General features: G+C 36.0%; 1 long non-coding RNA gene and 1 pseudogene across 9 annotated transcripts; both read right to left on the reverse strand.

Moving 5' to 3' along the window:
* Positions 1 to 33,733: 33,733 nt before the first annotated feature.
* On the reverse strand, positions 33,734 to 33,830 carry LOC141662643 (small nucleolar RNA R71; annotated as a pseudogene).
* A 27,542-nt stretch (positions 33,831 to 61,372) lies between these two features.
* Positions 61,373 to 64,932, reverse strand: LOC141725022 (uncharacterized). 9 transcript variants are annotated; one of them, XR_012576976.1, is made up of 6 exons: positions 64,589 to 64,932; positions 63,912 to 63,999; positions 63,521 to 63,749; positions 63,114 to 63,399; positions 62,772 to 62,887; positions 61,373 to 61,737 (listed from the first exon to the last, which is right to left on the reverse strand). It is a non-coding gene; the product is annotated as an uncharacterized LOC141725022 (long non-coding RNA). The 9 variants fall into 9 exon arrangements; XR_012576971.1 differs by having other exon boundaries at positions 63,870 to 63,999; XR_012576974.1 differs by having other exon boundaries at positions 63,832 to 63,999.
* Positions 64,933 to 72,089: the final 7,157 nt, after the last annotated feature.

Consider the following 72,089-nt stretch of genomic DNA (forward strand, 5'->3'; position numbering starts at 1 on the left):
GAACCATGTGCAAGTTATACTCAGTAACCTTATCTTGATGCCTAAAACCCAGTCATTCCTTAAAGATTGTTCATGATTGTTTGATAACCCTATCCTTACCCTAAAATATGATACCCTGTTGTACCTTGAACTGATGCTCACTTTCTTTATATGTTAATACTTATGTCTTATCTGGAACCATTACCTTGAACCTAGTTTGACTTAGTTCCTTCACACTATCCAATAACCCTGTTAAATCTCATTGTCAAACTCCTTGTGAATAGAAATCTTGCAATTCCCTTGATAAAGTATAATCTAGTTGATCATGGCCTTGAAATTTAGTGGATCTATTTCCTGTGCTTCAAAGTTGATCTAGAACCCTTGATTAAGGTGTTCATTGTTTAATAGTCTAACTGTCACTTGGCATCAATTCAAATTTTTTTTATAAAAGTTAAAAAGTGGATTTTTCAGTCTAAAAGGAGGGCAAAAGTTTTCTTTAAATAGTGGATCTGGACTGAGACGGAAGTCCTTTCCGCTCTTAATTTGTAGGCTTAAAAGTTGCCTAGGGATCCCATTAATGTTCTAGAACCCAGCGAGGTTCGGGATTACTTCGCGACTGATCACCGGCTGTAATCTGTAGCGTCATAAAATTGTTTTGATAAAGAAATGGTTTTGAATTATTTTATTACATGTAAATGATGCCATCACCCAAAAGTTTATCTCTTGTCATTATTAGATCTTCCCTCACATTGTTATTCTTTTATTTTTTTCTATGTATTGTATATTATAGTACTTGTTGAGCATTTGGCTCACTACTTGCTTTCACCCTGATATTACAACTAGCAGATATGGTTAGATTCAAGCAGACAGCGTGTAAGACTTGTGATGCCGATTCATATGTTCGAGCTCAGGTAGAATAAGTGATCTTTTTGTGTGAGGACTCGATATTAAAAATCAGGTTGTAATAGTTAATAGTGTTGGGCTGTTCCAAACCTTAAACTGTAAGATCTTGGATACGGATGTATTTATTTCCTTTTGATAACTATTGTACTGATTTGTATAATATCTATTGTTAAGTCGGGGGATGTGACAGGTTTTGGTATCAGAGCTACGGTTTAGAGTCCCTGGACAACCCAAATAGGTTATATGATATATGTATAGGTTATAGGATATATGTATAGGTTATAGGATATTATGCGAGAGAGTAGGTTAAGCGAATATATCATTAATACTCTTCTTATATATATCTATGTATGGTCTGTCAGCAAAGGGCGCATTCCTCATCATCCTCTGAGACGACTGACATAATTGCTTTCTCCGTGTATGCTGAGTTGAGGCATGAGTTCGACATGCTTCAGGGAAAGTACGATCGACCGTTAGACCGATTGAAGAACGTGTATCTGGACAGCCGAAACTATGAAGGAAAACCTAAGGAGCAGATGACTGCGGGACTTGAGACTTTGGTTCAGTACGTCAACACTAAACTTGATGAGATGCCATCACACCGAGACCGTACCAGCGAGTATATCATCCAGATGGTTACGGACGAGCTCCAGAGTATTGTGAAGACGCTTCAAGAGGAGAAGACTACCGGACCCTGTTCTGACGGAGTGGAGCCTTAGTTCTTTCCATTATCTACCTTTCATGTTGTTGTGTTGTCGGACTTTGTAGAATCCCTTGTTGTTTTCCTGTAACTAGCATGTTATTCCTAGATTCAGACTTTATTCTAATCTCGATGTACCTTGACCTTAAAATTTCAATTATTATGCACTATCATTCTATTTGCTTTCAATTGTTTTTATGCCTTTATATGCATCACCCTTATTGTTTAATTTGAAACCCGACCTCATATGTGAATAGAATGTCATGTGACACCCTACCCTCGAATTATCTTGTTGTTCATACCTGTTTTGATATAACTTTTATTTCAGGATCATGCCACCCAAAAAGAAGAACCTAACAACAACTTCTACCACAGATCCTAATATTCTTCGATTGCTGGAAACCTTACAACAGCAAATAAATGATATAGCTCAACAACAAATAACTCTTAAACAACAATTTGAAAACCAAGATAACCGTGAACCACACCAACCACCTGATCCACCAGTACCACCTCGACAAGTTGTCACTTTCAAGGCTTTTCAGAATGTGAACCCACCTGTATTTCATGATACCACTGATCCAGTAATAGCTAACACATGGATTAAGGAAATGGAAAGAGCTTTTGAATTGGTACAGTTAGGGGAGGATCAGAAGACACCATATGCTACTTACTTCCTGAAGGGCGAAGTCATCTATTGGTGGGATTCAGTGAAAGCTATGGAGGCAAATCAGCAAGTTTCTTGGGAAAGGTTTAAGAAGTTATTTCTGGAAAAGTATTACCCTAAGTACATGCAGAATCATATGGAGCTTAAATTTCTTGAATTGAAGCAAAGGGAGTATGACTGTATTGGAGTATGAGAAGAAGTTTACGGAGCTGTCAAGGTTTGTGACAAAGTATACCAACAGTGAGGAGGAAAAAGCAAAGAGATTCCAACAAGGATTAGAGTCTTGGATCAGAGATAGAGTGGCTATGTTTGACCTTGATACTTATGCAGGAGTGGTACAGAAAGCTGCTCTGATTGAGAGTAATGGGATGCAGTCAAGGAAGGAAAAGGATAACAAAAAGAGGAAGGTTCCATTTTATGGAGAAAAGTCTGAAGCTGGAAGCTCACAAGAAATGAGTGTGAAAAGGATTGGATTCCACAAAGGCGGAAATTTCCAGAAGAAGGGAAATTTGAATAAGAGACAAGAATCAAAAGGGAACAACCAGGAAAGCCAAGGGCAAGTTGGAGAAAATAGATTTCAGAGACCAGAGTGCAAGCATTGTGGAAAAAGACACCCAGGAGTATGTAATAAACTGAGCATGACATGCTATAGATGCAATCAGAAGGGACACTTAGCTAACGAGTGTAAGATACCGAAGCCGGGAGTTACATGCTATAAGTGTGGAAAGACTGGACACATAGTTAGGGAGTGCAAGTCAACCGAACCAGTCAAGGCTCTGATGAACGTGGAAAGTACTAGTGCAAGCATGCCGGCTGAGGTATTGGCATTACCTCCACCACCTACAACAACTCCGCAAGCAACGGAAAGGACATTCGATTTAAAAATGAAGGACGTTGTTCAGAATTCTGAGGTGATAGCAGGTACACTTTTATTAAATAATGTTGAAGCTAAAGTATTGATTGATTCTGGAGTGACGAGATCTTTTATATCAGAAACTTTTGTTGATAAACTTCAATGTGATAAAATGGCTATGAACGAGGTAATAAATGTGGTAATTGTGAATCAAGAGAAGATTCTGGTGAGTCAATTCTGCCCTAAGTATGAGATTGATATCTCGGGACATAAATTTTCAGCCGACTTGATACTTTTCAAGTTGGGGGAGTTTGATATAATCTTAGGCATGGATTGGTTAGGAAAGAATAACGCTCAGATAAATTGTAAGTCCAAGAAGGTGTACTTAAAGACGGAGAGTAGAGAGAAAGTGGTATTTAAGGGACATAGGCAAGAGCGACTGTTTCTTACAATCGTCCAGGCTAAGAAATTGCTTAGGAAAGGTTGCGAATCGTTCCTAGCCTATGTAGTAGATTCCGAAAGAGACAGCCTCAGCATAGAAGATATTCCCATAGTCAACGAATTTCCAGATGTGTTTCCAGACGAACTACCAGGTTTACCGCTAGATCGACAAATCGAGTTTGAGATCAACCTTGCTCCAGGCACGAAACCAGTTTCGAAGGCCCCATATAGGATGGCACCAGCAGAAATGAAAAAGTTGGTGAGCCAGCTACAAGAATTGTTGGACAAAGGAGTGATACAGCCAAGTACGTCACCATGGGGAGCACCGGTTCTGTTTGTAAAGAAGAAAGATGGAAGCATGAGGTTATGTATAGATTATCGGGAGTTGAATAAGATGACGATTAAGAACCGATACCCGCTACCAAGAATAGATGATTTATTTGATCAGTTGAAAGGAGCAAAGTGCTTTTCCAAGATTGACTTAAGATCAGGATACCATCAATTAAAGATCAAAGAAGAAGACATCCCAAAGACACCATTCAGGAAAAAATATGGACATTATGAATTCTTAGTAATGCCTTTTGGGTTGGCTAATGTTTCGACAGCATTTATGGATCTGATGAACCGGGTATTTAAAAAGTATTTGGACAAATTTGTAGTGGTATTCATTGATGACATTCTTATCTATTCAAAGTCGGAAGAAGAACATATGCAACATCTATGGATAACATTGGAGATACTCCGACAAGAGAAGTTGTATGCCAAGTTTTCTAAATGTGAGTTTTGGTTAAAGGAGGTTCAATTTTTGGGACATGTTATTGAAAGTGAAGGAGTTAAAGTAGATCCGACAAAGATTGAGGCGATTATGAGTTGGGAGAGGCCAAAGACACCTACGGAAGTGCAAAGTTTTCTAGGATTGGCGGGATATTATAGGAGATTTGTTAAAGATTTCTCGAAAATCGCCACACCATTGACTAAGTTGACTAGGAAGAATCAAAAGTTCGAATGGAATGCAGAATGTGAAGATAGCTTTCAAGAATTGAAGCAGAGGTTGGTTACAACTCTGGTGTTAGTATTACTAGACGATCAAGGAAACTTTGTGATTTTCAGTGATGCTTTACATAAAGGACTGGGTTGTGTGCTAATGTAACACAATAAGGTGATTGCGTATGCGTCAAGACAGTTAAAACCACATGAATTGAAGTATCCTATGCACGACTTGGAATTAGCAGCTATAGTATTTGCACTTAAGATTTGGAGACATTACCTTTACGGAGAAAAGTGTGAGATCTACACGGATCACAAGAGTTTAAAGTATATTTTCACCCAGAAGGAGCTCAACATGAGGCAAAGGAGATGGTTGGAATTGATTAAAGACTATGATTGTTCGATAAATTATCATCCGAGAAAGGCGAACGTGGTAGCTGATGATTTAAGTAGGAAGGAAAGATTGAATATGATAGCAATACCAAAGGAATTGTCTGAAGAGATTAAGAGATTTGAATTGGAACTTTGTGATTTTGGAATAGTTGAAGGGGTTTTTTGTACGATGCCTTTTCAGCCAACATTATTGGGAAAGATAAAGAAATGTCAGGAAGAAGTAATGAAGTAGGAGAATAATCAGTTAACCGGAGAAGAGATTGGTACTCAAAGGGATGAGCAAGGTATACTAAGGTTCTCTTCAAGAATTTGGATTCCTCATGTACCTGAATTGAAGAATGAGATATTGCAAGAAGCCCACAATTCAAGATTTTCAATCCATCCGGGAAGCACCAAGATGTATTAAGACTTGAAGCAGAACTTTTGGTGGCCAAATATGAAGCAAGAAGTGGCAGACTGGGTTGCGAAGTGTTATACTTGTCTGAAAGTGAAGGAAGAACATCAAAGACCAAGCGGATTAATTCAACCCCTAAATATTCCAGAATGGAAATGGGAAAACATTGCTATGGACTTTATAGTGGGATTACCAAGAACGAAATCCGGACATGACACTATATGGGTTATAGTTGATCGCCTTACGAAGTCGGCGCATTTTCTTCCAATTAATGAGAACTCTTCATTAGACAGATTGGTCCATATATATGTGCATGAAATCGTATTAAGACATGGCGTACCCGTATCGATAGTTTCAGACAGAGATCCCCGATTTAACTCGAGATTCTGGAAGCAATTTTAAGAAAGTCTTGGCACGAAGTTAAACATGAGTACGGCGTATCATCCGTAGACTAACGGTCAAAGCGAAAGGACAATTCAAACAATCGAAGACATGTTGCACAGTTGTGCAATTGATTTTGTAGGAAGTTGGGATGACCACCTGCCATTAATAGAATTTTCCTATAACAACAGCTATCACTCCAGTATTGGCATGCCACCATACGAAGATTTATACGGACGGAAATGCAAATCACCAACTAGTTGGGATGAAGAGGGAGAAGGAAAGATTTTAGGCCCTGAATTGGTATAAAAATTGCATGAGACAATCAAATTAATTCAGAAGAGGTTACTTGCTGCTCAAGATAGGCAAAGAAAGTATGCGGATCCAGCGCGTAAGGATGTCAGATTCCAAGTAGGTGAAGCCGTTTTGCTGAAAGTATCACCGAGGAAAGGATTGTCTAGATTTGGCAAGAAAGGGAAGTTAGCGCCTAGATATATTGGTCCTTTTGAAATTTTGAGTCAAGTGGGGAAGGTGGCTTATGAATTAGCCTTACCGCCTCAGTATCAGCATGTGCATAATGTGTTTCATGTGTCTTTGCTTAAAAAGTGTAACCCGGATGTCAACCATGTGATAAAATATGAACCTATAGAAATTCAGGCAGACTTGTCATTTGTGGAGAAACCTGTCAAAATACTTGACTGGCAAGCAAAGAGTCTTAGAAATAAGTCGGTGAAGTTAGTAAAAGTACTTTGGAGGAATCCCAAAGTTGAAGAGTCAACTTGGGAGTTAGAGTCTGATATGCGTTCCCGGTATCCTCATCTGTTTTCTTAGATTCTAAGGACAGAATCCTTTAAGGGGGAGAGGATGTTACGATCGGCATTTCGTGTAATATTATTTGCGAACTCTGTATAACATTAGAGTCGATTATAAATATATTTATTAATTGTACATTTGTGTGAATGGAATTTGCTGCATTCGAAATTGCTTTATTTAAAATATGAATTTTTCAAAGCGAGAGTTTTATTTATTGCTCTTATTCTTGATTTATAGAGAATATTCTTTACCATGGGAAAATTATCTTTTAAAATTATTTCATTCACAAATCTCAAAATTAATATCATAAAATTTCTAAAAATCCAAGTTATATTATGGTACAATTTTTATAATTTTCGAATTTTTTATTTTATTTTATAAAAGTAAATCGTTGAAATTAGTTGTTTAGTAATTATCAATTTACATGGATACCCATGCATGCAAATACCCTCCCATTCAACTTAAAGGGCTAAAAAGACAATTCCAACCCCACTAACTCTCATTTTACTAGCCAAATTACTTCTTTGTCCTTGCATGCAAAATGACCCAATCTTCCTAAAGGGTTACTTTTGTCAATTACCAAATCCACTCACATTTAGTCAAATCAAAACCATAAAACAAGCACAAGTTGTCATGATCATTTTATTTTTCACTCCATAATTCACCCTCACCTCTCTCCTCCCTCTCTTCTCTTCCCTCTCGGCAAACCACCCCCTCTCGGCCTTCCCATAGCCGAAGCCCCTACCCCCCTTCTTTTCTTCATTTTTCACTCAAAACTCCATCTTATATTCAAGTAATCTTACTCCCTATATGTTGTTCATATATAATCCAAAGAGTTTAGAGTGAAAAGTTTATGTTTTGATCTTGCATGTCATAGTTTTAGTTAGAACTCAAAACACAATCTTTATTCTTATGGATTTAAGGTTGTATTATTGAGGGAACTACAAGGAATGGTGAAATGCCAAGTCATGAGAGTGAAGCTCTTGTTTTTAACGGTCATTTCCCTTCCATTTCATTCGGCTATGACCATAAGGGAGCCGAATGAATGGTTCTTAATAGTGTTTCTTTGTGGCCTTGTTAATTTTGAATGTTTATGTGATGATAGCTTGGTTTTGGAAGTAAAAACTTGATAAAACCCTTTGCATGCTAAGTGATCATTTAGTTATAGTTTATTCTAGACTTGCATGTTGATTTTATGCTAAAATTTATTATGGAAATCATATTGTTTTGGCTTGAAAATTCGAAGGCATGCATGCATAGGTTCAACTCATGATTTTCGAAAGTTCTTGAACATTTGAATTGATTTTTGTTAATAAGCTTTAATTTCAGTTGAATTAAGGTATTGATTATGATTTGTTCTTCTTGATATGTGATTTTAATCTGAATATATATGAAGGATTTAAGTTGTTATTTTCGAAATTTGATGACTTGTAATTAGTGTATTGTGTTAACTCTTGTTTTGCTATATTGCACCTTAGGTAATGATGATCTCCACTAAGCCAATGTTGAGTGTGGGAGTATTAGTTCAGTAGATTTCCTTGGTTGATTTTGGTTTGGGTTTTGGTTGATTTTTGGTTGGGTTTGTCAAGTAAGAATCATGGTGGAAAGGGGAGCATTAGATTCTGCAAAATTTCAGTTTGGTACCATGAGGTTTAGAGTGAGATTTGACCTTGTCATGGTCATTCACTTTGAGGCCCAAGTCACCAGAAGTTAGCACTAGGAGTATACATTAGGTTTTTGGTGTTTGTTAGAGGTTTATAGGTTGATTGGTTAGGTGCACGAGTGAAAACATTAAATTTGTCCAGCAGGGGACAGTTTTGCTACAACTTAGAAATGGGAAATTTTGACCATGTCATAGGTAGGCCCTGTTTGGCCTTAGTTTAAGGGATGTGTCAGAGGAGTTTTTCCAGCCATAGTTCATAGGAAGTTAGAATCATGTGTCACAAGTTAATTCAAATCAGGACCCTTTTTCTGTCCTGAAAACAGGGGAAACGTGGACTTTAAGCTTAGGCCTAGGGAGGCCCAAGCTAGGCCCTTGAGCCATACCAAGTTTTCGAGTTGAATTAGGATGAGAAGAGTCTAGTGTAGAAGTATTAGAGGTAAACATGAAGTGTAAGAGTGTCAAATGCACCCAAGAAACCATAGATGTCATCCTGAAATCACTATAATGAGCACATTCACTTATCGCGTAGTTTTAGTGCAATTATGAGTGAATACTTGGTTGACCACCATAGTTGAAAGATAGTATAAGGTCAGTAGAGTGAAAGGCCAAAGTCAGGGTCAATAGGAAGTGGATGGTTTAGTAAAGGCACTTCGAGTTAGGAGGTCAAAATTTGGAGTTTTGTCTAGTTTAGCGACCTAGTGACTTAAGTAAGTGGAGTGAGATCATCCAAGCTTAGTGATGCAATATAGTGTGTGCTAAATTATTTTATACTTAAATATGGTATGTGAGCATATGTGGCTATGTGTACTATTATGCTTATAAGGTGACTGTAAATATGTGTGTATATAGGCCTAAGTGCCATTGTGTTTAATTTAGGTTTACAAATAGGTTAAGTTGGTGAGAATATATTATAATGAGGTTATTATTATTTGTGTAGGATCTCAAGACGAGGGTAAACTTTCCATTAAAGTCGAGTAAAGCTTCCAGTTGCTCCTACCTACCAGTCAATTCAAGCCTTTCTCAAGGCAAGTGATTCAACCTACCTTTTTGTTTACACTGCAAGTGTGCGATAACCTGTTCTTATATATGATGCGAGTATTCTAATTCACCTTGATATACATGACCAAGTGGTTTCAAATCTATGTTCGTATTATATGAGAATGCCATGAACCCTCAAGTATGTATTGCAAGTAGTTTAACTTTACTTGAAAATTTCTATGCAAGTAAATCAAAAGCCATACCATGCTAGTATACCAAAGTAATTGTGATGTTGAACCATGTGCAAGTTATACTCAGTAACCTTATCTTGATGCCTAAAAGCCAGTTCATTCCTTAAAGATTGTTCATGATTGTTTGATAACCCTATCCTTACCCTAAAACATGATATCTTGTTGTACCTTGAACTGATGCTCACTTTCTTTATATGTTAATACTTGTGTCTTATCTGGAACCATTACCTTGAACCTAGTTTGACTTAGTTCCTTCACACTATCCAATAACCCTGTTAAATCTCATTGTCAAACTCCTTGTGAATAGAATTCTTGCAATTCCTTTGATAAAGTATAATCTAGTTGATCATGGCCTTAAAATTTAGTGGATCTATTTCATGTGCTTCAAAGTTGATCTAGAACCCTTGATTAAGGTGTTCATAGTTTAATAGTCAAACTGTCACTTGGCATCAATTCAATTTTTTTTTTATAAAAGTTAAAAAGTGGATTTTTCAGTCCCAAAGGGGGGCAAAAGTTTTCTTTAAATAGTGGATCTGGACTGAGACACAAGTTGTAGTCTTAAAAGTTACCTAGGGATCCCATTAATGTTCTAGAACCCAGTGAGGTTCGGGATTACTTCGCGGCTGATCACCGGCTATAATCCGTAGCGTCATAAAATGGTTATGATAAAGAAATGGTTTTGAATGGTTTTATTACATGTAAATGATGCCATCACCCAAAAGTTTATCTCTTGTTATTATTAGATCTTCCCTCACATTGTTATTCTTTTATTTTTGTTCTCTGTATTGTATATTATAGTACTTGTTGAGCATTTGGCTCACTACTTGCTTTCACCCTGATATTACAGCTAGCAGATATGGTTAGATTCAAGCAGACAACGTGTAAGACTTGTGATGCCGATTCATATGTTCAAACTCAGGTAGAATAAGTGATCTTTTTGTGTGAGGACTCGATATTAAAAATCAGGTTGTAATAGTTAATAGTGTTGGGTTGTTCCAAATCCTAAACTGTAAGATCTTGGATATGGATGTGTTTATTTCCTTTTGATAACTATTGTACCGATTTGTATAAGATCTTGGGCGGTAAAGCTAACTCGTATGTAACTTTTCCGACTCTCTTCAGAATTTCAAATGGACCGACGTAACGAGGCTTTAGCTTGCCCTTATTTCTAAACCTAGTCAATCCCTTCCATGGTGAGACTTTTAGCAGTACATGCTCTCCTTCTTGATAGTCCACATTCCTTCTGGATGGATCTACGTATTTATACTGTCGATTCTGTGCTGCTTCGAGTCACTTTCGAATAAGTTATACTTTTTCCTTGGTCTGTTGAATTAATCTGGACCTAGAATTTTGCACTCTCCAACTTCATCCCAACATGTAGGTGATCTACATTTTCTTCCATATAAAGCTTCATAAGGTGGCATCCCGATACTCGCATGATAACTGTTATTATAAGAGAATTCCACTAGCGGTAAATGTTCATCCCAATTGCCTTCAAAATCTATCGCACAAACACGTAACATATCTTCAATTGTCTGAATAGTCCTTTCACTCTGCCCGTCCATTTGTAGATGATAAGCGGTGCTCATATTTAACTTGGTCCCTAGGCATTCCTAGAATTGTCTCCAAAATCTCGAATTAAAACGGGGATCCCGATCCGATACAATAGATACAGGTACTCCATGATGCATCACAATTTCCTTGAGATATAGCTGTACTAACTTGTCAAGCGAAAATCTTTCGTTGATTGGAAGGAAATGTGCTGACTTTGTTACTCTGTCGATGATAACCCAAATCGCATCGTGATTTGCCCTGGTCCCTGGTAGTCCCATTACGGAATCCATAGCTAAGTGTTCCCATTTCCATTCTGGAGTATCTAGTGGTTATAGTAATCCGCTCGGGCGTTGATGTTTAGCTTTGACTCTTTGGCATGTATAACACTTACTGACCTATTTATCTCTTTCTTCATATATGGACACCAAAAGTTTTCCTTCAGATCTCTATATATCTTGGTACTTCCGGGATAAATTGAATATCTTGAGCTACGCGCGTCTTGTAAAATTTCTGCTTTCAATTCCGGTACGTTAGGTATCCAGATTCTTGAAGCAACTCGAAAAATTCCCTTGTCATTTTTGTAGCTGGTAATTTCTTCTCCTGACAAATTGTCGATATCGTGATTCATTACTTCTTCTTGACATTTTCTTATCTTTTCGAATAATTCTGGTTGAAAAGTCATGGTATAAATCATTTCAGTGGAACTTTCTGGAACACGAACTTCATATCCAATTTATCGAATTCTTTAATCAAGTCTTTTGAAGATGTTAACAAGTTCAATCTTTCCTTTCGACTCAATGCATCTGCTACCACATTCGCTTTTCCTGGATGATAATTGATCGATACGTCGTAATCTTTGATTAGCTCTATCCAACGTCGTTGTCTCATGTTGAGCTCTTTCTGCGTGAAAATATACTTCAGAATTTTATGATCCGTGTAAATCTTATATTTTTTGCCATAAAGGTAATGTCTCCAGAGTTTCAGTGCGAATACAATTGCTGCTAATTCCAGATCATGTGTCGGATATTTCGGCTCATGAGGCTTTAATTGTCTAGAAGCGTATGCGATTACATTGCTATATTGCATCAAAACACATCCAAGCCCTCGATAAGAAGCGTTGCTATAAATGACAAAATCTCCTTGATCATCAGGTGAAACAAGTACAGGTGCGGTTACCAATTGATTCTTCAATTCTTGGAAACTTTCTTCGCATTTCTCATTCCATTCGAACCTTTCATTCTTCCGGGTCAACTTGGTCAATGGTGTGGCTATCTTTGCAAAATCTTTGACAAACCTTCTGTAATAACCTGCTAATCCCAAGAAACTTCTGACTTCCGTCGGAGTCTTTGGCCTTTCCTAGTTTAGAATAGCTTCAATCTTTGTTGGATCGACTTGAATTCCTTCAACACTGATGATGTGTCCTAAAAATTGCACTTCCTTTAACCAAAATTCGTATTTCAAAAATTTCGCATAAAGTTGTTCCTTTCTCAACATTTTCAACGTCATTCTCAGGTGCTCTGCATGTTCTTCTTCAGTCTTTGAATAGATTAAGATGTCATCAATAAATACAATGATAAACTCATCCAGATACTTCTTGAATACTCGATTCATCAAATCCATAAATGCTGCTGGTGCATTTGTTAGTCCAAATGCCATCACAAGAAATTCATAATATCCATATCTCGTTCGGAACGCAGTCTTTGGAATATTTTCCGCTTTGATCTTCAATTGATGATAACCCGATCGCAAATCGATTTTCAAAAACCATGTCGCTCCTTTCAGTTGATCAAATAAGTCATCGATACGGGGTAAAAGATGTTTGTTCGTGATAGTTAACTTGTTCAGCTCATGATAATCAATACATAGTCGCATACTACCGTCCTTCTTCTTCACGAACAACACTGGTGCACCCCATGGGGATACACTTGGCCTAATTCTTTCATTTCAACAGGCGCCATTCGATACGGAGCTTTTGAAATTGGTTCAGTCCCTGGTGCCAAATCAATAATGAATTCGATTTCTCAATCCAGAGGTAATCCTAGCATCTTATAAAGTTTCTTCATCACCCTTTTTGATTCCACTTCCTTTCCTATTTCCGTCCTTCATTCTCATAGCTCCTTCGAAACCGAACTCTTGACATTAATACTCATTTTGTTATCATATCAAATTAGATATTAATACGAACTTTGATGCTCACAACATCCCATTCTGAAGTAAACATCAATCATCTATATTAATACTACTTTCGATATTTAACAACAACCTAAGTATCAACATCAATTGGAAACTGAATTAAAACTGTATCTCACACTTTATCCAAAACAGAAATACTTGATAAATCATTTATTGTATGATTATCAAAACAATTTAGAAACAAGACGTCCTTTGATAAAACTTTGTTGCAGATGATAAAATCTCTTTGACTATCTAATAAAATCCATATTGATGTGATTATTAATCTCCTCTTTAGTCTGCCTCCCTTCTTCCTTTCTTTCCTTCTCTTTGCTCTATCTTCAATCTTTAGTTCTTGAAAACATTTTTCTCACTTGTCCATAAAAATAACTTTTTATTTCTTTTGTCTATTACAAAGGCATATTCATCCAAGTAAAGACTCATGCACTTGCAACAACTTCTGAATTCTACTGGTGTTCATACCTTTTCCAAATTCCTCATTGCTTTGATTTCGGATTAGAAAGTCACATCAAAATTTAACTTAATCTAATTGGAATCGATTTCCATTTAACTAACCATTAATTGGTAAAATTAACCAATGAACTTACTTAATTGATCAATTGCACCAAGTGATGACTAGCTAAACGAAATCAAAGACCAATTATATGTAGTCGGATTGGCTGTAACAAGAACCGAGATCACAATTGTTTGGAGTATCAACATGAATATCAATAACACACGGAAGTATACTTTCTATCTTCAAAAGTAGGGTAATTTCTAAAAATTTGGGCAGCATCTCTTTTATATTATTGACTACCAGTTGGGCTCAAGCCGACACCAACAATCAATCAAGAAACCAACAGGCATTTAAACAAACAACAATCAATCTTCAAATATACCAATTCACTGCCACCTTCTAAACTTATTATGTCACCACCGCATATAATACTAACCAGTACAACCCGTATTTTAGTTCAACCTAGGATTATAGCGAACAATTCTGATGATACCATGATCTTTCTCATATCTTCTGATTATAACAGAATATCAATACTGAGTATAATTATAATTTATTCTAGAATTCTTCTAGTTCATGTTTCAAATCAAACTCTCTATTTAACAATTCATCCATCCTTGGCAATATACACTTGTTCTTATTAATTAACTTGTTCAACTTCTGATGTAACACCCCCAGATTCGGGGTCGGGGATCCGGGTCGTCACGGTCTTTCTTCTCACAATATCACTTAACTTAATTAATAATAAATAACGTCATGCTGTGACCCCACACTAACACACACCACAACCCGTTATAGTCTCAGAGATGAAATTGAAATAAGTATAAGTCCTTGAATCCATAATTTAAAAGTTATTACAACCCAAAATGATTACTTGATAAGTTTACAGTTAATTTCCATTATCTGCCACAAGTTATAATTATACAATATTTGGTTCCCAAAAGTAGAATGCCTGATCTACTAATAGATCTACCTCTGCAGCTATAGCAGCTACAACATCAACGGGAAGACGCGGCACGCTTCCCACGCGCTTGTGCTGGGTCTGCTTGAGTCTAGCCATCTTTCCTAACTGTTATTGTGTGATGAAGAAATAAAGCAAGAGTGAGCATTACAGCTCGCAAGATAATATATAGTGTAAACAATAATGCAAGTATCTAAATGGATAACTTACTGGAAACCTTTATCAAGTGTAAGGTAGATACTTACTGGATATAAGCTTAAAGGAAGATGAAGTTACCAATTACTTCTCTATACTTATACCATTTTATAAAGCTACTTGAACTACCACTGTTCAAAGTACCATCGGTTTCAAAAGGTCATCCCATAGATGAGACCACAAGTTAAGGCTTGAATAGATTCAATCTTTGATATAGTATTGAATAAAATGAAGTTACGAGATACTTTATTTAGTCCCGATATATATATCCACATATGTAACACCCCCAGATCCGGGGTCAGGGATACGGGTCATCACGGTCTTTCTTTCCACAATATCACTTCACTTAATTAACAATAAATAACCTCATGCTGTGACCCCACACTAACACACACCACAACCCGTTATAGTCTCAGAGATGAAATTGAAATAAGTACAAGTCTTTGAATCCACAATTTAAAAGTTATTACAACCCAAAATGATTACTTGATAAGTTTACAATTAATTGCCATTATCTGCCACAAGTTATAATTATACATAATTGATTCCCAAAAGTAGAAGGTCTGATCTACAGATAGATCTACCTCTGCAGCTATAGCAGCTATGATCTCAACGGGAAGGCGCGGGGCGCTTCCCACGCTCTTGCGCTGGGTCTGCTGGAGTCTGGCCATCTTGTTGGATTTTAATCGCAGCGGGGCATGGTAAAACACTTTTACACACATAAAATCCAAATAAAAGCATATAAATCGTGGTAAAAACGAGGGGATCGATTACTAACCTTTAATATGCGATCCAAGAGCAACGATCGGAGATCCTTAGCAGCTGCTCCTCAAACGTGAAGCACTCCACCGGTATCCACCAAGAAAACGACGTTAAGGAGGAGGAGGAGGTGGAGAGAATTTGGTTTTCTAAAACTTTTTAGGTTTTTGGGTTCGAATAAAAATAGGGTCTATAATAGTATATTTATAGGCAAAATTTTCAGCTGAAATTTTCCCATAAATATTATTATTATTATTATCCCATTTATTATTCTCATTAATAATTAAAACACCTTTTAATTATTAATCCTTTTTCTAAACACTTTAGAAATAATTCTCTCTCTTGATTTAATTTCCAAAAATTAAATCCTTTAATTAATAATATTAAGAACTTTTCTTAATTAATTTATAATCAATTAAATCTCATTTAATTAATTATTTAATTTGCCAATTAATTATTTATTTTAGAAATAAATAATTATCAGCCATTATTAATTAATTCCTCCACCATTAAATCATTCTCTTTTTATGGTGTGACCCTGTAGGTTCAATATTAAGCCGGTAGTAGAAATAAATAATAATAAAACTATTTTATCATTATTTATATAAATTCTCTAATTTATTAAATATGAGTAATTAATTAATCATATTTATTCTACATCGTGAGGGATACTTCTCAGCATATCGCGACTATCCAGATAATATGAATTCACTGCTTAGAATACCAAGAACCTATTCAGTGAATAGTTACCGTACAATAAACTCCTTCTACCCTACAATGTTCTGATTAAATACAAGGCATGGATCTCGTATCAAGCCTATCTAATTTAATCACTTGCTTTCCATTTACTATGCTTAGTTCTATGCAAATTAGAAACTCCTTTCTAATTTCATTCACTCTGGCCAGAGATTCCTGAACTAGCATAAGTGGATCAGCCTTGAACATTCTCTTCCTTCACTGGAAGGGGTAGATCCTTTATTGATCATACACTATCTTCGTGTACAAATTCCTATACCCAGTAGAGCCCTAATAATTGTCCCTGGAGACTAAGAACTAAACCAAAGTATAGTTCAGTGTACACAAGATGACTATGATGACCTCAAGTCTAAGGATACTTGTACAACTATCACTGTGTGAACAACTGCTAACATGTGAGTGAACTCCATCAGTTGTTTAGCTGTGCGAGTCATGTTCAGTGAACTTATTCTATAATAAGCACCTACATACTAGCTATAGTGTCACCACACAAATGTCTATGAGAACATACATTCTTAATAATGAAGCAAGCATAGTATGTACCAATCTTTGCGGATTATTAATTACCAGTTAGTAATCCTATGATCAGAAACTATTTAATTTAGAGTTATCATCTTTTAGGTCTCACTATTATGATCTCATCATAATCCATAAAAGCTTTACTCTAAACTATGGTATATCTTATTTAAACACTTAAATAGATAGAGCCCGTAATAAAAACAAAACAAGTCTTTTATTAATATCAATGAAATCAAAACATATTATATAAAAAGTTATTCCTAAATCCTAATATATGATTGGACTTAGGACATATTCCTTTCAATCTCCCACTTGTACTAAAGCCAATCACTCTGGTATCTAATACCCATCTAGTCTTTATGACGATTAAAGTGACTTTCAGAAAGTAGCTTTGTGAGTGGGTCTGCTATGTTGTTATGTGTGTCAACTCTATTTCAATACAATACAAGAAATGTTACCGCGCTCCCACTAACCCTTTTGTAAACGCATGGTTCATCTACGTTTTTGATAAAATCAAACTCTTTGATTGTCTCATCAAAATGAATGTTCCATCTTTCGAGAAGCTTGCTTTAAACCACATATGGTTCGCAGTAGCTTACACACTAGGCTTTCATTTCCCTTGGAAAGAAAACCATCTGGCTATATGCCAGATCTCATAGTCGTAGTAAGCAGCAATCGCAAGCAAAATCCGAACTGATTTTAACAGGGCTACAGGTAAAAGGTTTCATCAAAGTCAATCCATTGCCTTTGTTTGAATCCTTTTGCCACAAGCCTGGCCTTATAGGTCTCCACCTAGCCATCTGCTATAATCTATCTTTTGTATACCGTATACATAGATTCCATTCCGGATTTCATGGCACTATGCTATTTCTCTGAGTCAACACTACTCATAGCCTCATTATAGGTTACAGGGTCGTCATCATCAATGATCGACAACTCATTGTCATTCTCAATGACAAGGCCATATTACCTCTCAGGTTGGCGAGACACTCTCCCTATTCTATGAATGGGCTGTTCCATAAAAGGTTGTTCAGTCAGAACAGGTGTTTCCACTTGATCCGTAGTACTTTGTGCTTCTTGAACTTTATCAAGTTCAATTTTGCTCCCACTGTTTCCTTCAAGGATAAACTCCTTTTCCAAGAAGGTAGCATATCTGGAGATAAACACCCGATTATCGGTGTAAAAGTAATACCCTAAAGTCTCTTTAGGATATCCCATAAAACTACATTTTACGGATCAATATTCCAGCTTATCTGGGTCAACTTACTTGACATAAGCTGGACATCCCCAAATCTTAACGTGTTTAAGACTCGGTTTCCTTTCTTTCCATATCTCATACGGAATTTGAGGAACAGATTTGGAAGGCACCTTATTCAGTAAATATGCTGAGGTTTCCAATGCATAACCCCATAGGAATACTGGAAGATTTGCATAGCTCATCATGGACCGAACTATGTCTAACAAAGTTCGATTTCTCCTTTCAGATACCAATCTGGAGGCGTCCACTAGGAGACTATACCATTTACTTTGAGATAATCCAGAAACTCTCCATTCAAGTATTCACCACCTCGATCTAATCGAAGAATTATAATACTATGTTTGGTTTGTTTCTCCACTTCATACTTATACTCTTTGAACTTTTCAAAGGCTTCAGACTTGTGTTTCATCAAACACATATCCGAATCTAGATCTATCATCTATGAAAGTAATGAAGTATGAAAATCCACCCATGGCTTGTGTAGACATTGGTCCACATACATCTGTGTGTACCATTCCTAGCAAATTTGCAGTCCTCTCTCCATGTCTACTAAATGGAGACTGCATTGCCACTATAAAGTGAGATTTTCATCATCCCTTTTCTTTTATTAGTTTGTTCAATCTAAAATAAATTATGTCACATACATACAGACCATTATTTAAAGTACCACGTCCATAAAGAATATTATCTCTAAGAATAGAACATTCATTATTCTCAGTAATAAATGAAAATCCAGCCAAGTCTAACATGGGAATAGAAATAATATTCCTCACAATCAAGGGAACAAAATAACAATTATTTCAAACAATAGTCTTGCCCGTAGGCCTATGTAAATGAAATGATTCTACATCTACAGCAGCAACTCTTGCTCATTTCCATCAGTAGAATCACCTCCTCTTCCTCAAGAGTCCTACTTCTCCTTGGTCCCTGCAACAAATTGCAGATATGAGAACCACAGGCGGTATCTAATACCCAAGTAGAAATTTGATTTAATGACATATTCACTTCTATCATGAACATACCTGAATCAGAAGCGGTAGTCTCACTACCCTTCTTCTTCTTCAATTCTGCAAGGTAAACCTTGCAGTTCCTCTTCCAGTGCCCCACCTTGTTACAGTGAAAGCAAACAACTTTGCTCTTGGGGTCTTCAGCTTTTGGTGGAACCGGCTTTTCTTCACCTACCTTCTTCTTCTTGGAAGAGTTCCTCTTCCTTTTCTTAGGATTGGAACCTTCACCAATTAGAAGAACAGAACTCTTCTTAGGGGGAAAATTCGATTCCGCAGTCTTCAACATGTTGTGGAGTTCAGGCAGGCTGACATCCAACTTATTCATGTGAAAGTTCACAACAAACTATGAGAACGAACTCGGAAGCGATTGCAAGACCAAGTCTTGGCTCAGCTCCCCATCCATGGCAAAACCAAGCTGTCCAAGACGTTCAATCAAATTGATCATCTTAAGTACATGGTCATTCACAGATGATCCCTCAGACATCCTATAACCGAATAACTCCTTCGATATCTCATATCGAGCTGTCCTCCCCGCCACATCATACAACTCTTGTAGATGCATTAGAATAGTGTGAGCATCCATATGCTCATGTTGCTTCTGTAGCTCAATGTTCATGGAAGGTAGCATGATGCATTGAGCAACATTTGCATCATCTATCCACTTACGATACACAACATGTTCATCATTATGTGCATCACTAGCAGGTTCAGTAGGCTTAGGTGAGTCAATCACGTATTCCATCTTCTCAATCCTGAGAACAATTCTCAAGTTTCGAAGCCAGTCAGCATAATTAGGACCAGTCAACTTGTTAGCATCTAGTATGCTCCTGAGTGATAGTGCAGAAGACATAACGTACAAAGTAAATCTGTAAATGATAAACACATAACAACACTTAGCAAATATTCGATTTCATTTCAAAACACTATATGAATCGGGTCTTTATTCATAAGTGGCTCCCACTAGTTTACCTAATTTATTCAATCCCCTACGTGAAAAATTAAGCATTCATAATGCTAGTGGGAATAGGGATCCTACATTCCATTACACAACCCCGGCTGTGGCACGAAATGCCATGTAATGTTCAATAGGCAGACAACTCTTGTCAATTACATCTTATGTTATTCCCTAATCAAACTTTAGCCTCTTGAATAATTGAGTCTCCGCTGTGGCACGACAAACTCAATATTCTAAGTCAAGTCTAACCCAACATTCCGTACAATTGAATCAGTTCCCAAAGGCCCACGGCTGTGGCACGTAACGACCTTTAGATTCTTATTCAATGTACACATCTCTATGTAATAGACAAGTATTTCTTATTTCGAAATCAAAGCCCTCGGCTGTGGCACGAAACGACAATGATTTAAAAATAAGAACTACTTTCTATCATGTTGGAAGGCTATGACCGATACAAGCCCGTCGTATCATTGGCCAATTCCTACTTGATATTATTTAATTTTAGAGGGATTATATTACGTTACAATCATAATCATATTATAAAGAGATTCTTCCTTTTAAATTAAATATTTCAAATCAATAATCAATAATCAGATGATTCCCAGATCGGGTGGAGCATTGTCAAGAGGCGTCACTTAATAACCCTTTCTTACAGATAGAAATCTGTTGTTGACAGAATCATCCTTTCTTTCATATCGAAAATTCATATTCAATTACGTGTTTCACAAACACAAGAATCTCATGATTTTATTCATAATATTGTTATTAAGGTTATGAAACAATTTCACTATACTAGGTTGTCTAACAAACGCCTTATGTTCATTTAAATTCACCTAAATCTATCATCGCATGATAAACTAAGCATATATCAAATATATAAACATGAATAAACATCAAGGTAGGCATGTTACATTATCTAGCATATTAGTCTAAGCATTATACATCTCTATGTATCACATGAAGCATTTAAAAGCAATTAAAACAGTCAAAAACAGCTTTAAAACACTTTCGGAAATATAAACAGTTCAAAACTTTTATATAAACTAAAATTGATCACTCCATTAGATCCGTCTCGGCAAAACGAATCCAACGGTATATTGCACGCCTAAACGGAGTTACGAAACTCCCAGAAAATCAATTTTAATGTAAACAGTCGGGCTGTAACGCATTACAGGAACGCGTTACAAGCCCTGTAACGCATTCCGGTGATGCGTTACAACCCTTTTAAGCCATTAAAAGGTGTAACGCATTCCGTGAATGCGCCACAGGGTGTAACGCATTCCTGGAATGTGCGACACCCCATTTTTTTTTCTTTCCTGCAGCAGCCGCCGTCTTTTCCTCGGAAAACGAGCCTGACAGTTCTGTACCGTGTCTGTCTTCTTTTCGTGCATACAGACAGATTATGCAGACAAGCAACAGATGTACATATATATACTTATAATCAATTTATATATATATATATATGATTTATTTAATTACAAATTTAATTGTAAGAACTTCAAAAATTCATAATAAAAAATCTATACATCCTAAAATTATGAAAAAAATACCCAGACGATCTACAACACTTGTAGAACCCAGATCAACATTCAAAATTATTCTGAGAAACGATTTCTCATCAGACAAAATTAATCCATGATATAACTTGTAAAAATCATAATTAATTCATACAAGCACATAAAATTCTGAAATTTTTACCACAGATCTATATGCATACAACCTATGCTCTGATACCAATGTTGAATTTTAATCGCAGCGGGGGCATGGTAAAACACTTTTACACACATAAAATCCAAATAAAAGCATATAAATCATGGTAAAAACGAGGGGATCGATTATTAACCTTTAATATGCGATCCAAGAGCAACGATCGGAGATCCTTAGCAGCTGCTCCTCAAACGTGAAGCACTCCACCGGTATCCACCAAGAAAATGACGTTAAGGAGGAGGAGGAGGTGGAGAGAATTTGGTTTTCTAAAACTTTTTGGGTTTTTGGGTTCGAATAAAAATAGGGTCTATAATAGTATATTTATAGGCAAAATTTTCAGCTTAAATTTTCCCATAAATATTATTATTATTATCCCATTTATTATTCTCATTAATAATTAAAACACCTTTTAATTATTAATCCTTTTTCTAAACACTTTAGAAATAATTCTCTCTCCTGATTTAATTTCCAAAAATTAAATCCTTTAATTAATAATATTAAGAACTTTTCTTAATTAATTTATAATCAATTAAATCTCATTTAATTAATTATTAAATTTTCCAATTAATTATTTATTTCATAAATAAATAATTATCAGCCATTATTAATTAATTCCTCCACCATTAATTGGTAAAATTAACCAATGAACTTACTTAATTGATCAATTGCACCAAGTGATGACTAGCTAAACGAAATCAAAGACCAATTATATGTAGTCGGATTGGCTGTAACAAGAACCGAGATCACAATTGTTTGGAGTATCAACATGAATATCAATAACACACGGAAGTATACTTTCTATCTTCAAAAGTAGGGTAATTTCTAAAAATTTGGGCAGCATCTCTTTTATATTATTGACTACCAGTAGGGCTCAAGCCGACACCAACAATCAATCAAGAAACCAACAGGCATTTAAACAAACAACAATCAATCTTCAAATATACCAATTCACTGCCACCTTCTAAACTTATTATGTCACCACCGCATATAATACTAACCAGTACAACCCGTATTTTAGTTCAACCTAGGATTATAGCGAACAATTCTGATGATACCATGATCTTTCTCATATCTTCTGATTATAACAGAATATCAATACTGAGTATAATTATAATTTATTCTAGAATTCTTCTAGTTCATGTTTCAAATTAAACTCTCTATTTAACAATTCATCCATCCTTGGCAATATACACTTGTTCTTATTAATTAACTTGTTCAACTTCTGATGTAACACCCCCAGATTCGGGGTCGGGGATCCGGGTCGTCACGGTCTTTCTTTCCACAATATCACTTAACTTAATTAATAATAAATAACCTCATGCTGTGACCCCACACTAACACACACCACAACCCGTTATAGTCTCAGAGATGAAATTGAAATAAGTATAAGTCCTTGAATCCACAATTTAAAAGTTATTACAACCCAAAATGATTATTTGATAAGTTTACAGTTAATTTCCATTATCTGCCACAAGTTATAATTATACAATATTTGGTTCCCAAAAGTAGAATGCCTGATCTACTAATAGATCTACCTCTGCAGCTATAGCAGCTACAACATCAACGGGAAGACGCGGCACGCTTCCCACGCGCTTGTGCTGGGTCTGCTTGAGTCTAGCCATCTTTCCTAACTGTTATTGTGTGATGAAGAAATAAAGCAAGAGTGAGCATTACAGCTCGCAAGATAATATATAGTGTAAACAATAATGCAAGTATCTAAATGGATAACTTACTGGAAACCTTTATCAAGTGTAAGGTAGATACTTACTGGATATAAGCTTAAAGGAAGATGAAGTTACCAATTACTTCTCTATACTTATACCATTTTATAAAGCTACTTGAACTACCACTGTTCAAAGTACCATCGGTTTCAAAAGGTCATCCCATAGATGAGACCACAAGTTAAGGCTTGAATAGATTCAATCTTTGATATATTATTGAATAAAATGAAGTTACGAGATACTTTATTTAGTCCCGATATATATCCACATATGTAACACCCCCAGATCCGGGGTCAGGGATACGGGTCATCACGGTCTTTCTTTCCACAATATCACTTCACTTAATTAACAATAAATAACCTCATGCTGTGACCCCACACTAACACACACCACAACCCGTTATAGTCTCAGAGATGAAATTGAAATAAGTACAAGTCTTTGAATCCACAATTTAAAAGTTATTACAACCCAAAATGATTACTTGATAAGTTTACAATTAATTGCCATTATCTGCCACAAGTTATAATTATACATAATTGATTCCCAAAAGTAGAAGGTCTGATCTACAGATAGATCTACCTCTGCAGCTATAGCAGCTATGATCTCAACGGGAAGGCGCGGGGCGCTTCCCACGCTCTTGCGCTGGGTCTGCTGGAGTCTGGCCATCTTGTTGGATTTTAATCGCAGCGGGGCATGGTAAAACACTTTTACACACATAAAATCCAAATAAAAGCATATAAATCGTGGTAAAAACGAGGGGATCGATTACTAACCTTTAATATGCGATCCAAGAGCAACGATCGGAGATCCTTAGCAGCTGTTCCTCAAACGTGAAGCACTCCACCGGTATCCACCAAGAAAACGACGTTAAGGAGGAGGAGGAGGTGGAGAGAATTTGGTTTTCTAAAACTTTTTAGGTTTTTGGGTTCGAATAAAAATAGGGTCTATAATAGTATATTTATAGGCAAAATTTTCAGCTGAAATTTTCCCATAAATATTATTATTATTATTATCCCATTTATTATTCTCATTAATAATTAAAACACCTTTTAATTATTAATCCTTTTTCTAAACACTTTAGAAATAATTATCTCTCTTGTTTTAATTTCCAAAAATTAAATCCTTTAAGTAATAATATTAAGAACTTTTCTTAATTAATTTATAATCAATTAAATCTCATTTAATTAATTATTTAATTTGCCAATTAATTATTTATTTCAGAAATAAATAATTATCAGCCATTATTAATTAATTCCTCCACCATTAAATCATTCTCTTTTTATGGTGTGACCCTGTAGGTTCAATATTAAGCCGGTAGTAGAAATAAATAATAATAAAACTATTTTATCATTATTTATATAAATTCTCTAATTTATTAAATATGAGTAATTAATTAATCATATTTATTCTACATCGTGAGGGATACTTCTCAGCATATCACGACTATCCAGATAATATGAATTCACTGCTTAGAATACCAAGAACCTATTCAGTGAATAGTTACCGTACAATAAACTCCTTCTACCCTACAATGTTCTGATTAAATACAAGGCATGGATCTCATGTCAAGCCTATCTAATTTAATCACTTGCTTTCCATTTACTATGCTTAGTTCTATGCAAATTAGAAACTCCTTTCTAATTTCATTCACTCTGGCCAGAGATTCCTGAACTAGCATAAGTGGATCAGCCTTGAACATTCTCTTCCTTCACTGGAAGGGGTAGATCCTTTATTGATCATACACTATCTTCGTGTACAAATTCCTATACCCAGTAGAGCCCTAATAATTGTCCTTGGAGACTAAGAACTAAACCAAAGTATAGTTCAGTGTACACAAGATGACTATGATGACCTCAAGTCTAAGGATACTTGTACAACTATCACTATGTGAACAACTGCTGACACGTGAGTGAACTCCATCAGTTGTTCAGCTGTGCGAGTCATGTTCAGTGAACTTATTCTATAATAAGCACCTACATACTAGCTATAGTGTCACCACACAAATGTCTATGAGAACAGACATTCTTAATAATGAAGCAAGCATAGTATGTACCAATCTTTGCGGATTATTAATTACCAGTTAGTAGTCCTATGATCAGAAACTATTTAATTTAGAGTTATCATCTTTTAAGTCTCACTATTATGATCTCATCATAATCCATAAAAGCTTTACTCTAAACTATGGTATATCTTATTTAAACACTTAAATAGATAGAGCCCGTAATAAAAACAAAACAAGTCTTTTATTAATATCAATGAAATCAAAACATATTACATAAAAAGTTATTCCTAAATCCTAATACATGATTGGACTTAGGACATATTCCTTTCAATCTCCCACTTGTACTAAAGCCAATCACTCTGGTATCTAATACCCATCTAGTCTTTATGACGATCAAAGTGACTTTCAGAAAGTAGCTTTGTGAGTGGGTCTGCTATGTTGTTATGTGTGTCAACTCTATTTCAATACAATACAAGAAATGTTACCGCGCTCCCACTAACCCTTTTGTAAACGCATGGTTCATCTACGTTTTTGATAAAATCAAACTCTTTGATTGTCTCATCAAAACGAATGTTCCATCTTTCGAGAAGCTTGCTTTAAACCACATATGGTTCGCAGTAGTTTACACACTAGGCTTTCATTTCCCTTGGAAAGAAAACCATCTGGCTATATGCCAGATCTCATAGTCGTAGTAAGCAGCAATCGCAAGCAAAATCCGAACTGATTTTAACAGGGCTACAGGTAAAAGGTTTCATCAAAGTCAATCCATTGCCTTTGTTTAAATCCTTTTGCCACAAGCCTGGCCTTATAGGTCTCCACCTAGCCATCTGCTATAATCTATCTTTTATATACCGTATACATAGATTCCATTCCGGATTTCATGGCACTATGCTATTTCTCTGAGTCAACACTACTCATAGCCTCATTATAGGTTACAGGGTCGTCATCATCAATAATCGACAACTCATTGTCATTCTCAATGACAAGGCCATATTACCTCTCAGGTTGGCGAGACACTCTCCCTGTTCTATGAATGGGCTGTTCCACAAAAGGTTGTTCAGTCAGAACAGGTGTTTCCACTTGATCCGTAGTACTTTGTGCTTCTTGAACTTCATCAAGTTCAATTTTGCTCCCACTGTTTCCTTCAAGGATAAACTCCTTTTCCAAGAAGGTAGCATATCTGGAGATAAACACCCGATTATCGGTGTAAAAGTAATACCCTAAAGTCTCTTTAGGATATCCCATAAAACTACATTTTACGGATCAATATTCCAGCTTATCTGGGTCAATTTACTTGACATAAGCTGGACATCCCCAAATCTTAACGTGTTTAAGACTCGGTTTCCTTTCTTTCCATATCTCATACGGAATTTGAGGAACAGATTTGGAAGGCACCTTATTCAGTAAATATGCTGAGGTTTCCAATGCATAACCCCATAGGAATACTGGAAGATTTGCATAGCTCATCATGGACCGAACTATGTCTAACAAAGTTCGATTTCTCCTTTCAGATACCAATCTGGAGGCGTCCACTAGGAGACTATACCATTTACTTTGAGATAATCCAGAAACTCTCCATTCAAGTATTCACCACCTCGATCTAATCGAAGAATTATAATACTATGTTTGGTTTGTTTCTCCACTTCATACTTATACTCTTTGAACTTTTCAAAGGCTTCAGACTTGTGTTTCATCAAACACATATCCGAATCTAGATCTATCATCTATGAAAGTAATGAAGTATGAAAATCCACCCATGGCTTGCGTAGACATTGGTCCACATACATCTGTGTGTACCATTCCTAGCAAATTTGCAGTCCTCTCTCCATGTCTACTAAATGGAGACTGCATTGCCACTATAAAGTGAGATTTTCATCATCCCTTTTCTTTTATTAGTTTGTTCAATCTAAAATAAATTATGTCACATACATACAGACCATTATTTAAAGTACCACGTCCATAAAGAATATTATCTCTAAGAATAGAACATTCATTATTCTCAGTAATAAATGAAAATCCAGCCAAGTCTAACATGGGAATAGAAATAATATTCCTCACAATCAAGGGAACAAAATAACAATTATTTCAAACAATAGTCTTGCCCGTAGGCCTATGTAAATGAAATGATTCTACATCTACAGCAGCAACTCTTGCTCATTTCCATCAGTAGAATCACCTCCTCTTCCTCAAGAGTCCTACTTCTCCTTGGTCCCTGCAACAAATTGCAGATATGAGAACCACAGGCGGTATCTAATACCCAAGTAGAAATTAGATTTAATGACATATTCACTTCTATCATGAACATACCTGAATCAGAAGCGGTAGTCTCACTACCCTTCTTCTTCTTCAATTCTGCAAGGTAAACCTTGCAGTTCCTCTTCCAGTGCCCCACCTTGTTACAGTGAAAGCAAACAACTTTGCTCTTGGGGTCTTCAGCTTTTGGTGGAACCGGCTTTTCTTCACCTACCTTCTTCTTCTTGGAAGAGCTCCTCTTCCTTTTCTTAGGATTGGAACCTTCACCAATTAGAAGAACAGAACTCTTCTTAGGGGGAAAATTCGATTCCGCAGTCTTCAACATGTTGTGGAGTTCAGGCAGGCTGACATCCAACTTATTCATGTGAAAGTTCACAACAAACTACGAGAACGAACTCGGAAGCGATTGCAAGACCAAGTCTTGGCTCAGCTCCCCATCCATGGCAAAACCAAGCTGTCCAAGACATTCAATCAAATTGATCATCTTAAGTACATGGTCATTCACAGATGATCCCTCAGACATCCTATAACCGAATAACTCCTTCGATATCTCATATCGAGCTGTCCTCCCCGCCACATCATACAACTCTTGTAGATGCATTAGAATAGTGTGAGCATCCATATGCTCATGTTGCTTCTGTAGCTCAATGTTCATGGAAGGTAGCATGATGCATTGAGCAACATTTGCATCATCTATCCACTTACGATACACAACATGTTCATCATTATGTGCATCACTAGCAGGTTCAGTAGGCTTAGGTGAGTCAATCACGTATTCCATCTTCTCAATCCTGAGAACAATTCTCAAGTTTCGAAGCCAGTCAGCATAATTAGGACCAGTCAACTTGTTAGCATCTAGTATGCTCCTGAGTGATAGTGCAGAAGACATAACGTACAAAGTAAATCTGTAAATGATAAACACATAACAACACTTAGCAAATATTCGATTTCATTTCAAAACACTATATGAATCGGGTCTTTATTCATAAGTGGCTCCCACTAGTTTACCTAATTTATTCAATCCCCTACGTGAAAAATTAAGCATTCATAATGCTAGTGGGAATAGGGATCCTACATTCCATTACACAACCCCGGCTGTGGCACGAAATGCCATGTAATGTTCAATAGGCAGACAACTCTTGTCAATTACATCTTATGTTATTCCCTAATCAAACTTTAGCCTCTTGAATAATTGAGTCTCCGCTGTGGCACGACAAACTCAATATTCTAAGTCAAGTCTAACCCAACATTCCGTACAATTGAATCAGTTCCCAAAGGCCCATGGCTGTGGCACGTAACGACCTTTAGATTCTTATTCAATGTACACATCTCTATGTAATAGACAAGTATTTCTTATTTCGAAATCAAAGCCCTCGGCTGTGGCAGGAAACGACAATGATTTAAAAATAAGAACTACTTTCTATCATGTTGGAAGGCTATGACCGATACAAGCCCGTTGTATCATTGGCCAATTCCTACTTGATATTATTTAATTTTAGAGGGATTATATTACGTTACAATCATAATCATATTATAAAGAGATTCTTCCTTTTAAATTAAATATTTCAAATCAATAATCAATAATCAGATGATTCCCAGATCGGGTGGAGCATTGTCAAGAGGCGTCACTTAATAACCCTTTCTTACAGATAGAAATCTGTTGTTGACAGAATCATCCTTTCTTTCATATCGAAAATTCATATTCAATTACGTGTTTCACAAACACAAGAATCTCATGATTTTATTCATAATATTGTTATTAAGGTTATGAAACAATTTCACTATACTAGGTTGTCTAACAAACGCCTTATGTTCATTTAAGTTCACCTAAATCTATCATCGCATGATAAACTAAGCATATATCAAATATATAAACATGAATAAACATCAAGGTAGGCATGTTACATCATCTAGCATATTAGTCTAAGCATTATACATCTCTATGTATCACATGAAGCATTTAAAAGCAATTAAAACAGTCAAAAACAGCTTTAAAACACTTTCGGAAATATAAACAGTTCAAAACTTTTATATAAACTAAAATTGATCACTCCATTAGATCCGTCTCGGCAAAACGAATCCAACGGTATATATGCTCTGATACCAATGTTGAATTTTAATCGCAACGGGGGCATGGTAAAACACTTTTACACACATAAAATCCAAATAAAAGCATATAAATCATGGTAAAAACGAGGGGATCGATTATTAACCTTTAATATGCGATCCAAGAGCAATGATCGGAGATCCTTAGCAGCTGCTCCTGAAACGTGAAGCACTCCACCGGTATCCACCAAGAAAACGACGTTAAGGAGGAGGAGGAGGTGGAGAGAATTTGGTTTTCTAAAACTTTTTGGGTTTTTGGGTTCGAATAAAAATAGGGTCTATAATAGTATATTTATAGGCAAAATTTTCAGCTTAAATTTTCCCATAAATATTATTATTATTATCCCATTTATTATTCTCATTAATAATTAAAACACCTTTTAATTATTAATCCTTTTTCTAAACACTTTAGAAATAATTCTCTCTCCTGATTTAATTTCCAAAAATTAAATCCTTTAATTAATAATATTAAGAACTTTTCTTAATTAATTTATAATCAATTAAATCTCATTTAATTAATTATTAAATTTTCCAATTAATTATTTATTTCATAAATAAATAATTATCAGCCATTATTAATTAATTCCTCCACCATTAAATCATTCTCTTTTTATGGTGTGACCCTGTAGGTTCAATATTAAGCCGGCAGTAGAAATAAATAATAATAAAACTATTTTATCATTATTTATATAAATTCTCTAATTTATTAAATATGAGTAATTAATTAATTATATTTATTCTACATCGTGAGGGATACTTCTCAGCATATCGCGACTATCCGGATAATATGAATTCACTGCTTAGAATACCAAGAACCTATTCAGTGAATAGTTACCGTACAATAAACTCCTTCTACCCTACAATGTTCTGATTAAATACAAGGCATGGATCTCGTGTCAAACCTATCTAATTTAATCACTTGCTTTCCATTTACTATGCTTAGTTCTATGCAAATCAGAAACTCCTTTCTAATTTCATTCACTCTGGCCAGAGATTCCTAAACTAGCATAAGTGGATCAGCTTTGAACATTCTCTTCTTCACTGAAAGGGGTAGATCCTTTATTGATCATACACTATCTTCGTGTACAAATTCCTATACCCAGTAGAGCCCTAATAATTGTCCCTGGAGACTAAGAACTAAACCAAAGTATAGTTCAGTGTACACAAGATGACTATGATGACCTCAAGTCTAAGGATACTTGTACAACTATCACTATGTGAACAACTGCTGACACGTGAGTGAACTCCATCAGTTGTTCAGCTGTGCGAGTCATGTTCAGTGAACTTATTCTATAATAAGCACCTACATACTAGCTATAGTGTCACCACACAAATGTCTATGAGAACAAACATCCTTCATAATGAAGCAAGCATAGTATGTACCGATCTTTGCGGATTATTAATTACCAGTTAGTAATCCTATGACCAGGAACCATTTAAGTTTAGAGTTATCATCTTTTATATCTCACTATTATGATCTCATCATAATCCATAAAAGCTTTACTCTAAACTATGGTATATCTTATTTAAACACTTAAATAGATAGAGCCCGTAATAAAAACAAAACAAGTCTTTTATTAATATCAATGAAATCAAAACAGATTACATAAAAAGTTATTCCTAAATCCTAATACATGATTGGACTTAGGACATATTCCTTTCACATCTTTCCTAACTGTTGTTGTGTGATGAAGAAATAAAGTAAGAGTGAGCATTACAGCTCGCAAGATAATATATAGTGTAAACAATAACGCAAGTATCTAAATGGATAACTTGCTGGAAACCTTTATCAGGTGTAAGATAATTACTTACTGGATATAAGCAAAAACAAGGGATGAAGTTACCAAATACTTCACTATACTTATATCATTTATAAAGCTATTTGAACTACCACTGTTCAAAGTATTATAGGGTTCAAAAGGTCATCCCATAGATGAGACCACAAGTTAAGACTTGAATAGATTCAATCTTTGAAATATTATTGAATGAAATAAAGTTACGAGATACTTTATTTAGTCCCGATATATATATCCACATATATTTCTCTTAAACATTTCCTGGAACCTCTACAGAGTTTGTAACATCCAATGAATTTTGGAAAGGAAAAGAATTTTGGCATAAACCCGATATCTTGCTGATCAGGCAAAGATACCAATAAGTAACCTTTTCTACTAGTAGATGGATGAATCCCCCACCGGTCATCACCCTGGCCACATAAGGACCTTGTGATGGACCGCCACCTGGCCTCTTATGCGTTGATGGACTACCACCCAGCCACTTACACTTTGATAGACCGTACCCCAGCCTGTCGCTTATGCCGACTCAATTAGATGGACTTACTTCCCGAAAGTTGGGCAAGTAATCAAATTGTTTTCGCAAAACAGCAACCACGTTGCGAATGTAAAATACACCACATAGCCGGATCCCCCAGGTTTTGAGCGAGTATTTAAATCCCCTTCGAAAGGAGGACCTTAAATATAAAAGAATGAGTTTTGGGATCCGCCCTAACTTTTAGAAATCATTTTGAAGACTCGAAAACATTTTTAAGAATGCTTGGAGTACTGCTGATTTATTAAAATAAATCAGTCCCGATATATTAGAAATATCTGAATATTATTATTTAAATAATATTCTCATAAAGATAATCCTTATAAAAATAATCGAAGTAGAAGTTTTAAAACTCATACTTGAAATGGATATTAAATAACCAAAGATATACTTATATGAAAGTACTATCTTTATTCGAATAATCGAAAATAAGTTTGATTATCGAAACATTATTCTTTAATAAAATAAAGGATATTATTAAATAATAAACGGAGTCTTAATACCTCGAATGAATATTATAAATAATATTCATTAAATAAAATAAACGGAGTCATACATCCTCAAATGAATATTCAAATAATAATCATTAAATAGAATAAACATAGTCATAAGTCCTCGAATGAATATTCAAATAATATTCATTAAATAAAATAAAGTTATCGAATAAACCTTATTCGATCAATAGTTTTAAAAACTATATCCATATATATATAAATATATATATATAATATACTCGGGAACATCGACTCCCGGTTTAGAAATATGTTCACCTTGGGGTCCCCTTTACTAAGGGTATATGCAAATTACCGCTTATCTCTAGCATGGGTATAATCAACTGAATCAACAGATATATGTATCAAGATTACGAACCAAGCATGCATATATACCATATCACATGCTACAATATATCGCAATACTTTGCTAATAATAAATATGCATTTATCACAAGACAATGCATATACATATATACATCACAACAACAGTATAACGGGTAGAAAACTTGCCTGAGCGACTGGGGGTTACAAATGGCTTGGGACGAGTCTGGTAACCTATAAACAACATATAAGTTGGAATTAAACCAAAGTCACTTATAAATCTATACTTTAACCAATTTAGACTCTAACGCTCGCTTTGTGCTTAACGATTCACTTAAGTCGCTCGAGTACCCTCGGCTCCACCATTTTTAATAAATTAACCATTACGAGTTTTAAGGCGATTCTTTCGCGAGTGTCTTATCAACTGCCTATTACACTTTACATAAATGTTTCATACTCCAAGTAGTCATTTAAGGTCTTTAACCTATGTTTCAAAGTAAGGCGAGGGGTAATGGTTCGTTCGCGAAACGTCGTTACTTAAAACAGCCGTTTCTCCTAAACCGTACATCGGAATCAAACGAACCACATATCAAAACGAAGCTCGTAACATGAACTATCTAATCATGGCAATGGTCAAAACCTAGCAGGGAGTTCAAGGGTTCTGATGTTAAGAACAAAAAAATAGTCTACGGTAAATCGGGCATTACGACGGCTTGGGATTGAATGGCGAAGACTGCTACAATGAATGCTCTTACTTAGTTTGCTCAGCAAACTGAAGAATCTCTGTGTGAGGCTTGGGATTGATATAAGGAGATGCTAAGGAAGTGCCCACACCATGGCATGTCTGATTGGATGATTATAAACTATTTCTATGATGGTTTGGGTGCTCAGTCTAGACCTATTATCTATGCACCATCTGGTGGAGCCCTGTGGGCTAAAAGCTACAATGAAGCTTATGAATTGATCAAACTGATGGCTGCTAATGAATACCAGAATCCTTCTCGGAGGCTAACTCAGGGCAAGGTAGCAGGAATTCTGGAGTTTGATGCAGCAATTGCTATAGCTGCCCAACTTAAAGCATTGACGATGAAAGTGGACTCTTTGGCGAATTATGGAGTTAATCAAATCTCTAGTGTTTGTGAGCTTTGTGTTGGAGCGCATGAAACAAAGTAGTGTGCTATTTCTAGCGAATCAGCTCAATTTGTGAGCAACTTTCAGAGATCACAGCAACAAGCTCCAGCCACTTATCATCCAAATAACCGCAATTATCCTAACTTCAGTCGGAGTAACAATCAGAATGCGGTGCAACAATCTTATCAGCCATACACAGCAAAATAGTATAACCCTCCTGGTTTTCAGCAATCACAATATGCCTCCTAGGCAACAACTTCAGCAGCTACCGCAAGCTAATGAAAAATCTGAATTGGAGGAGTTGAGGCTCATGTGCAAGAGCCAAGCTGTGTCTATCAAGACCTTGGAGAATCAGATTGGGAAAATTGCTAATGCATTACTGAATCGTCAACCTGGCATGCTTCCAAGTGATACTGAAGTGCCAGGAAAGAAGGAAGCTAGGGAGCATGTTAAGGCAATAACATTGAGGTCTGGTAAGCTTGCGAATCCTGAAAAAGCGAAGACTCCAGAATCTGAAGTTGTGGCAGAAGAAGAAGAAGAAGTGCAGAAGGAAGCAGAAGTGAAACCAAGGAAGACTACTATTGAGCACACTCCTCCTGAGGGTAATATAGGGCAGAAACAGATCTATCCTCTACCTCCATTTCCTAAGAGGTTGCAGAAAAAAATTGGACAAGCAGTTTGAGAAGTTTCTGGAGGTGTTCAAGAAATTTCATATCAACATACCTTTCGCTGAAGCTTTTGAACAAATGCCTAGTTACGCGAAGTTCATTGTAATAACCCCAATTTTTGGAAAATTTTTGAAACCCTTATGAATAGTGTTTTTGCTGAATGAGAAAACTTTTCATGCCACACTATGTAGGGGTTCTGATATGGATATTCTGAGATTTTATTAGTACTTTATATGGGATATAAGTGTATGTAAAGATCGTCAGAATCCAAATCCGAACACTTTGATTTTTCCCGGAAATCCACTAGATACGGAGAGAATTGAGTATAAGGTAACAGGATAAAAAGGATTTAAATTAAAGGATTATAGGAGAGGATCATAAAAGGAATATAATATATTGAGAAAGGTTAAGGGAACCTAAGTAATAAGATCCCGGGTATGATCCCTCAAACGATAAACGAAAACGAAAGTTAAGCGAACCGTATAACAGATCAGCGGTCATTAGGCAAACAATTAGGAAGTTAAGCAAATGGATTAAAGGAAGTGATGTCACCCAACCAATGAGAAGAGGACAAGGAAGGGAGGATGACATAGCAATGTGATGTAAGCATGACATAGGGAAGGAGGAGGTGTGGTTGGTTTATAACCACACAAATATAAGGTTATTAAGGTAATTAACCAAAAACAAAACAAAAAGCAACCAAGCTAAGCCAAACAAATCAAAAAACACAAAATCATTTCATTCTCATCATCTTGCTCTCGGCTTTTCATCTTTTTTCAAGGGCAAGAATTTCAAAAATCAAGTTCCAAGCATTGTTAAATCACAAGGTAATTATCTAAGCTTCCTTGTACATAGATATGGATATGCTATAAGTTTAAGCTCCTAATTCCTTCACAATCTCTTCCAATAAATCAAGGAAGAAGATGGTGAATAGTAACCTTCAAGAAATAACTTTAGTTTTCTTGAATTTTTATGAAAGATTAAGGTTATACAAGCAAGGATCAAGGTTCTTTTAGGCATTCAAAGCTCTTGGGTTGTGTTAGGAAGCTTCAAGGAGGTATAAACAACTTTCACCTTTAACTTATAGTTTGAACTTTGAGTTTTGATGAGTTCATGGATGGATTAATGTATATATAGAAATATCCATGTATGTATAGCAAGATCCATGTATGTTAGATAGTTTGGTTGGATTTGTGGTGATTTTGGATATGAATCTTGGTTAATGGTTAATGAATCTTAAGTTATGGTTAGTAGATCATGTTTGCGATTGAATAAGTTGGAAAACCTTGAGATTATGGACTGACTTTGCCTTGATATAAGTTGTGTTTGATGTATTGATGATGGTTGGGTGGTTTGTAGTGAATTGGTAAAGAATTGGAGTGGTATAAATATTGGTAATCGCATAAACATAGCCGTCGTAACGTCCGATTTTCTTTGGACTGTTTTTGTGCATAACATTAGGACCCGAGAACCCCCTGCTAGATTATGACCACTGCCATGTTTAGATAGCTCATGTTACGAGCTTCGTTTTGATATGTAGTACGTTCGATTCCGATGCACGGTTTAGGAGAAACGACCGTTTCAAGTAACGGCGTTTCGCGAACGAAACTTTTTCCCTCGCCTTACTTTGAAACATAGGTTAAAGGCCAAAAAGGGTTAATTAATGTATGAAACATTTATGGTAAGTGTGTTAGGCAGTTGGTAAGACACTCGCGAAGGAATCGCTTTAAAACTCGTAAAGGTTAAATTATTAAAAATGGTGGAGCCGAGGGTACTCGAGTGACTTAAGAGAATCAGTAAGCGTAAAATGAGCGTTAGAGTCTGAGTTGGTTAGAGTATAGATTTACAAGTGACTTTGGTTTAATTCCAACTTACTTGTTGCTTATAGGTTACCAGACTCGTCCCGAGCCATTCGTAACCCCCAGTCGCTCAGGCAAGTTTTCTACCCGTTATACTGTTGCTGTGATGTAAATATATGTATATGCATTATCTTGTGATATTGCATGATTGTTATTAGCAAATTTTGCGATATATTGGAGCATGCTAATATGGTATATATGCATGTCTGTTTCGTAATCTGGTTATCTATCTGTTGATTTCAATGCTTATAGTTGCATAATACCTATGCTAGAAATAAGCAAGTAGTTGCGTATACCCTTAGTATAGGGGATAAAAGGTGAACATATTTCTAAACCGGGAGTCGATGTTCCCGAGTATATTATATATATATATTTATTTATTTATATATATATATATGGATATAGTTTTTAAAACTATTAATCGAATAAGGTTTATTCGATAACTTTAACTTTATTTTATTATTGAATATTATTTTGAATATTCATTCGAGGGCTTATGACTCTTTTATATTATTTATTGAATATTATTTGAATATTCATTCGAAGGCTTATGACTCAGTTTATATTATTTAATGAATATTATTTGAATATTCATTTGAGGATCTATGATTCCGATTATTTGCTGAAATATATTATTTATTTTATTAAAGAATAAGGTGTTAATAATCAAACATATTTTCGATTATTCAAATAAAGATAATACTTTCATATAAGTATATCTTTGGTTATTTAATACTCGTTTCAAGTATAAGTTTTAAAACTTCTACTTCAATTATTTTTATAAAAGATTATTCTTTATGGGAATATTATTTAAATAATAATGTTCAGTCATTTTCTAAATATTCTGGGGACTGATTTACTTCATTAAATCAGCTTTACTCCAAACACTCTTTAAAGTGTTTTCGAGTCTTCAAAATGATTTTTAAAAGTTAGAGCGGATCCCAAAACTCATTTTTATATTTAAGATCTTCCTTTTAAAGGGGATTTAAATACTCGTTCAAAACCTGGGGAATCCGGCTCTGTGGTGTATTTTATATTCGCAACAAGGTTGCAGTTTTGGTAAATGAATTGATTACTTACCCAACGTTCGGGAAGTAAGTCCATCTATTGAGTCGGCATAAGCAACATGGGCTCAGTGGGCGTCCATGATAGTGTAAGTGGCTCAGTGGGAGTCCATCAAATGCATAAGTGGCTGAGTGGCAGTCCAACATAAGGTCCTAATTATGACCAGGGTGATGACCAGTGGGGAATTCGTCCATCTACTAGTAGAAAAGGTTACTTATGGGTATCTTTGCCTGATCAGCAAGATATCTGGTTTATGCCAAAGGTTTTCTTTTCCTTTCCAAAATTCATTGGATGTTTCAAACTCTGTTCATACTTTACATAACAGAGGTTCCAGGAAATGTTTAAGAGATATATATATGTGGATATATATATATATCGGGACTAAATAAAGTATCTCGTAACTTTATTTCATTCAATAATATTTCAAAGATTGAATCTATTCAAATCTTGTCTTGTAGTCTCATCTATGTGATGAACTTTTGAAACTGATTATAACTTGAACGGTGGTAGTTCAAGTAGTATTGGGAAAGATATAAGTATATTGGGGTATTTGGTAACCTCATCTTTTAAACTTATATCTAATTAATAATTATCTTAGGAATGACAAAGATTTTCAGAAAAACGTTGAAACAAGGTTAGATATATGAGATCACCTTGCAACGATATTTTTTTTATACAGTTATACACTGGGACTTTGTGTATATTATGCATGGAAGAGGACTTCCAATATTTTGAAAAGTATATATGTATATATACTGAATATTTTGCGACTTCATCGCATTAAGATATCAAACTTGGTTCATTTCTTTTGACCAAGACTTTCATGAGTACTATGAGAAGGCTCATATATTGTTAATCATTATACATATTATTTTGGTGGGCTTGCTGCTCACCCTTGCTTTATTTCTTCATCACACAACAACAGTTAGGAAAGATGGCCAGACTCCAGCAGACCCAGCGCAAGCGCGTGGGAAGCGTCCCGCGTCTTCCCGTTGATGTTGTAGCTGCTATAGCTGCAGAGGTAGATCTATTGTAGATCAGACCATCTACTTTTGAGAATCAATTATGTATAATTATAACTTGTGGCAGATAATGGCAATTAACTGTAAATTTATCAAGTAATCATTTTGGGTTGTAATAACTTTTAAATTGTGGATTCAAAGACTTGTACTTATTTAAATTTCATCTCTGAGACTATAACGGGTTGTGGTGTGTGTTAGTGTGGGGTCACAGCATAAGGTTATTATTATTAATTAAGTGAAGTGATATTGTGGAAAGAAAGACCGTGACGACCCGGATCCTCGACCCCGGATCTGGGGGTGTTACAGAAATGGTATCAGAGCTAAGTGTTATAAACCTCAGAGATGATGGGACGTTAAGATAATAAGTTCACTAAGATAATAAGAACTCTTGCCAAGTTCATAGTCGGACTACCTAACGTAGTACTGACAGTTAAAACCCTTATGGGAACCCTTATTAATGTAGCGATAGAAGCGTAGTTCGTTATCGTATAGAGTAGCGGGACTCCGAACCCTGAGGTTGAGGAGCAACAGCGCGATGATGTTTTATTACTAATTGGAGATCGGATTGTGGATCCGATAGAGTGTCCTAATGCAGGACCGGATGATGTTGATATTGAGGATGTAGCGGTTGAGGATGTTGTCCTAGAAGGGATAGTTGCTGAGAAGGATCCCATGGAGGATCCTGACAAGAATGAATAAAGGACCACTGATGAATTGATGACCATGGTTAGGTCGACTACCAGAGGTAGGATTGGTCGGTCACTACCAGAGGTTCGTTCAAGTTTGTAAAGACAGTAGCCCCTTTAACGCGGCTTACTCGTAAGACTGAGAAGTTCGAATGGACAGAGAAATGCGAGAACAGCTTTCAAAAACTGAAGCAGAGGTTGGTGATGGCCCATATGCTGGCGTTGCCGGATGGAAAAGGAGATTTTGTGAAGTGTAGTGACGCTTCGCACAAGGGCTTAGGGTGCGTGCTTATGCAGCACGGTAAGGTAATCGCGTACATGTCAAGACAATTAAGGTAATATGAAATTCGATATCCCCGCTCATGAGCTTAGGCTCGTGGCAATAGTTTTACCCTAAGGATTGGAGGCACTACTTGTATGGAGAGAAGTACGAGAATTACCTAAGCCATAAGTGCTCTAGTATATTTTCACGTAGAAAGAGCTCAACATATGCCAGAGGAGGCAGTTAGAGCTAATCAAGAATAATGATTGGGAGATTCTTTATCATTCGGGGAAAGCCAATATGGTGGCTGATGCCCTTAGTAAAAAGGAGAGACTCAAGATGATAATGTCTTTGGGAGAGTTGATAAGAGATTTTGAGAAAATGGAAATAGTAGTGAAGGTAACCGGAGCCGGTACCGAAAAGCGGTTTGAGATAGCAATACAACCCGAATTATTGGAAAAGAACATATTGTGCTAGTAAAAGTGATGAATGAAGGCAGAGAGCCAACAAATAAATATGAGATTAATACCGAGAGAGATGATAAGGGAATAATGAGGTATTCCTATAGAATTTGGGTTCCAAATGTTTAAGAGCTTAAAGATGAAATCTTAGATGAAAGCTAGTTTGAGGAATAAGAGTTAGAGCAAACCCTGAACGTGATAGTCAAGGAGGTTGCCACCAAGACAAAAGGAACCCATAACATAATGAAGTGGAAAATGAGGATTTTAACGTACAAGATAACCCCAAGTATGGGAGAAGGATGAAACATCCCATACTAAGGAAACAGAAAGTCGAGTAAGGAAAGGGGACCCGAGACGGTACTCCTATACGGCAATTCATGGACCTGTATAAAAAGAACTTAGACTATTATCCCCAACCACCACCCTGAGGAGACAGTGCGGTGAGAAATTCTTTCATGACCTTTAAGTCGCTAAGCTCTCAGAGTTCCAAGGAACAAGCTGACCCAGTCGAGGCAAGAGCCTGGCTAAAGGAAATAGATGAATCATTTGAGATTCTAAATGATTGACGAACCACAAAAGACTGTTTTGTCACTTACCCTCCTAAGAGAGAGACCACCCGCTGGTGAAAGGCCAAGGAAGGCACGGAGCAAGAGATTATAATAAACTGATTAAAGTTCAGCCACTTGTTTTCGGGAAAGTAATTCCCAAGGTTATGGAATAGTGTAAAAGCTTTAGAGCTAGAACAAAGGCAGACGAGTATGATGAATTATGAATCTAAGTTGTAAAAGTTATCAAGATTCATTCTGAAGACACGAATCCAGAATGACGGGATGTTTGAAATCAATGCTTATGTTGTGTTGGTTCATGAAATAACGATAAGAGAAAGGAATATAAAGGCAAGGGAGTTGGGTATGAGGAAACCCTAAAGACTCGTAGAAATAGAAATAGAAGAGTATGTAATCGTCAGGATGAGGGTGATTCACCATGAGTTAAAATTGATGGTTGAAGGCATAAGAGTTATGTATATTTTATCCCCTTTAAGTTGGGAGGATTCGAGGAAACCTTGAGGTAATTCGAAGGATAAATAATGAGACGCGGATAGACTGAGGAGACAAGAAAGTAAGAAATTAAGAAAATTGGATGAAGGAAGTGACCTTCAAGAATGGGAAATGTAAGACCGGTGGCTTGATACCCAGAAAGGGAGACGCCAGTTATGAAAGATATCCCAACATTGAGGTGACTGTTGAGATAAACAACAAAAGTAAATAAGGAATTATTAAGAAGAAGATCACGTTGAACACGACCAATATCTTCCAGAACATCCTTGTTATCGTTACCAAATTAGGCAAGACAAGCGGATGACCATTGTTATCTTTTGGAGGCCATATGGATTGACCTCAATTTGAATAAGGATGCTATTATGAAGTTAGGTATAGACTATCGAGGTGGGAATGATGAATAAGATAATCTATCAAGGATATATGACTTGATTTATTCGTGGAAGATGCAGGTACCTTTTTAAAGGTGGAATTAAGGATAGAACATCGGTAACTTAAAACGAATCCTAGGGGAATGCATAAAGGTTGGCATTTCACCCTTGATAGGGATAGTATGAGTTTTGACAGTATGAATTGGAAAGCATTAAGGTAATAATAACCTTTAAGGATCAGTGGAGAAATTTTTCAGAAGTATATAGACAATGGTTCTAGTAATAGTGAATGGTATTTTGATATGCCCTGTATCTAGGGAATACAGGAGGAACGATTGAAGGATAACCTTAGAGGTTTTACAAGGAGAAAGGTAATATTCAAAATTCTCAAGAATAAATGTTGATAAAGGAAATATGACGTAATTATATTAATGCCAAGTGAGGCACGTGTTAAACCACGAGAAAGTATGGATCGAACCAGTAATGGTCGAAATTGTTCAGGGCAATTAGGACTTAAGATAAAAAAAAATGTTCTAAGTATGATTGAGAGTCAGTCTTGACAGTGATTAGCCTCTAAAGATTGAGGCAATAACTTATGGAAAAATGGTGATATTTTTTTTTACCCATCTGATTTTTAGGAAAACATCTTCACATAAGCTGTGATTGAAATGAGGTAGAAAATTATTTGGAGGTGGTTAAAATGACATTGACTATAAGGAAATTTTACTATCAGGAAAGGCCAAAGAGGTGGCCAACACTTTAAAGGCAAGTGGATAACTATAGGCGCGTGTGCCAAAAGAATACAGTGATGATGGTTAAAACTGTGAAGGTTGTATTATGGTTTGGAAGATTGACATTCCTTCTGATGACTGTGCAATACCCAACCCTAATAGTAGTAGGTAAAGGTTTAATTCGTGTAATCGCCATGAGCAGGCTATCTATCTCAGAAGATCCTATCTTGAGATAAGCCAGGACCATGTTTTAAAAAGGACTAGACGAACCTTTGAGTTAAGTCTTCTATTTAAGGCATATGATTAAAAATGGTATTAACCTGCTATCGTTGCTTTGATTGAAACTCTTCTGCAATTTTATCTGCTTCATGTCATGAAAGTACGTCAGAGTTTGGAGTGTTCTTCATGAATTGTGATTGGTGGTTATGTTAACTCCTTAGGAGAATTTGATACGACATGTATAGACTCCGTATGGTTAGATATTAAGATTTTATGGAAAAATGAATGACGACGGTAGGTCAGTGGTGGACCATAGTAAGGCAGCAATGATTCTGCGAGTATTGAGCTGATTACAACCATGAGAGTTGTATTGGAATGGGTGTTGAGATTGAGTACCACTAATCGGGTCGTGGTAGTGTATAAGTTATCATTGATAGACTAATTAAGTAGAGTATCTACCTAGTGAATAATTATTCTTTCTTATCAATAGAGAGTCGTATTATTATACGAGGAAGGTTGCGGTGCAAGCATAGAATTCTAGTAACGATGATGTATAGAATGAGATCCCAGATTCGATTTTCGATGTCGAGGGAGTTTCAAAGGTGATTATGTATAAGCTCGAGGAAGAGTGTGGGTCCATAGAATCATGGACGGGATAGCGAAAATATTTAGGCATGGGAAATACGATGCTATAATACTTGATGCTGATATAAATACGTATATGTTTTGTTCTCCTATGATAAACCTCTATAGTTCAGAGGTAGGTTCCAAGCCAGATATTTTGTGGCAGTATATTTTTTCATATATACAATTCTCTTCAGTTCGTTCTTTTCTCTTCTTTTCATTTCATGTAAGCTGAGAAGAACAACCCTTCCAGAAGGGGAGGTATTGCCGAATGACTATCTATCTGTGTGATAGAAGCCGAGTAGGATACCAGCTATTATTTAATTGCTTGTCAAGTACTAAAGGCTGGCCACCTTCTGTACTAACTATGCGATATAACAAGTGTTCATGATCATAGTGATCTCTCAACAAATTCCTTTACTTCTATTTGATTGATCAAATTTTGGAAAATAGAAACAACTGAAAAAGGAGTAATAAAGTGGTGGTAGTATGCGGAATGGGAACACATTCGTGATACTAAGGTTGACGTGGTTATTAAAAGGTTATAGAACGCTAACGAGCAAAAGTATAACCAGTATAATATTAGGAACGGAAGGTAGTAGCGATTACGAACTGGAAAAGAATGGGTATTGAGAAGCAAAAGTTCTAATGATAAAAGCTATAATGGGAGTCTGTGCAATAGACTTGAAAGAATTTGGAATGATCACTTAATTCGGATTGAGTTATCTTACGACAATAGATCATATGTCATTATCGAGATGTCGCCTTATGAGATTCTTGAGGGAAGATAATGTCGATCTCCCTTATGTTAGGATGAAGTTGTAGAGCGTAAGATGCTCGGACCCGCAGTAGCCCAAAGGGCCATGGATATAATAGATCTAATCAGAGGACGGCTGGTAGTAACCCAAGATGGACATAAGAGGTATGCTGATTTGACTCGAAAGGACAAAGAGTATGAAATAGGGGACCTAGAAATGTTATAGGTATCCCTTGGAAAGGATTGATGAGGTTCGGAAAGAAAGGAAAGCTAAGTCCACGAATTGTTGGACCCTTGGATATATTAAGACGTATTGGGAGGATAGCATAGGAGCTAGCCCTAACCCCGAACATGTAGCAGGTCGTAACGTGTCTCACGTATCAGTGTTAAGGAAGTGTAATTCAGATGCCAGATAAATAGGGGCATATGAGCGCATAGATATGCAACCCGACGTAACCTATATGGAGCAACCAGGAAGGGTTGTAGAGTGAAAAGGGAACAAGTGCTTAGGAGAAGGATTATCAAACTAGGCAGAGTTTGGTGGTAGGACCACAATGTGGGAAAATTTACTCGAGAGTTAGAAAGTGCAATGCTAAGAGAGTATCCCTATTCATTTTCTATCTGATTCCGGGACGGAATCCTTTTAAGGAGGGGAGACTGTAATAACCCCAATTTTTGGAAATTTTTTGAAACCCTTATGAATAGTGTTTTTGCTGAATGAGAAAACTTTTCATGCCACACTATGTAGGGGTTCTGATATGGATATTCTGAGATTTTATTAGTACTTTATATGGGATATAAGTGTATGTAAAGATCGTCAGAATCCAAATCCGAACACTTTGATTTTTCCCGGAAATCCACTAGATACGGAGAGAATTGAGTATAAGGTAACAGGATAAAAAGGATTTAAATTAAAGGATTATAGGAGAGGATCATAAAAGGAATATAATATATTGAGAAAGGTTAAGGGAACCTAAGTAATAAGATCCCGGGTATGATCCCTCAAACGATAAACGAAAACGAAAGTTAAGCGAACCGTATAACAGATCAGCGGTCATTAGGCAAACAATTAGGAAGTTAAGCAAATGGATTAGAGGAAGTGATGTCACCCAACCAATGAGAAGAGGACAAGGAAGGGAGGATGACATAGCAATGTGATGTAAGCATGACATAGGGAAGGAGGAGGTGTGGTTGGTTTATAACCACACAAATATAAGGTTATTAAGGTAATTAACCAAAAACAAAACAAAAAGCAACCAAGCTAAGCCAAACAAATCAAAAAACACAAAATCATTTCATTCTCATCATCTTGCTCTCGGCTTTTCATCTTTTTTCAAGGGCAAGAATTTCAAAAATCAAGTTCCAAGCATTGTTAAATCACAAGGTAATTATCTAAGCTTCCTTGTACATAGATATGGATATGCTATAAGTTTAAGCTCCTAATTCCTTCACAATCTCTTCCAATAAATCAAGGAAGAAGATGGTGAATAGTAACCTTCAAGAAATAACTTTAGTTTTCTTGAATTTTTATGAAAGATTAAGGTTATACAAGCAAGGATCAAGGTTCTTTTAGGCATTCAAAGCTCTTGGGTTGTGTTAGGAAGCTTCAAGGAGGTATAAACAACTTTCACCTTTAACTTATAGTTTGAACTTTGAGTTTTGATGAGTTCATGGATGGATTAATGTATATATAGAAATATCCATGTATGTATAGCAAGATCCATGTATGTTAGATAGTTTGGTTGGATTTGTGGTGATTTTGGATATGAATCTTGGTTAATGGTTAATGAATCTTAAGTTATGGTTAGTAGATCATGTTTGCGATTGAATAAGTTGGAAAACCTTGAGATTATGGACTGACTTTGCCTTGATATAAGTTGTGTTTGATGTATTGATGATGGTTGGGTGGTTTGTAGTGAATTGGTAAAGAATTGGAGTGGTATAAATATTGGTAATCGCGTAAACATAGCCGTCGTAACGTCCGATTTTCTTTGGACTGTTTTTGTGCATAACATTAGGACCCGAGAAGCCCCTGCTAGATTATGACCACTGCCATGTTTAGATAGCTCATGTTACGAGCTTCGTTTTGATATGTAGTACGTTCGATTCCGATGCACGGTTTAGGAGAAACGACCGTTTCAAGTAACGGCGTTTCGCGAACGAAACTTTTTCCCTCGCCTTACTTTGAAACATAGGTTAAAGGCCAAAAAGGGTTAATTAATGTATGAAACATTTATGGTAAGTGTGTTAGGCAGTTGGTAAGACACTCGCGAAGGAATCGCTTTAAAACTCGTAAAGGTTAAATTATTAAAAATGGTGGAGCCGAGGGTACTCGAGTGACTTAAGAGAATCAGTAAGCGTAAAATGAGCGTTAGAGTCTGAGTTGGTTAGAGTATAGATTTACAAGTGACTTTGGTTTAATTCCAACTTACTTGTTGCTTATAGGTTACCAGACTCGTCCCGAGCCATTCGTAACCCCCAGTCGCTCAGGCAAGTTTTCTACCCGTTATACTGTTGCTGTGATGTAAATATATGTATATGCATTATCTTGTGATGTTGCATGATTGTTATTAGCAAATTTTGCGATATATTGGAGCATGCTAATATGGTATATATGCATGTCTGTTTCGTAATCTGGTTATCTATCTGTTGATTTCAATGCTTATAGTTGCATAATACCTATGCTAGAAATAAGCAAGTAGTTGCGTATACCCTTAGTATAGGGGATAAAAGGTGAACATATTTCTAAACCGGGAGTCGATGTTCCCGAGTATATTATATATATATATATATTTATTTATATATATATATATGGATATAGTTTTTAAAACTATTAATCGAATAAGGTTTATTCGATAACTTTAACTTTATTTTATTATTGAATATTATTTTGAATATTCATTCGAGGGCTTATGACTCTTTTATATTATTTATTGAATATTATTTGAATATTCATTCGAAGGCTTATGACTCAGTTTATATTATTTAATGAATATTATTTGAATATTCATTTGAGGATCTATGACTCCGATTATTTGCTGAAATATATTATTTATTTTATTAAAGAATAAGGTGTTAATAATCAAACATATTTTCGATTATTCAAATAAAGATAATACTTTCATATAAGTATATCTTTGGTTATTTAATACTCGTTTCAAGTATAAGTTTTAAAACTTCTACTTCAATTATTTTTATAAAAGATTATTCTTTATGGGAATATTATTTAAATAATAATATTCAGTCATTTTCTAAATATTCTGGGGACTGATTTACTTCATTAAATCAGCTTTACTCCAAACACTCTTTAAAGTGTTTTCGAGTCTTCAAAATGATTTTTAAAAGTTAGAGCGGATCCCAAAACTCATTTTTATATTTAAGATCTTCCTTTTAAAGGGGATTTAAATACTCGTTCAAAACCTGGGGAATCCGGCTCTGTGGTGTATTTTATATTCGCAACAAGGTTGCAGTTTTGGTAAATGAATTGATTACTTACCCAACGTTCGGGAAGTAAGTCCATCTATTGAGTCGGCATAAGCAACATGGGCTCAGTGGGCGTCCATGATAGTGTAAGTGGCTCAGTGGGAGTCCATCAAATGCATAAGTGGCTGAGTGGCAGTCCAGCATAAGGTCCTAATTATGACCAGGGTGATGACCAGTGGGGAATTCGTCCATCTACTAGTAGAAAAGGTTACTTATGGGTATCTTTGCCTGATCAGCAAGAAATCTGGTTTATGCCAAAGGTTTTCTTTTCCTTTCCAAAATTCATTGGATGTTTCAAACTCTGTTCATACTTTACATAACAGAGGTTCCAGGAAATGTTTAAGAGATATATATATGTGGATATATATATATCGGGACTAAATAAAGTATCTCGTAACTTTATTTCATTCAATAATATTTCAAAGATTGAATCTATTCAAATCTTGTCTTGTAGTCTCATCTATGTGATGAACTTTTGAAACTGATTATAACTTGAACGGTGGTAGTTCAAGTAGTATTGGGAAAGATATAAGTATATTGGGGTATTTGGTAACCTCAGCTTTTAAACTTATATCTAATTAATAATTATCTTAGGAATGACAAAGATTTTCAGAAAAACGTTGAAACAAGGTTAGATATATGAGATCACCTTGCAACGATATTTTTTTTATACAGTTATACACTGGGACTTTGTGTATATTATGCATGGAAGAGGACTTCCAATATTTTGAAAAGTATATATGTATATATACTGAATATTTTGCGACTTCATCGCATTAAGATATCAAACTTGGTTCATTTCTTTTGACCAAGACTTTCATGAGTACTATGAGAAGGCTCATATATTGTTAATCATTATACATATTATTTTGGTGGGCTTGCTGCTCACCCTTGCTTTATTTCTTCATCACACAACAACAGTTAGGAAAGATGGCCAGACTCCAGCAGACCCAGCGCAAGCGCGTGGGAAGCGTCCCGCGTCTTCCCGTTGATGTTGTAGCTGCTATAGCTGCAGAGGTAGATCTATTGTAGATCAGACCATCTACTTTTGAGAATCAATTATGTATAATTATAACTTGTGGCAGATAATGGCAATTAACTGTAAATTTATCAAGTAATCATTTTGGGTTGTAATAACTTTTAAATTGTGGATTCAAAGACTTGTACTTATTTAAATTTCATCTCTGAGACTATAACGGGTTGTGGTGTGTGTTAGTGTGGGGTCACAGCATAAGGTTATTATTATTAATTAAGTGAAGTGATATTGTGGAAAGAAAGACCGTGACGACCCGGATCCTCGACCCCGGATCTGGAGGTGTTACATTCATGAAAGGTATTCTCTCTAGAAAGGTGAAGCTTGATGACTTAGAGACCATTGCTCTCACGGAGGAATGCAGTGCCTTGCTGCAACAGAAGTTGCCTCTGAAGCTTAAAGATCACGGAAGCTTCACTATTCTATGCACCATTGGAAAGGTGTCATTTGATAAGTGTCTATGTGACTTGGGAGCTAGCATCAATCCGATGCCTTTTCAATCTTCAAGACGTTGAACTTGCCTGATCCAAAGCCTGCGTATATAACTTTGCAGTTGGTCGACCGTTCTATTACATATCCGCGAGGTATTGTGGAGGATGTCTTGGTCAAGGTGGATAAACTCATCTTCCCTGCTGATTTTGTAATTCTTGATTTCGAGGAGGATAAGAAGATTCCCATAATCTTTGGAAGACCTTTCTTGGTACTGGCTGAACCTTGATAGATGTGCAGAAGGGTGAGCTCACCATGCGAGTGATGGATCAGGATGTAACTTTTAATGTGTTCAAAGCAATGAAGTTCCCTACGGAAAATGAGGAGTGCTTAAAAGTGGAGTTGGTTGATTATGTGGTTACTTCAGAACTTGATCAATTGTTAAGGTCTGATGCCTTAGAGAAGGCCTTGTTGGGGAATTATGATAGTGAAGATGATGACGGGGATGAATAGTTGCAATTTCTGAATGCTTCTCCCTGGAAGAGGAAGATTGATATGCCTTTTGAATCTCTGAGAATGGAGGAGTTAAACAAATCTCCTACGCGCCTCAATCCATCTATTGAGGAAGCTCCTACTCTTGAGCTTAAGCCTTTACCTGAACATTTGAGGTATGCGTTTTTAGGTGATGCATCTACTTTGCCTATTATTATTGCATCTGACCTTTCAGGTAGCGACGAGGAAAAGCTTTTGAGAATTCTTAGAGAATTCAAATCAAAAATTGGTTGGACTATAGCAGATATCAAGGGAATCAGCCCTTCGTATTGCATGCATAAAATTCTGCTAGAGGAAGGAAGTAAGCCTATTGTTGAGCAACAGAGAAGGCTAAATCCGATCATGAAAGAGGTTGTGAAGAAGGAAATTCTTAAGCGGCTGGATGCAGGGATCATCTATCCTATTTCTAACAGTTCATGGGTGAGCCCATTTTAGTGTGTGCCTAAGAAAGGAGGTACCACCGTGGTCGCTAATGAGAAGAATGAGCTTTTTCCTACACGAACAGTCATGGGGTGGAGAGTTTGCATGGATTACAGGAAGCTGAACAAGGCCACAAGAAAAGAGCACTTCCCTCTTCCATTTATTGATCAGATGTTTGACAGATTGGCTGGGCATGAGTACTACTGTCTTCTGGATGGTTATTCTGGTTATAATAAAATCTGCATTGCTCTAGAAGATCAGGAGAAGACTACTTTTACTTGTCCATTTGGTACGTTCGCCTTTTGGAGAGTTTCTTTTGGACTATGTGGAGCACCGGCCATATTTCAGAGATGCATGATGGTTATCTTCTCTGATATGATTGGTAAGAATGTGGAGGTGTTCATGGACGATTTCTCTGTGTTTGGTGATTTATTTGATGAGTGTTTTTAGAATCTAGGCGACGTTCTCAAGAGGTGTTGAGACCAATTTGGTTCTCAATTGGGAGAAATGTCACTTTATGGTACGACAAGGCATTATTCTTGGGCACAATGTCTCTAGTAAGGGTCTCGAGGTAAACAAAGCCAAAGTGGGGGTCATCGAAAATCTTCCCCCACCAATTTCTGTTAAGGGGGTTCGCAGTTTTCTTGGTCATGAAAGAGATATGTCCTAAGTCCAATCATGTATGAGGATTTAGGAATAACTTTTATGTAATTTGTTTTGATTTCATTGATATTAATAAAAGGCTTGTTTTGTTTTTATTGCGGGCTTTATCTATTTAAATGTTTAAATAAGATATACCACAGTTTAGAGTGAAGCTTTTTATGGATTGTGATGAGATCATAATAATGAGACCTAAAAGATGATAACTCTAAACTTAAATAGTTCCTGGTCGTAGGATTACTAACTGGTAATTAATAATCCACAAAGATCGGTACATACTATGCTTGCTTCATTATGAAGGATGTCTGTTCTCATAGACATTTGTGTGGTGACACTATAGCTAGTATGTAGGTGCTTATTATAGAATAAGTTCACTGAACATGATTCACACAGCTGAACAACTGATGGAGTTCACTCACGTGTCAGCAGTTGTTCACATAGTGATAGTTGTACAAGTATCCTTAGACTTGAGGTCATCATAGTCATCTTGTGTACACTGAACTATGCTTTGGTTTACTTCTTAGTCTCAAGGGACAATTATAAGGGCTCTACTGGGTATAGGAATTTGTACACGAAGATATTGTATGATCAATAAAGGATCTACCCCTTCCAGTGAAGGAAGAGAATGTTAAATACTGATCCACTTATGCTCCAGAGTGAATGAAATTAGAAAGGAGTTTCTAATTTATATTAAATAGAACTAAGCATAGTGAATGGGAAAGCAAGTGATTAAATAAGATAGGCTTGACACAAGTTCCATACCTTGTATTTAATCGTGACATTGCAGGATAGAAGGAATTGATTGTACGATAACTACTCACTGAATAGGTTCATGGTATTCTAAGCAATGAATTCGTATTATCCGGATAGTCGCGATATGTTGAGAAGTATCCCTCACGATGTAGAATAAATATGATTAATTAATTAATCATATTTAATGAATTAGAGAATTTATATAAATAATGATAAAATAGTTTTATTATTATTTATTTCTACTACCGGCTTAATATTGAACCTACAGGGTCACACCATAAAAGAGAATGATTTAATGGTGGAGGAATTAATTAATAATGGCTGATAATTATTTATTTATGATATAAATAATTAATTGGCAAATTTAATAATTGATTAAATAAGATTTAATTGATTATAAATTAATTAAGAAAAGGTTCATAATATTATAAATTAAGAATTTAATTTTTGGAAATTAAATCAAGTGAGAGAATTATTTCTAAAGAGTTTAGAAAAAGGATTAATAATTAAAAGGTGTTTTAATTATTAGTGAGAATAATAAAGGGTTAATAATAATAATATTTTATGGGAAAATTTTCAGCTGAAATTTTTTTTCCTATAAATATACTATTATAAACCCGATTTTTGCCTCAACCAAAAAGATTTACAAAACCCTAATTCTCTCCATCTCTTCCTCCTTCATTACATCGTTTTCTTGGTGGATACCGGTGGAGTGCTTCACACTTGAGGAGCAGCTGCTAAGAATCTCCGTTCATCGTTCTTTGATCGCTATTAAAGACCTCCATCTTTCCATTAATGTAAAGCTTCTTAAGGTAAACATACTGAACTACGAATTAAATATTATTTTTTCGCATGGATCCTGCGGAGGGTTTCGATTTTTTTTAAGATTAAATTTACGTTTTCGCCGCGTTTATGTGCTAAAAACCCTTCAATGGCATCAGAGCTACTTGCGAAAAGTTTTTAATTCGTTTATGTGTTTAACTGTTTTCGATATATGAGCATGTATGTGATTCGCCGTGATTTGATGTTGATATAATATGCTTATATATGTATAGTTTTGAATATATGATATTCATGTGAGTTGTATAATCATAAGATGATTATGTAATCTGTATATATACTGATATATACATGATTTATGTTTGTTCTAATTATGAGAATCATATTAGATACGGATTCTTAATTGGCTGCTGCAGATTTGCTGAAATCTGGGTCTGGTTCCGATTTACGCAAACGAATACCCTATTCCATAGGTAAACGAACGTCTGAACAAAACTGATAGCTAAAGCTATCAACGACTCGTCTGTAAGGCGTTTGACGTCGTTCACTGCCCGTAAACAGTGATTCTTGTTTTTCTGATTTGATTCTGATTTTTCTGATTTTTGTCATATTTTCTTTTTATGATTAGATCATGGATAATATGATATGTTAAGATCAGATTATGTGTTTTAACATGCTTTTATGTGTTGTATGAGCATGGTGGATGGTTATGGCCTTTCGACCTTAGTGTAATGGTTTTGGTTTTGGTTTTAAATACAATTTGCATGTCATCAATCTTTGTAATCATAAATCTCGAATGTAACTCGAGTTATTCTTGTAAGTTCATTAGATTAGTTTTACTTTCAATCATATAATGTAATTGAAGACTCAAGATGGCTATCCAATGGAGGTGATACAAAGAAGAAGACGCGACATACAAGAAGTCTAAACAAAGAAGAAGACTTATGTAATAAGTAGTTGTATTTATTTCCATCACCATATTAGATTGACCTTGATCTTTATCATGAGTTTGATAAAGATCACATAGGATGGGGCCATAACCAAACACATTTACTTTATTACACTTTATATTTACTTGTTTATTTAATTTTATATATGATATATATGCCTATGTTTACCATGCGATGATAGATTTAGGTGAACTTAAATCAATATAAGGCGTGCTCTAGAAAATCTAGAATAGGAATCGTTTCTTGCCTTAACAATAAATATTATGAATACGATCATGAGATTCTTGTGTTTATGAAACACGTAATTGAATATGAATTTTCAATATTGAGAGAAAGGATGATTCTATCAACAACAGATTTATATCTGTAAGAAAGGGTTATTAAGTGATGCCTCTTGACAATGCTCCACCCGATCTGGGAATCATCTGATTATCGATTATTGATTTGAAATATTTAATTTAAAAGGAAGAATCTCTTTATAATATGATTATGATTGTAACATAATATAATCCCTCTAAAATTAAATAATATCAAGTAGTAATTGGCCAATGACACAACGGGCTTGTGTCGGTCATAGCCTTCCAAAATGGTAGAAAGTGGTTCTTGTTTTTAAATCATTGTCATTTCGTGCTACAGCCGAGGGCTTTGATTTCAAAATAAGAAATACTTGTCTATTACATAGAGATGTGTACATTGAATTAGAATCTAAAGGTTGGTACGTGCTACAGCCGTGGGTCGTTGGAGACTGATTCAATTGTACGAAATGTTGGATTAGACTTGACTTAGAATATTGAGTTTGTCGTGCCACAGCCGTGACTCAATTATTCAAGAGGCTAAACTTATATTAGGGAATAACATAAGATATAATTGACAAGAGTTGTCTACCTATTGAACATCACATGACGTTTCGTGCCACAGCCGAAGTTGTATGATGGAATGTAGGATCATTATTCCCACTAGCATTATGAATGCTTAATTTTCACTTAGGGGGTTGAAAAAATTAGATAAACCAGTGGGAGACACTTATGAATAAAGACCCGATTCATATAGTGTTTTAAAATGAAATTGAATATTTGCTAAGTGTTGTTATGTGTTTATCATTCACATATTTACTATATTCGTCATGTCTTCTGCACTATCACTCCGGAGCATACTAGATGCTCACAAGTTGATTGATCCTAATTTAGCTGTTTGTTTTCACTGTAACAAGTTGGGGCACTGGAAGAGGAACTGCAAGGTTTACCTTGCAGAATTGAAGAAGAAGAAGGGTAGTAAGACTACCGCTTCTGATTCAGGCATGTTCATGATCGAAGTTAATATGTCACTAGGTCAAAATTCTACTGAGGTATTAGATACCGCCTGTGGTTCTCATATTTACAATTCGTTTCAAGGACTAAAGGGAAGTAGGACTCTTGAAAAAGATGAGGTGATTCTACGTATGTGCAATGGAGCAAGGGTTGCGGCCATATCTGTAGGATCATTTAGTTTACATATGCCTACGGGCAAGACTATTATTTTGAATAATTGTTATTATGTTCCCTCTATTGTGAGGAATATTGTTTCTATTCCTATGTTGGATGTGGATGGTTTTTCATTTATTATTAAGAATAATGAATGTTCTATCCTTAGAGATAATGTTCTTTTTGGACGTGGCATTTTAAATAATGGTCTATATGTATGTGACGTAGAGCATGATTTACTTCAGATTGAACAAACTAATAAAAGAAAACGAGATGATGAAAATCTGACCTATTTATGGAACTGTAGGCTAGGTCATATTAGTGAAAATAGACTGCGGACATTGCATAAGGAAGGGTTACTTGATCCCTTTGATTTTGAATCATATCCTACATACGAGTCTTGTCTATTGGGTAAAATGACCAAATCTCCATTTAGTGGACATGGAGAGAGGGCTGCAGATTTGCTAGGATTGGTACACACAGATGTATGTGGACCAATGTCTACGCAAGCCATGGGTGGATTTTCGTACTTCATTACTTTCATAGATGATAGATCTAGATTCGGATATGTGTATTTGATGAAACACAAGTCTGAAGCCTTTGAAAAGTTCAAAGAATATAAACATGAAGTGGAGAAACAAACCAAACACAGCATTATAACTCTTCGATCAGATCGAGGTGGAGAATACTTGAATGGAGAGTTTCTAGATTATCTCAAAGAAAATGGTATAGTCTCCCAGTGGAGGAGTCCATATACTCCACAGTTAAATGGGGTATCTGAAAGGAGAAATCGAACTTTGTTAGACATGGTTCGGTCCATGATGAGTTATGCGAATCTTCCAGTATTTCTATGGGGTTTTGCATTGGAAACCTCATCATATTTACTGAATAAGGTGCCTTCCAAATCTGTTCCTCAAACACCATATAAGATATGGAAAGAAAGGAAACCGAGTCTTAAACACGTTAAGATTTGGGGATGTCCATCTTATGTCAAAAAAGTTGACCCAGATAAGCTGGAATCTCGATCCGTAAAATGTAATTTTGTGGGATATCCTAAAGAGACTTTGGGGTATTACTTTTACACCGATCATCGGGTGTTTGTCTCCAGACATGCTACCTTCTTGGAAAAGGAGTTTATCCTTGAAGGAAACAGTGGGAGCAAAATTGAACTTGATGAAGATCAAGAAGCACAAACTACTACAGATCAAGTGGAAATACCTGTTCAGACTGAACAAGCTTCTATGGAACAGCCCATTCGTAGGACAGGGAGAGTGTCTCGCCAACCTGAGAGGTATTATGGCCTTGTCATTAAGAATGACAATGAGTTGTCAATCATTGATGATGACGACCCTGTGACCTATAATGAGGCTATAAGTAGTGTTGACTCAGAGAAATGGCATAATGCCATGAAATTTAAAATGGAATCTATGTATACCAACCAAGTATGGACTCTGGTTGAGGCGCCTGAAGGTGTTAAGCCTATTGGGTGCAAGTGGGTATACAAAAGAAAGATTGGAGCAGATGGCCAGGTGGAGACCAATAAGGCCAGGCTCGTGGCAAAAGGATTCAAACAAAGGCAAGGGATTGACTTTGATGAAACTTTTTCACCTGTAGCCCTGTTAAAATCAATTCGGATTTTGCTTGCGATTGATGCTTACTACGACTATGAGATCTGGAAAATGGATGTGAAAACGGCCTTCCTCAATGGGGAACTTGAGGAGGAAGTATATATGACACAGCCAGAGGGTTTTCTTTCCAAGGGAAATGAACACCTAGTGTGTAAGCTGCTGCGAACCATATATGGTTTAAGGCAAGCTTCTCGTAAATGGAACATTCATTTTGATGAGACAATCAAAGAGTTTGGTTTTATCAAAAACATAGATGAACCATGTGTCTACAAGAAGGTTAGTGGGAGCGCGGTAACATTTCTTGTATTGTATGTGGATGACATACTTCTTATAGGAAATGATATACCGATGCTACAATCAGTCAAAGTATGGCTATCAAAGAACTTCACCATGAAGGACTTGGGAGAAGCATCCTACATTCTTGGTATAAAGATCTATAGAGATAGATCTAGAAGAATGATAGGTCTTACCCAGGGTACATACACCCAGAAAGTGCTTAAAAGGTTTAGCAAGGAAAACTCCAAAAGAGGTCTCATACCGATGAGCCATGGAGTGTCCCTTTCCGAAAAAATGTCTCCTAAGACACCTGAGGAAAGAGAGCGTATGAGTAAGATTCCTTATGCTTCAGCAATAGGATTTATCATGTACGCGATATTGTGTACAAGGCCCGATGTTGCTTATTCAATTAGTGTGACGAGCAGATATCAGTCCAATCCAGGTGAAGACCACTGGAAAGCAGTGAAAAACATCCTTAAGTACTTGCGAAGGATTCAGGACATTTTTCTTGTTTTTGGTGGTAAATCTGAGTGGAAAATAGAGGGTTATACTGACTCTAGTTTTCAATCAGAAAGTGATAGCAAATCCATGTCAGGGTACGTGTTTACTCTGAATGGTGGTGCAATTCAGATTGTTGAAAGAGGAGATGTCAACGTCGAGAGAGTTGACACACATAACAACATAGCAGACCCACTCACAAAGCTACTTTCTCAGAGTCACTTTGATCGTCATAAAGACAAGATGGGTATTAGATACCATAGTGATTGGCTTTAGTATAAGTGGGAGATTGAAAGAGATATGTCCTAAGTCCAATCATGTATGAGGATTTAAGAATAACTTTTATGTAATCTGTTTTGATTTCATTGATATTAATAAAAGGCTTGTTTTATTTTTATTGCGGGTTTTATCTATTTAAATGTTTAAATAAGATATACCACAGTTTAGAGTAAAGCTTTTTATGGATTGTGATGAGATCATAATAATGAGACCTAAAAGATGATAACTCTAAACTTAAATAGTTCATGGTCGTAGGATTACTAACTGGTAATTAATAATCCGCAAAGATCGGTACATACTATGCTTGCTTCATTATGAAGGATGTCTGTTCTCATAGACATTTGTGTGGTGACACTATAGCTAGTATGTAGGTGCTTATTATAGAATAAGTTCACTGAACATGACTCACACAGCTGAACAACTGATGGAGTTCACTCACGTGTCAGCAGTTGTTCACATAGTGATAGTTGTACAAGTATCCTTAGACTTGAGGTCATCATAGTCATCTTGTGTACACTGAACTATGCTTTGGTTTAGTTCTTAGTCTCAAGGGACAAATTATAAGGGCTCTACTGGGTATAGGAATTTGTACACGAAGATAGTGTATGATCAATAAAGGATCTACCCCTTCCAGTGAAGGAAGAGAATGTTAAATGTTGATCCACTTATGCTAGTTCAGGAATCTCTGGCCAGAGTGAATGAAATTAGAAAGGAGTTTCTAATTTACATTAAATAGAACTAAGCATAGTGAATGGGAAAGCAAGTGATTAAATAAGATAGGCTTGACACAAGTTCCATGCCTTGTATTTAATCGTGACATTGCAGGGTAGAAGGAATTGATTGTACGGTAAGTACTCACTGAATAGGTTCTTGGTATTCTAAGCAGTGAATTCGTATTATCCGGATAGTCGCGATATGCTGAGAAGTATCCCTCACGATGTAGAATAAATATGATTAATTAATTAATCATATTTAATGAATTAGAGAATTTATATAAATAATGATAAAATAGTTTTATTATTATTGATTTCTACTACCGGCTTAATATTGAATCTACAGGGTCACACCATAAAAGAGAATGATTTAATGGTGGAGGAATTAATTAATAATGGATGATAATTATTTATTTATGAAATAAATAATTAATTAATTGGCAAATTTAATAATTGATTAAACGAGATTTAATTGATTATAAATTAATTAAGAAAAGGTTCACAATATTATTAATTAAGAATTTAATTTTTGGAAAATAAATCAAGTGAGAGAATTATTTCTAAAGAGTTTAGAAAAAGGATTAATAATTAAAAGGTGTTTTAATTATTAGTGAGAATAATAAAGGGTTAATAATAATAATATTTTATGGGAAAATTTTCAGCTGAAAATTTTGCCTATAAATATACTATTATAAACCCTATTTTTGCCTCGACCAAAAAAATTACATCGTTTTCTTGGTGGATACCGGTGGAGTGCTTCACACTTGAGGAGCAGCTGCTAAGGATCTCCGTTCATCGTTCTTGGATCGCTATTAAAGACCTCCATCTTTCCATTAACGTAGAGCTTCTTAAGGTAACCATACTGAACTACGAATTAAATATTATTTTTTCGCATGGATCCTGCGGAGGGTTTCGGTTTTTTTTTAAGAATAAATTTACGTTTTCGCTGCGTTTATGTGCTAAAAACCCTTCAGGTCATGCGGGCTTCTACAGGTGTTTCATCAAGGACTTCTCAAAAATTTCTAAACCTTTGTGCAATCTTCTGGAGAAGGATATTCCGTTTAAGTTTGATGATGAGTGCATGGCTGCTTTTGAGTTCTTAAAGAAGAGTTTAATCACAGCATTTGTCATAAGTGCACCTGATTGGAGTGAACCTTTTGAGATGATGTGCGATGCAAGTGACTATGCAGTTGGAGCAGTTCTTGGGCAGAGAAAGAACAACATATTTCATGTGGTTTACTATGCTAGTAAGCCCCTAAATGGTGCTCAACTGAATTATACTACTACGGAGAAGGAACTTTTGCCTATCATCTACGATTTTGAGAAATTTTGATCTTATCTGCATGGGACGAAGGTTATAGTTTTCACTGATCATGTTGTTATTCGATGTCTCGTCTCGAAGAAGGACTCAAAGCCTAGATTGATCTAATAGGTTCTTTTGCTTAAATAATTTGAATTCGAGATCAAGGACAGAAAAGGGACTGACTATCAAGTCATTGATCATCTATAGCGTTTAGAAGATCCAAAGAACTACCTTGTGAGTAATATCATGCCTCTCGACTTATCACACGCTCAAAGAAAGAAGTTTCTACATGAAGTGAAGTGGTATATATGGGATGAGCCGTTTCTTTTTCGACAAGGAGCTGACCAAATCATCAGGAGATGTATTCCTTACAGCAAAACAGGGGGGATCTTGCGAGATTGCCACTCAACGGCTTATGGAGGACACTATGGTGAAGAAAAGACAGTAGCTCAAATTCTTCAAGCAGGTTTCTTTTGGCCGACCTTGTTTAAAGATGCTCATCAGTTCGTTTTGAAATGTGATCGATGTCAATGTGTGGGTAATATGTCCAAGAGGGATGAGATGCCTCTTAATGTGCTTCTCGAGGTTGAAGTCTTTGATGTTTGGGGAATTGACTTCATGGGGCCATTTGTCTCATCTTGTAACAATCAGTATATCTTGTTGGCGGTTGATTATATGTCGAAATGGATTGATGTTAAGGCGTTGCCAATGAACGATGTTGAAGTAGTGCTTAATTTTCTTCACAAGCAGATATTCACAAGATTTGGAACTCCAAGAGTCGTAATCAGTGATGAGGGGTCGCATTTTTACAATCACAAGTTCACTGCTATGATGCAAAGGTATAATGTGAATCATCGCATTGTTACGGCTTATCATCCTCAGACAAATGGTCAAGCTGAGGTATCTAACAGAGAGATCAAGCGTATTTTAGAGAAGGTTGTGTGTCCATCGAGGAAATATTGGTCTTTGAAGCTTGACGAAGCTGTGTGGACGTATAGAACAGCATACAAGACTTCATTGGGAATATCGCCATTTTAGTTGGTTTATAGTAAGGGGTGTCATTTACCGGTGGAGCTAGAGCATAAAGCGTATTGGGCTTTGAAGAAGTTGAATCTGGACTTGGATGTAGCTGGAAAGAAGAGGATGCTTCAATTGAATGAACTCGACGAGTTTCGACTTCAAGCTTATGAGAATAACAAAATGTATAAAGAGAAAGTCAAGAGGTGGCACGATAGGGGTCTAGTGCTCAAATCATTTGTGTCGGGGCAAAACGTTCTTTTGTTTAACTCTCGTCTCCGTCTTTTTCCTGGAAAGTTTGAGTCAAGGTGGTCAGGGCCCTTCACAATCAAAACTGTGTTTCCGCATGGAGCGGTGGAAATTTTTGAAAGTGATCCGGGCCAAGCATTCAAGGTAAATGGTCAGAGGTTGAAGCATTACTATGGTGACACGACAACCCGCGAGGTGCTTAGTGTCGTTTTATTGTCCGTTTGATCTCACATTTCTACGTCGAGCTAACGACGTAAAACAAGTGCTTCTTGGGAGGCAACCCAAGATTGTTGTACATTAGTAGGTAGAGGATGTAAGAAGAAAAGAGAAAAACACAACAAAATCAAAAAAAACAGAAAATTTCAGGGCCAACTTCAGAAGCTGAGCGCGCCCGCGCTGATCTAGCGCGCGGCCGCACTGGAATTCCAGAAACCAAACGCGTCTGCGCTGATCTAGCACACGGCTGTGCCGATTTGGCAGAAGGTGAGCGCGGCCGCGCAAGTCTAGCGCGCGGCCGCGCTGGGGTCTCGAATCAGAAAAAAATAGCGGTTTGTGAAGAGAAAATCGGGGTTTTTAATAGAAAATCAATTTCCATAGATTGCTTTAAGCAACACCCAAACTGTGTTGCTATAGACCCGAAAAAATATTGCTAAAGGCCCAAAAAGGTCTAAGGCAACATCAGAGCTATGTTGACCCGTAGCTATTTAGTATAGGTATCTATAGCAACATAGAAGCTACTCTATTGCAACACAGCAAATCCTGTTACAATAGATCTCAATAGCAACATACTTTGTTCTCTGTAGTAACATACGTAATGTGTTGCAATAGATCTTAGTATTTCTTTCAGAAATGTGGGCCCTACATATGGGGCCAACACGTGGGGCCCATCTGTGGGGCCCACATGTATAGCAACATCTTTTATGTTACAAACGGTTAATTATCTACAAAAATTTGGTACCTACTGCAACATAGTTTGAGCCTGAAAAATAATTGAAATACACCTCCTGAATATTGCATTTCCCAAAATAAATACCAAGCAATTCCAAGAAATTTTCATTCATACAACCGGTCATAGACATCAAACCTCATCAACTAACTAGAATATATTACATAAGCATACAAGTCTTCTGAATAACTTAAAGCATAATCTACTACAAAGCATGTTCTTTTATAACCAACCACGTAATGTCTTAAGCTGGATAGCAAAAGCTTAACTAGGAGTACCATCAGCTCCTCTGTCGCTTGAATATGAGTAATTTGCTATCGTGTTGGGGATCCAAGGAAGAATAGTCAATGTTTCCTCTGTAGTTCATGGCTGGGTGAAAAGAGAACGGTTTCACTTTATGCAAATGCTGCGACCAGAAAAGTAAGACTATTAGATCCACTAACAACAAGTCTTATACAGTGCTAACACTTGTATCTTAACTTAATTAGAATGTGAAAGTAGATCTAGAACTAATAAGTCCATTGCAATTTTAGAACCAAAGATGGTTATTATCCATGCCAAGGACCGAGTTGAAGTCTAGCAACAAAAACCAGCTTTAAATGAAGTCGAGCATGGAGGCTAAGTTTTATTTTACAACAAAATCCAAATTCTGATGATATAAAGCAATAGCAATCTTAGAATATTTTTCAAAAGAAAAAAAACAGCTATCTTAGCATTACCATGGAAATTGCCCCAATATCTTGATATCAGATATAAAAATTTCCGCCAACTGAAATTGCTAAATTAGTCAAACACCCGATGAGGGTAATATTATGCATAACTTGTCAATCTTAACAAAAGTACAACTAAGAAGGCACATTAGGTTCATTGTAGATATTATTTTAAGGCAAGAACTTATTAAAGTTTGATCTTAAGTGGAAATCTTATGGATTATATATTCTATGCAGATACAATAGCACGCGTGCATACGCCCAATCAAAATTGGCTAATATAATGCATGTATAGGAAGTGTCAAGACAACTAAAGGTAAATATGGAATCGGTCAGTAGTTTGCTAGCTTTATACATGTATCAACTTTCCTAGATGTTGGCGACTTTATCTTTAAAATTTTAAACAACAAACTTAAAGCAGTACGCGATATCCAAGAAGCGAATGATAAGTAGTTTGTTCTGAGATAAAGAAAAATGTTACTGGATCTCCTCAGAATGTTTTTGTTGGAATCTTACAGTAATTAACTTAAAGCAGGGCGTGTGTTTTTGTGTGAATCAGACAAATAATACAGAATTGCATTCATGATGTATAAATTTTAAGCTATATTTGGTTTATCTGCTTTTGATATCTTATAGTGTTGGATTGTTGTCAAATGTAGAATCTTGGAGGAGTATTTGGGAACATTTACAGTTCGACAAAGCAAACAGGAAAGTAGATTTCTAACGATACCAGTCTTAACAATCCCTGGGTCCACCGCATCGATTCCTTCATAAGATCAAATTGATTGCTTCCATAATTTACAAAAACTTCCTTGAGAGACTCTGAAGCCACTATAGAAGGATCACCTATTGAATGAAACAGCAACTCCATATTAGGCTAGGCCAATAAGTGCTACCAAAACAGACTACAGGAAACCGCCTCTAAAGCATTACAACGGATCACTTAAATTTCTTGCATATTATTATAGCTACCTCACATGTCTTCAAGAAAAACATAAATTCCCAATTTTAAGCCATGACACATTGTGTTCTGTTTAGAGATAATCTAAAACAAAGCCAACAATGACCTCACCTATATTCAACAAAAAGAAATGAGATCTAGACACGAGCATTCACTGTATTACCAGTTTCGACACATACTTCAAGCTCATTACTTGAGTTTCCCTGCAAGCTGCTTCTAAGATCTCCATCTAAGACTGGCAAGAAAACAATGTAATTGGGTTTCTTCTCCCTCTTCTTGTGAAGTTTATTATAGCAGCAACATCTGAGTTTCAACAGGAATATCACTTGCTGACTTCCCCACCCTCGGAATCACCCACCAAATCTTAAAACGAAACAGACAAAGTAGCCGCACATCCCTGCAGCATCAGGAACAAACCCACAACATCTTCATTCAAACTTATAAAAAATCTATTGAATTCCTTTTAATCATAGAATAGTTAAACATACGACATTCTGACATAATATTATGGTGGATACCAGAGGGACATATTGGCTCATATCAAATTACTGCTACTAGAGATATTTCTCCTCTGCCGCTCCTGATTCTGCAGAGTATTTGCTGTACTTGGGATTCTCGCATTAAGTTCATTAAGGAGAGCTTGGACATAGGGACGACCTCTGTTTAATTTTCGTGAAGGCTTAACAATACCAGAAGTCTGACCAATTGCTTTTCTAATCTCTTTAGGTTGTATGTCAAATTCTTCAGCTGCAAAGAGTAAGGAGACTCTGATTTAGCAAAAAAAATTGAAGGAGACTATAAACTAAAAACCATATTTAAATTTAGTTACGCAGAGTTGTCACAGCCTCTGGAAAGTTACACCCTTACGCAGAGTTGTCACAGCCTCTGGAAAGTTCACAATCAACCAACTTTTATTTCTTTCCCAACATCTTCCAACTCGTAGAACCAGTGACCAAGGATACATAGCAAATGATTCACGCCATGCTTGATAAGCTGACTGAGGGACAAAGAATAGTTTAATAAGATTGATTAAATAACTACAAAAGAAAATGGATGATTGAAACCCCTTAAATAGCACAAAACAAATTATAATTAGAAAAGATGAATGCACGATAACTTAAGTCCTCTATTGCCATACTCATTTATTTCTATTAATTATAAAATTTGAGTTTTATACCCTGTTAGTGCTGTTATATCAGATATACATGTGGATGTCTAGCCATTACATAAAAGCAAATTACAAAGATGGATAATACACAGAAACAATTTATTAACGACAATTCATTAACGACATGAAGCACTCCTGGTAGCTCAACAGAGATCAATAACACACTAGATAATATTATATTATTTTCCTTTCACCATACCACTTCCCAGGGTTTACATTCGAGTACTATCAATTCACCGCAATTCTTCTGCATCATCAGTTCTAATTCCTACTTAAGTTCAATTCCTTAAATTCAGTGTTTCAGTTTAATTACACTAATTCAATTCATAATAACAATTAAAATAAAAAACCTAAAAGCTAGGGTTTAATTAGATACAAAAAGGTGAACAGATATACAAAAGATAGATACAATACATACAAGCGCTGAAGCAGAGGAAGTTGAGAGGCGGCGTTGAAGGAAGGAACGGTGAGATAGAGATGTTGAAGAGTTCCAACTGTTTTCTGTATGGAATTAATAAAAATTCGGTCCCAGTTTGGTTAGTATCTTACTAATTTCCAGGCCTCACAAGATTTCTATACCCATCTCTTCGAAAAACAAAAGCCTGTTATGTGGTGCTTCAACAGAGGCCTCTTATGCTTCAACAAACCCTAAAATATTTGGGGAAACTGGACATAACAAAGCCGATAGAGAGGGAGAGGGGGGAGAGAGAGGGAGAGGGAGAGGAAGAGGAAGAGTGAGGGGGCAACATAATTAAAATTGGAAAAAATGTTAAAAATAACAATTTTTTGGTAAAAATGGCCGAACAATTTTTTGGTAAAAATGGCCGAAAATACCCATTCTGGAAGTGGATGACTGAAAATACTAATTTGAATACGCATTTGCCATTTGGTATCCTGTTTTGTACTAGATCAATGCTAATACCCAAACTACAAATACGTATCTCTAGTAATTTTATTAGATACCCAATTCTGAAATGCGTGTTACACTTACCCAATTACAAAATACGTAACCAAAAACGGTATTTCCAACCATGTGTTCTAAAAATGGGTATTTTCAATCATTGCATCCCAAAAATGGGTATTTTTAAACATCACCCACATAATTGACCCTAAACAATTCCCACTTTCATTTTTATCCGAAAAAATCATTTCCCGCTGTGTTGAAAATTTGACCCCACAAATCCATAGCCCGACCCATTTAATTTTATATTATTATTTTTTTTCCAAATATTCTAATCATTTTCAATTATGAACATTATAATTGTTATAATAATTTTAAATCTATAATTTGCAGAAAATATAAAGTTACTACATGCTTTAATTTACAGATTTAGACATTTTAATTAAAATTTATAAAATTAGTTAAGCTAATTATTATTTTAATTTTATATTTAAATAAACTATTTTAATGGTTATAAAATGTAAAGAAGTCAATTATTTGATATAATTTTACATTCTAAGGCAAATTATTGAAATAATTTATCAAAATTATATATTTTCCACCCAGCCTACCCCATTTAATTTGTCACTATTTTTTTTTCTTTATTCAAATATTTTTAATCTTTTTAATTCTGCACATTATAATTATTACAATAAAACTTCTAATTAGTTTGTAAAAATATAAAGATATGAGAGGTTTTAATTAGTGGAGAATAAATAATTAAAGAAGTCATTTTATAATCAAAATTATTTAAATTTATCAAAATAATTAATAAATAATTTTATATTTAAATAAACTATTTTAGTTGTTACAAAATGTTCATAAGTCAATTATTTGATATAATATTACTTTCCAAGACGAATCCGTGAATTATTTATTCAAATCAAATATTTATAAAAATGAATTTTATTTTTGGTTTAAATTTAAATTTTTTTTATTTTTAGTCTATAGCAACACATTATATCATGTTAGATCTACTTAACACCTCAAGGCCTATAGCAACACAGTCCTATAGCTTTAGTAACCCGCATAGTGTAGGTGTTGTGATAGGGTGAAAATTTCACATTTATAGTAACATAATCTAAGGTAACACCCCTACTCAAATGTTTCGTTAGGCCATCTATGGCGTAGATATTATTCCCACTATTCCTATAATCAATTCCCACTTCTATTCCATATATAATTCTCTCCCCACCTCCTATATATACATACACTTATACACAAACTTCTCCACCACTTCACAAATTCTCAAACACAATTCTCTCTCAAACACTTGTCTTTTATTTTCTCTTATTCAATCCCAATGGCACCCAAGAGACAAAGAACTCAAGTAAGCAGCAGCACCACTGATTCTTCAAGTTCGGGTGGTGTGAGACCGAGGTTTTCAACTCCTGAGGCTGAAGCGGAGTACACGAGGCTTCTCTCGAAGCCTATAGCAAAGGAGCAAGGTTTTCTGCCATCGGGGAAGGATGGTAAGTTGTTGGAGATGATTCTGGAGATGGGCTAGGTTCCTTTTTGTGAAGCACCCGCTGCTGTGCCCATGAGTGTTGTTCGAGAGTTCTATGCTAATGCAAGGGCGGAGATAATGGTTTTACTGTGGTTAGGGGGATGACTGTGGAGTATAGTACTGATGCGATGTGGAGGGTGATTGAGCAGCCCGCGAGGAAGCCTGGTCAGACTCTGGAGGACTTTGATCTGGATCTGATTGTTGCTACCTTATGTGTGTCTGAGACTCATTGGAAGTTCAAAAGGGGCACGACTGATTATTCCACGTTCCCTGCCTCATGCATGAACAGGTTTGCACGTGCTTGGAATTTGTTTATCTGTGCTAACATCATGCCATCTTCTCATGTGCATGAGATTACTGTGAAGTGTGCTCGTCTATTGTGGGGTATTCTTCAGGGGGACTATGTGGATTTGGGGATGGTGATTTACCGGGGTATTTTGAGGTTCTTGAGAGGAGGTACTACGGATTCTATACCCTATGCGTCCGTTGTGACGAAGTTGTGCGTGGCGGTTGGTGTTCATTGGCCCGCACATGAGCAGCTGCAGCTTCCCAGTGCTCCTATCGACAGTTCGACGCTGTTGAACATGACAGAGTGGTATGGTGGGAATCCCGATCCCGAGGGGCTTGGATATTCTTATGACCATCTGCCTGGTGGAAGGCCAGCGGATCAGATATTTGCTGGTGGGACTTCGCTGGCTCATCGAGCAGCATGGAGAGCTCAGTTGGGAGAGGAGGCTAGTCCTTCGGGATCGCAGCTGCAAGAGGAGGCAGGAGCAGATGTTGGAGTTGTTTGAGCATGATGCAGTATAGGTGTCTAGCGAGGAGGATGGATGCGATGCATGACATTCATAGTCGGTTTACACGTGATCTCACCCAGGCACTAAGGCCTACATGCAGAGCCACAGGTGTTGACATCCAGTGGCCAGAATTTGGTGAGGATTCCGTGTATCCACCTCCATACATGCCTGACACTCCACCCGTTGAGGGTGATGATCCTAATTCCGAGTAGGTATGCATGATTCCTTACTATTACCTTCACTGAGGACAGTGAATATTTTAAGTTTGGGGGTAGTAGTTGAAGGAATATGTTTTGTGTGAGTCACATATAGTTTGCATGTTTATGATAGTTTAGTGCATATAGTTGCATATTTCGCCATGTACATTTTTAAAATTTTATTTTTGTAGTTTTTATGATAGTTTGTTAATATAGTTCATGCATTTACATTATAACATGATCCCTTAGATGATTTTTCCGATTGACTTGTGATATTGATGCTAGTGTAGTGATGTCGTATTTAGTGATGATAAGTCTTGTCGAATTGATTTGCATGCTAGAGACAATTGTATTTCACTAAGTCTTACAGGTTGCTTGAGTGCTAGATCGTGATCATGGTTTGTTTGTTTTTCGAGGTTTAATCGCTTGTTTATATTTAGAATTTAGGATATTCTCTTAATGATAAAATAGCATGGATTTTTAAAAAATTAGAGAAATTGGCTATCATTGCTAGTTGTTGTGGCTAGGTTTCAAATGGCTAGTAGCCGACTCATATTTATATGAGTAGTCTAGGGTTGAGCGAGATGGAGCGAAACACACTCGTTCATAAATTTGTGAAAAAAAACAAAAAAAATAAGTGTTATGTATAATTGATCACGAGTGGGCTTTTTAGTACTCGAGTTATTAAGTTCTTAGGGAACTTTGTGCTTAGTGACCTAAGGCTTTTATAGTCTGGGATCCGCTAACCTAACGCTCATTACATGGGTACTATTGTATAAGTCTTTTGTGGACCTCACTCATTGCATGGTCAAGTAAGCATACTTGTTGTTTTGTTGTGAATAAAAGCATGAATCCATATAAAACTCCAAAATAAGAATTGAAGTGTTATAAGTTATTTTGAGTCTAGCTTTTATTCTATTTATAACCTTGCAATTGCTTTGATGAGTAGTGAGTCATGATTATTGATCTAGTTGCTACAGTATATCTGTAAGCAGTTGCACACACGCACGTCTATGGTTTGTAGGTTGATTTGTGAGGTTTGATTGATTTTTATGCGAATAACTGCATTTGTTGAGATGTTGCTTGTTGATTGGTTTAGTTATTCTATTGTGGATCGTTGCATTCATTTAGTTGCATTCATGCATTTTTATTTCTTGTTCTTTGCGTCTATTTATGCTTGAGGACAATCATTGATTCAAGTTTGGGGTATGTTGAGTGGCATTTATGACACATTATTACGCTCCATAAAGCTTTGAATTTCTGTATTTGTACTCAAGTTGTTGGTGTTTTTACGTGTTTTTGCATTGCAGGCATTTTCCAGGTAATCAGGTAAATTAGCATGGTTGTAGTGCTAATTTGGTGTTTGGATTGTTTTGGAATAAAGGCTCGTGAAAAGACCGGCTCAAATCAGCAAGAAGAAGAAAAGAATACAGAATTTTATTCAGGAGGACGGCGCGCCCGCGCTGGTTAAGCGCGCGGCCGCGCCCAAAGACCAGAAACTCACCGCGCCCGCACTGGTCAAGCGCGCAGCCGCGCTAGGTCGGGGTAGCAGAATTCTGTTTCTATTAGGATTTTGAGAGTTTGAAGCCCTGGTCAATTCTACAGCATATATATACATAAATAAAGACGTTTTGCATATGGAGAGACGTACAAAAGCTAAGGAAAAGGAGTAAAGAAGACCGGAGAGCACAATTCAACTAAGGCGAAGAAGATCTAGTTTATTCTTGTGATTCTTTGTTTTAGTTGTAACGTTGGATGCTAGTTTTCTTATTCTTGAACCTTTACTTATGTTTCATACTTGGTTTTATTAAGTATAAAGACTACGTTTATTATACCATGCTTTCATCGGAACACACGTTGATGATGAGTCCGATTATGGGCTAATCGTTACCGTGGGGTTCTAGCAGATTTATGTATGGATTTCTTTAGTTCATTTGTTTCGATGCCTTAGTGTGTGGTGATTGTATGATAACCTAGTATTGGTTGTGCTTAATCGTCTTATGCGCATCGCTAACTTATAAGATATTGTGTTAATTCTTAATGAAGCGAATGTGAATTTAAAGATTTAGAACTTGCCATGCTAGCATAGGTTCATGTATTATTGTTATGCATGATTCGTATGTAATTCTAACCATCTTACTTGTCCTATGTAATCACTATAGATAACTTGTGCATTAAACCGTTATATTTTCATATTCTATAGACATATAGGGTCTCAATATAATTGGTGTCTATTCAGCTTCTATCTCTTTTAGGGATGTCTGGTAGTATGGTACCTGTACAACGAAAGTTGACGTTTATCAGTTTCGTGTTATCTGATTAGTGTCATCATCATTACATGCTAAGGTGAAGAACGAAAAGGCTATTGAATGAAGTACTTAATGAAGTTAGAATCCCATGTTTGTGTCAAATATTATTCAACTCTCTTTAGTTAATGTTCTCTAGTATAATTCTCATTAGTTAATCATAGTATAATCAAAACTCAATTTGTTATTCATCTTAACATTGAATAATAGCCATATCATTGTTGCATAGGTTCATAATCACAAAGTTAGCCTAAGTCAGTCTCTGTGGGATCGAACTAGAAATAATTCTAAATTACTTGTGAACGCGTATACTTGCGTGAATTTTAGCGCGTGTTTAGCGACTAACACTAATAAAAATCAAGTTCCCATTGATCGAGTGTGTCTGAAGTGTGACATTTAGATAGAAGGACAACATTTGTATGCCAACTTAATACCTTTTAAGTTGGGAGAATTTGATTTTATCTTAGGAATGGATTGGTTGTCATAGAGTAACGCTTAGATTAATTGTAAGAATAGAAAAGTGAGACTTCAGACATTGGATAATAAGAAGAAGGTGATATTTCGAGGGAATAAGCTAGAAAAAGAAGTTCTAAACAATAGCTCAAGCGAAGAAGTTATTGTGTTAAAATTGTGAGGCATATTTGGCTAATGTGACAGATACCATCAAAGAAGTTCCAGCGCAAGAAGCAATTCCAATTTTCAATGAGTTTCCAGATGTCTTTCCAAAAAATCTTCCAAGGTTACCTCCCGATAGAGGGATTGAGTTTGTTATTGATTTAGCACCCGGGACAGAACCAGTATCTAAAGCTCTGTATCGAATGACACCAGTAAAGATGAAAGAGTTGGCAACTCAGTTGCAAGATCTTTTGGAGAAAGGAGTCATAAGACCAAGTGTATCCCCATGGGGCGCACCAGTTTTGTTTGTTAATAAGAAAGATGTTACTATGCGACTGTGTATTGATTATCGAGAATTGAATAAGCTAACTATTAAGAACAAGTATCAGTTTCCAAGGATTGATGATTTGTTTGACCGACTGAAAGGCGCTATATTGTTTTCTAAGATTGACTTAAGATTTGGATATCATCAATTGAAGATTAAGCCAGAGGACCTTCCGAAGACAGCATTCCCAAATAGATATGGACATTATGAGTTTTTGGTCATGGCATTTGGATTAACAAACGCACCAACAACTTTTATAGATCTGATGAATCGAGTATTTAAGAAGTATTTGGATAAATTCGTGATTGTGTTCATAGATAAAATTTTGATCTATTCCAAGACAAAAAAAGAGCATGCAAAGTATTTAAGGATAGTTCTGGAGATACTACTACAGAAGAAATTGTACGCAAAGTTTTCAAAGTGTAAATTTTGGTTAAAGGAGGTACAATTTCTTGGGCACGTAATTAGTAATGAAGGGGTGGAAGTGGATCCGTTAAAGATTAAGCTATAATTAACTGGGAGAGACCAAAGACACCAATAGAAGTAAGAAGCTTCGTGGGATTGGCAGGTTATTATAGAAGATTTGTGCAAGATTTTGTGAAGATAGCTAGCCATTGACAAATCTCAACAGAAAGAATTAGAAATTTGAATGGAATAAAAAATGCGAGGAGAGTTTTCAGGAATTAAAGAAAAGATTAGTATCTTCTTCAGTGCTGGTCTTACCAGATGATCAAGGAAATTTTGTTATCTACAGTGACGCGTCGTATAAAGGATTGGGATGCGTATTGATGCAACATGATAAATCTATAGCTTACGCTTCAATATAATTGAAACCACATGAAGAGAAGTATTTAACCTATGATCTTGAATTGGCAGCTGTAGTGTTTACATTGAAGATATAGAGGCATTATCTTTATGGAGAAAAGTATGAAATCTACACTGACCACAAGAATTTGAAATATATCTTCACTCAAAAAGAATTGAACATGAGGCAGGGAAGATGGTTAGAGCTGATCAATGATTATGACTGTACAGTTAACTTTCATCCAGGAAAAGTAAATTTGATGGCAGATACTATAAGAAGAAAAGAAAGGTTAAATATGAACACTTCATCAGAGGAATTGATCAAGGAATTTGAGAAACTTGAAATAGAGGTCAGTATTTCAAGTATGTCTACAAATATATTGTGTGCTATATCTTTTCAACCAGAATTATTGGAGAAAATAAGAAGA

Source organism: Apium graveolens, chromosome 5 (assembly GCF_009905375.1).
Source record: "Apium graveolens cultivar Ventura chromosome 5, ASM990537v1, whole genome shotgun sequence".
In the NCBI taxonomy this organism is placed as follows: domain Eukaryota; kingdom Viridiplantae; phylum Streptophyta; class Magnoliopsida; order Apiales; family Apiaceae; genus Apium; species Apium graveolens.